At 45.2% G+C, this 72089-nt stretch overlaps 1 protein-coding gene and 1 non-coding gene across 4 annotated transcripts; both read right to left on the minus strand.

The window, feature by feature from the left end:
- Positions 1–9108: 9108 nt before the first annotated feature.
- Positions 9109–36149, minus strand: LEMD1 (LEM domain containing 1). 3 transcript variants are annotated; one of them, XM_069945764.1, is made up of 8 exons: positions 35892–36149; positions 26509–26629; positions 24192–24302; positions 22667–22761; positions 19615–19695; positions 16767–16859; positions 15449–15510; positions 9109–10317 (listed from the first exon to the last, which is right to left on the minus strand). In XM_069945764.1, the coding sequence occupies exons 1-8, from the start codon at positions 36090–36092 to the stop codon at positions 10050–10052; spliced, it is 1032 nt and encodes a 343-aa protein (XP_069801865.1). In that variant the 5' UTR covers positions 36093–36149; the 3' UTR covers positions 9109–10049. The 3 variants fall into 3 exon arrangements, with proteins under 3 accessions (XP_069801865.1, XP_069801866.1, XP_069801868.1); XM_069945765.1 differs by lacking the exon at positions 16767–16859 and having other exon boundaries at positions 35892–36146; XM_069945767.1 differs by lacking the exons at positions 16767–16859; positions 19615–19695 and having other exon boundaries at positions 35892–36139.
- Positions 36150–41885: 5736 nt separating this feature from the next.
- Positions 41886–41957, minus strand: TRNAW-CCA (transfer RNA tryptophan (anticodon CCA)). The gene has a single exon. It is a non-coding gene; the product is annotated as a tRNA-Trp (tRNA).
- Positions 41958–72089: the final 30132 nt, after the last annotated feature.

Raw genomic sequence — 72089 nt, forward strand, 5'->3', positions numbered from 1 at the left:
CCATGACACTTAAAGGGGTATTCCAGTTAGGTAAAATACATGCTGAATCATCCACCCTCTTGGGAGACTAACAATTCTTTCCATACTTGTTATTATCTTATCAGTCTCCTTTCCCTAGTTCTGAGTGGCTGCTTTCTGCTGAAGACACAGAAAACTGTGTGTGAGCTGTTCTCTCCATCTTTACTCTGATGCCCCTCCTTCACTTTCAAGGCGGCTCATGTAAACATTGTCCCTGTCCGGCTATTTCTGCACTCTGTGATCCCGGGAGGTTAATCTGAGGTCAAATTGCCAGTAACCTCCCTATAATTAACCCTCCCGGCATTACAGAGTGCAGAGACAGACCACCAGGTACACTGTTTACATGACCCATCTAAGAAGGGAGGAGGGAGAGACGGAGTAAACAGCTCACACACAGTTTTCTGCGACTTCCGGAGAAAGCAACAGCTCAGAACTGGGGGAAGGAGACTTAAAATATAATAAGTATGGAAGGAGTTGTAAGTCTCCAGGAGGGGGAAGGATCCAATATGTATTTTACGCTATCTCTTCTGAAAGAGATGTTTCAAAAGTATGTCTGATTAGTCCGTTATGGGATCTATCTATCTATCTATCTATCTATCTATCATCTATCTATCTATCTATCTATCTATCTATCTCCTATCTATCTATCTATCTATCTATCTATCTATCTATCTATCTATCTCCTATCTATCTATCTATCTATCTATCTCCTATCTATCTATCTATCTATCTATCTATCTATCTCCTATCTATCTATCTATCTATCTATCTATCTATCTATCATCTATCTATCTATCTATCTATCTATCTCCTATCTATCTCATCAGTCTCGAGACTGAAACGTTGCACTTGCTTTTTGATGTACCAATAAATACCACAACTTTTTTTCACTATACGGATGTGCCGCAAAATTCTTGGATTTATTTAGTGGAGATTTTTATCCAATCTCCGTTGCTTGGCACTCCAGCACTGGAACTGGGAGTGCGCTCTATTGTGGACATTATCTATCTATCTATCTATCTATCTATTATCTATCTATCTATCTATCTATCTTCTATCTATCTATCTATCTATCTATCTATCTATCTATCTATCTATCTATCTGTCTATCTATCTATCTATATCTCCTATCTATCTATCTATCTATCTATCTATCTATCTATCTATCTATCTATCTCCTATCTATCTATCTCCTATCTATCTATCTATCTATCTATCTATCTATCTATCTATCTATCTATCTCCTATCTATCTATTATCCATCTATCTATCTATCTATCTATCTATCTATCTATCTATCTATCTCCTATCTATCTATCTATCTATCTATCTATCTATCTATCTATCTATTATCTATCTCCTATCTATCTATCTATCTATCTATCTATCTATCTATCTATCTATCTATTATCTATCTATCTATCTCCTATCTATCTATCTATCTATCTATCTATCTATCTATCTATCTATCTATCTCCTATCTATCTATCTCCTATCTATCTATCTATCTATCTATCTATCTATCTATCTATCTATCTCCTATCTATCTATCTCCTATCTATCTATCTCCTATCTATCTATCTCCTATCTATCTATCTATCTATCATCTATCTCCTATCTATCTATCTATCTATCTATCTATCTATCTATCTATCTATCTATATAGAAGATAGATAGGAGATAGATAGATAGATAATAGGTAGATAGATAGGAGATAGATAGATAGATAGATAGATAGATAGGAGATAGATAGATAGATAGATAGATAGATAGATAGATAGATAGATAGGAGATAGATAGATAGATAGATAGATAGGAGATAGATAGAAGATAGATAGATAGATAGATAGATAGATAGATAGATAGATAGATAGGAGATAGATAGATAGATAGATAGATAGATCCCATAACTGACTAACCAGACATACTTTTGAAACATCTCTTTCAGAAGAGATAGCGTAAAATACATATTGGATCCTTCCCCCTCCTGGAGACTTACAACTCCTTCCATACTTATTATATTTTAAGTCTCCTTCCCCCAGTTCTGAGCTGTTGCTTTCTGCGGAAGTCGCAGAAAACTGTGTGTGAGCTGTTTACTCCGTCTCTCCCTCCTCCCTTCTGAGATGGGTCATGTAAACAGTGTACCTGGTGGTCTGTCTCTGCACTCTGTAATGCCGGGAGGGTTAATTATAGGGAGGTTACTGGCAATTTGACCTCAGATTAACCTCCCGGGATCACAGAGTGCAGAAATAGCCGGACAGGGACAATGTTTACATGAGCTGCCTTGAAAGGGAGGAGGGGCATCAGAGTAAAGATGGAGAGAACAGCTATATGGGGGCACCTCTGGGGGCATTATTAGTATATGGGGGCACCTCTGGGGGCATTATTAGTATATGGGGGCACCTCTGGGGGCATTATTAGTATATAGGGGCACCTCTGGGGGCATTATTAGTATATGGGGGCACCTCTGGGGGCATTATTAGCTCATGGGGGCACCTCTGGGGGCATTATTAGTATATGGGGGCACCTCTGGGGGCATTATTAGTATATGGGGGCACCTCTGGGGGCATTATTAGCTCATGGGGGCACCTCTGGGGGCATTATTAGTATATGGGGGCACCTCTGGGGGCATTATTAGTATATGGGGGCACCTCTGGGGGCATTATTAGTATATGGGGGCACCTCTGGGGGCATTATTAGTATATAGGGGCACCTCTGGGGACATTATTAGTATATGGGGGCACCTCTGGGGGCATTATTAGCTCATGGGGGCACCTCTGGGGGCATTATTAGTATATGGGGGCACCTCTGGGGGCATTATTAGTATATAGGGGCACCTCTGGGGGCATTATTAGCTCATGGGGGCACCTCTGGGGGCATTATTAGTATATGGGCACCTCTGGGGGCATTATTAGGTCATGGGGGCACCTCTGGGGGCATTATTAGTATATGGGGGCACCTCTGGGGGCATTATTAGTATATGGGGGCACCTCTGGGGGCATTATTAGCTCATGGGGGCATTATTAGTTCATGGGGGCACCTCTGGGGGCATTATTAGTTCATAGGGGGCATTAGTTCATGGGGGCACCTCTGGGGGCATTATTAGTATATGGGGCACCTCTGGGGGCATTATTAGCTCATGGGGGCACCTCTGGGGGCATTATTAGTATATGGGGGCACCTCTGGGGGCATTATTAGTTCATGGGCGCACCTCTAGGGGCATTATTAGTATATGGGGGCACCTCTGGGGGCATTATTAGTTCATGGGGGCACCTCTAGGGGCATTATTAGCTCATGGGGTCATTATTAGCTCATGGGGGCCACTTCTAGGGGCATTATTAGCTCATGGGGGCACAGCAGGGAATCCTACATACAGGGGGCACAGCAGGGAATCCTACATACAGGGGGCACAGCAGGGGATCCTACATACAGGGGGCATCCCACATTCCTACTCGCTTTACTGCACATTACACCAAACAGCGCAGTTCCTTTGGGAGCCTACAGGAGGGAGAAAGGAAAGGAAGTTGCTAGAAATGTGCGGAGCCTAAATTGTTTGTCTCGCAGGTTCTGAAAAGATGAAACGTATCTGAAACGAATCATCATGGAGGTCTGGGCCGGATGGAGAGGAAAAGGGAAAGTGACTCCTCAGATCAAAGAAGACGTCACCTGTGAGCCACTATATGAAAGTTTTCTTATTTTGTAGAACTACATTATCTGTACTCAGAGATATCACTGTGTTATCTGTGGTGTTACATAGGACTGCAGGTGACTACTACATTATCTGTACTCAGAGATATCACTATGTTATCTGTGGTGTTACATAAGACTGCAGGTGACTACTACATTATCTGTACTCAGAGATATCACTGTGTTATCTGTGGTGTTACATAGGGCTGCAGGTGACTACTACATTATCTGTACTCAGAGATATCACTGTGTTATCTGTGCTGTTACATAGGGCTGCAGGTGACTACTACATTATCTGTACTCAGAGATATCACTGTTATCTGTGCTGTTACATAGGACTGCAGGTGACTACTACATTATCTGTACTCAGAGATACCACTGTTATCTGTGGTGTTACATAGGACTGCAGGTGATATCAGGTGACTTCTCCAGGTTGCAGAAGTTCAAACTTCATCGTGCCCTGCTGACACTTTATTATGGGAGTTGTAGTTTTGCAGCATGTGGCTCTTCAGGTTGCAGCACTACAACCCCCATCGTTTCCAACTGGCAGTTCATGATGAGAGTTGTAGTTTATCAGCTGTAGAGTCAAAGATTGGAATACAATGATTAGACAATGACACAGTACAGTCCATTATCTATAGGGGGCAGTAGTGCAGTACATGAGGTGGAGGCAGTGACAGGGCATTAGAACATGGTGGCACATTAGAGTAATTGGATATAACGTTAGATATGACTTTGCCTGATCGGGTGAGATAGGGGGGCCCCAAGCTAATATTGTGCACCAGGGCCCATCAGCCTTTAGCTACGCCCCTGCAGAGCGCCAACTCAATGTGAGGCTTCCTGATGCCGTTTCCACATAAAATTTGCATGAACAAGTGACCAGAATTTTTTCCCCCTCCCACAATGCAAACCCTGCTCTGCATAGCACTGACCAGGGGGTCGGGAATGGCAAGGGAACAGCCTGCCAGCAGTTCATTCTTTGGTTCAAATCCCCTGATGGAAATGAAATATAGGTCTTTATTTTTTTTATCCTTTTTTTCTCGTTATTCTATCATTTCTTTAGGCTATGTTCACACACAGTATTTTTGCTGAGTATTTTGCAGCCAAAATCAGGAGTGGATTGAAAACACAGAAAGGCTATGTTCACACAGTTGAAATTTAGTGGATGGCCGCCACGTAATGGCAAAGAACAACCATTATTTCAAAACAATAGCAATTATTTGCCATTGAATAGTGGCCATCCACTTTATTTCAACAGGGATTTGGACCAAAGAATGAACTGCTGGCAGGCTATTTATGTTCCAAGATTCAACTATATGTGTTTCTTTCAGACATAACCTGCCTACAGAGGACTGATCTGCAATCAGATACACTGGCTGACAGCTGAGTGAGCAGGAGGCTGAGCAGCAGAGATTATTCATAAAGAAGAGAGAGCAGGAAGGAGTGGTGAAGCGGCCAGAGTATGGCACAAACAACACTTTGCCACCTTATAACAGTAGGTTTGTGTATAATCCACTGCACGGACAAATTACCAAAAGGCTCCATGCTCACTAGGGGGCTGCCAGCACCTTAGGTAGGGCCCCGGAGCTGACAGATTCCCTTTAAGAAAAGCATTTCGAGTGGTAAACTGAACTTTGAGTGTTGTATTTTAACCGTTTATCCAGGCCTGACTGCATAAATTGAAGGATATCTGATAGCGAGGGGTCTGCAGAAATGGTAGAAGGCTGGAAACACACACAGCAGTTCTTTGGGTATCTGACACTGCAGTTTATGTGCCAAAACCAGAAGTGGATTCAAATGAGATGGAACAAATAAAGGGAGAATGTGTGCTTCTCTCTTATGTTGGATCTTCTTCTGGTTTTGGCACAAAAACTGCCAAGTGTGATTCCAGCCAGTAGAGTGAAAAATGTTCCAGATTCTTGCCTGGTTTCTGTTTGTGACTGGTTTCTGGAATTGGCTAGAGTTTGAATGACACCATTAGGAAGACCTGTTTGTGACAAGATTCTTAAAGGGGTTATCCAGCACTACAAAAACATGGCCCCTTTCCTCTAGAGACAACACCACTCTTGTCTCCAGCTTGGGCAGGGTTTTGCAGCTCAGTTCCATCGAAGTGAATGGAGCTTAATTGCAAACAGCATCGGAACTGGAGACCAGAGTGGTGCTGTCTCTGGAAGAAAGTGGCCATGTTTTTGTAGCGCTGGAGAACTCCTTTAATTCATCATCCATGCCACCAGCTTGAACCTGTTGAGATCTGGATACCACATTCTCTTCTCACTCAGGTGGTCTTGAAGGAAGAAAAAAACTCAGCGTGTCTCCTTAATTGACAGATTTAATGTTCCGTTTTTACAGAGCGATTATCGTTCAAATTTTCGCGATAACGATGGCATTTCAGCGACAATTGGCTCATGTAAACACAGCGAACGATCAAGCGACGAGCGGAAATCATTCATCTTTCTGCATGTTCTCAAATCATCGCTGGTCGCTGATAATTCTGAACAGTCTTTTGCAGATTCATGCTAGTGTGTGAGATGGCCTTGAGAGGTCTTAAAACGATTTTTTTTTTTTCAAACTATATATTGCTTCATCTAAACGCTGATCGGCATAAAATCCAAATTGTTGCTGCAAAATCGTTAATCGATTGGCCGATTTATCGCTCCGTCTTAGGGTTCATTTACACAGGGAGATTATCTGCCAAAGATTTGAAGCCAAAGCCAGAAACTGACTCTAAACAAAGATCAGGTCATAAAGGAAAGCCTGAGATTTCTGCTCTTTTCAAATTCATTCCTGGCTTTGGCTTCAAATCTTTGACAGATAATCTGTCAGATAGGGTCCATTTACACAGAGATTTATCTGGCAGATTTTGGAAGCCAAAGCCAGGAAGAGACTATAAATAGGGAACAGGTTATAAAGATTGAGAATGCATCCATTACTGGCTTTGGCTTCAAAAATCTGTCTGATAAATCTGTGTGTGAAGGCACCCTAAATGGACATTAGGTATGCTCGCACACATTGGAGTTTTATTGCGTTAACGCAATGAAGAACGGCCGGACGACAGTTACTGCACTGAAGTGATCAATTACTGCAATGAAACAATATCTGTGCAGCCCCGCCCACATGACCATCGAATTGTCTAATAGGCTCGGTAAACGAGTGCCAATCTAGCAGATAGGCGCTCGCTTACAGCAAGAGACGAGCTGTCTAATACGGTCTTTACTGTCCACAGCATAACGGACATTTAGCCAAAGCACGGCCATGTTACAGGCTGTATAAGGTTACTCAACGCGTTATATAAATGGTATCTGTATACAATAGGTACATACATAAAAATTTCAGCTAGAATTCATCAGGCTCTATAATTATACAAAAATATTTTTAAATTATTATTGTAATCGCTGCAACGTCCAGAAGAAGCGGCCACCCGAAATGCCTACAATTACAATGGAAAAAGAGCCAGAACAGAAAGGATAAAGTACAACTTTACAACAAGATGTAGCCTACAAATTGGGTTATAAGGAAAGCGATTGTTGTAGAAATCCAGACGGGTCTCATCTGCGGCCTTGAATAGAACAGATTTCCTTTTTGTATGTCCCACTTTTAAACAGTGATGTAGGAGGTGAGCCAGATTTGTATGTGTTGAATCTGGTTCATGTTCTAAAACTGCTAAAAACCTAGTGATAAATGTCACCGAGAGTGGGAATGTTTATAGAAGCAAAAACATCCAGAGACGTGAAGGAGCCAGGAGGAAAGGAATATCAGTCTACAAATGTCACTCATTTACATGAAGCAAGCCGACTGAATTCTGTAAGTACATTAGAGGGGTAGGCACGGCTGCAAATACCAGTGATGGTGTCACATGTAGGGTAGGGGAACATGGTGCACAGACAGCGCCCTCCTGTGTCCAGCGTGCCCTGCGCACACTATAACATTTAGTATGGCAGCCGTATGGGTGCTGTGTGTGCTGGCACTGGAACACCAGTGTGGCACCCAACTTTTTTGTATGGGCCACATGTGCCTCCGCTGCTTCAATACAGACTGCAGGAGAAGAAAGAGGACCCGGCCAGCGCTGGAGTGACTAGGATGTTTATTATTGTTATCTAGTAGAGACTAGGAGCATCACTGGGGATTAACTAGAATACTAAGAACATCAGGAGGCACAATACTTTGCCTTACCCCAATGCTGCAAACCCACACTACACCAGTGCCACACACAGTATAACGTTAAAGGGGTACTCCAGCCTGGGAGCTTTTTTTTTTTTTATATGGCTGGGGAGGTGGCAAGTGAGGGTAACAAGGTCCACTCACCTCCCCTGGAACCGGGGAGGTGAATGGACGTCGTTGTCCTCAGCAACCCCCTCCCCGGCCATATAAAAAAAAAAAAGACCCCATGCCGGAGTACCCCTTTAAGGGCAGTGGCGTAGTGGCTCATTGTATATCTTCTGTTTTGGTCATGCAACTTGCCTAAGAAAAACATCTAATGTCCTGGCTGCTGCAACTGAAAGTGCCCAAGAAGTAGGCTTTTCTTACTAAGGGTAAGTGCACACTTTGGATACCGAGCGGAGAACTCCAAGCGGAAGGTCTGCCCGTCCCACCATAGGCTTGATTCTATGCTCAGGCAGATTCCGTCATCTGCCCAAAGAATAGACATGTCAAGACAATTAGTAACTTGGAGAAACTCTTGGAAACAAGGTGGCTTACACGGCTGTATCCATTTTCCCCCAGGACTCCCTAAGGCAGCATCCAACTTCTTCAGCCACCAGTATGATTGCAGGGTAGACTGACGCAAGCACTCAAACAAGCGTGACGCTACCCCATCCCACCCAAACAAAGGGGCATGAAAGGCACAGCATTTTGGGGTTTTTAGTCTTTCCTGCAGGTTTCTAAAAACATGGTAAAAATGCTAATTTTCAATCTTGCTCAAATAGAGTAACTTTGCCATAGTTTGGGGAAAATCATGGTAAAAGGAGAAAAATGCAACAAACAAACACAGCCCCAGGGGAGGTGTATAACTATATAGTGATGGCAAATGTGCATGATAAACAAAAATGTGCGGTGCTTCTCAAAAAAAAAAAATCTTTCAAATCAACTGGTGCCAGAAATTTGTAATTTACTTCTATTTAAAAAATGTTACGTCTTCCAGTACTTATCAGCTGCTATATTCCCAGCAGGAAGTGGTGTATTCTTTCCAGTCTGGAGGGCAGGAGAGGTTTTCTATGGGCATTTGCTGCTGACATGGACAGAGGTGGCAGCAGAGAGCACTGTGTCAGACTGGAAAGAATACACCACTTCCTGCGGGACATACAGCAGCTCATAAGTACTGGAAAACTGCAGCTGTATATTAAATTAGATAACCCCTTTAATAGTGATGACGCTGATTATTAGTTCCCACAAACAAACAAACGGCAGGCAAAATAAACATAGGCTTTATTTAAACAGTGACATAAATAACTTAACATCCATATGACAAGCCAAATGCTGGGGAGGAAACACACAAGTGGCTAAAAACAGTCAACAACAATCCGAGTAAGTTAGCAGCAAAAACTGATCCCCAAAAATACCTTGGTAAAATATACATATGTGTTTTTAAATGTCTGTAGCTGTGCTGTATACCACCACCATACAACTCTAAATAGGCCAAGAACCCCCCCCAATTCTAGCTTTTCATCAAAATTTACCTCTCATCTGGTGGGACGGGCAGCTCTCTACTGACACCAGCCGCTGAATGCAGTCTATGGCACTTCCGGGAGTTCTATACCACAACCAGTGTCAGAAGAGGTCCGCCCACCTGCCGGATTTTGGGAGGATCCTGCCGCGGTTGTGAAGTGAGAGTTATCCTTTATACCTCTTGCTGACTGCAGCTACAATGTTGCTTTTGTAGCTGAGAGAATGTGGAGGACAGTAGTAAAGAGGCGGCATCAGATCTCATCCTCTCATACAACTGAAAAGTTTTGGGTTTTTTTTTAAAGCTAGTAACATTCATCACATTAGTGTTTTTATGTCGTCTTTTGTTTGCTTTATTTTTTTTAAATATTATATTATATATTTCTGGTAAACTATATTGTTTTTGAGAGTAACTAACACTTATCACGAGTCAAAGACTTAAGTGCAATGCTTGTATCAGGATCGTCAGGGCTTCCTGGAACTAAAATCATTCTATTCAGTAATCTATATATAGGAAGAGCATTGAGGGTTCCTACAGATCAGACTATAAACCCACCGCTAAAGATAGGCCACAAACTCTCAGGAAAACATTAGACGGATTGAGCGGTAGTATTTATTGCACAGTTGGGGACCGCTTCAATATCTTCTTCATGGAAGAACGTAACCTACTAATTTGAGTTTTTACACTATGGCTGCTGCGATTCGGCAGGGTCTGCTGGGACACGATTGAATGGATTTTCTGGGCTGCTCTCCATTGTGATATAGACAAGGGCAATAAAGGCCACTATAATGAAGATGACAATCTGAAGGCGCACAGATACCAGGCGTTGGGGTTTCCCTTCGGTTACTGTCTCCTTAGTCTGTTCCTGCATCCTGGCTCTAGTTGCAACATCATCATATCGAAACTGAATAGGACGACCAGCAGCCCCCTTTATAGGCTTCCTCCGTGTAGCCCTGAGGATATATAGAGTTGTAAGAAAATGGTAAATCATGAGTTAACTACAAAAAAAAAAAAAAAAAAAAAAATCTGCTGCTGTCAAGCCGTGGAATAGGAGCGGAAGCAGCAGACCGCCGCTATCTCCTATGGGATCCCCGGAAGATCTAAAGATGGTCCTAGGAGCCCCTTCCACAGCTTCCCCGCACTTACCCACTTGCTGTCGGCACATGTAATAGCGTTGGATGCAAGCAGGGAATGAGAAGCAAGCGAGCACTGACCTGAATGGCCAGCACTCGCTTGCTCCCGCTGATCTCCCCATGTAATAGGGGCTATAGACACCACACCCTGTGTATAGGGAGCACAAGAGAGAACTGTTGGCAACAGTTATTGAAGGTGTATGCCCACCCTAAAGGGGTACTCCAGAGAATTCTTTTTTTATAGATAGCTTTAAAGCAACTCTGTACCCACAATCTGTCCCTCCCAAACCCCTTGTACCTTTGGATAGCGGCTTTTACTCCAAGATTTGCCCTGGGGTCCGTTCGGCAGGTGATGCAGTTATTGTCATAAAAACAACTTATAATCCTACAGCGCTGTGTCTAACGGCCGGGGCTTACATTTGTATATGCATTAGGCTGGCACACCCTCTCTGTCCCTTATCATTAGGAATGCTCCAGGCAGATTGCTTCCCATTCCCCACCTGTGTGCATAATGAACATGGGCTGGATCGTTAATACACCTGTGCAAAGCTCAAACAGCAGTAAATGTTCCTGGATCATTCCTAATGATGAGGAGGGTAGGGAGGAAGGACAGAGGTGGTGCCAGCCTAATGCATATACAAATGTAAGCCCCGACCGTTAGACACAGCGCTGCCGGATTAAAAGTTGTTTTTATGACAATAACTGCATCACCTGCCGAACGGACCCCAGGAGAGATCTTGGATTAAAAGCAGCTATCCAAAGGTACAAGGGGTTTGGGGGGGACAGATTGTGGGTACAGAGTCGCTTAAAGTTAAATTACTTTTTAATATAACCTAATTTTTTATTTACTTTCGGTACCTGGCAACAAAAAAGGGGGAGACACAGCCCCTCTGCTGCCACAACAGTTTGTGTCTGGCACTGCAGGGATCTAAGCCCAGCAGTTCCCAAACCCTGGCTCCACTCTAGTGCTGCTATGCAGAGCAGGATGCCCCCCCCCTGTGTATTGTATATTTTTATACACAGTACACAGGGGGAAAGGGTTGTCCAACATAATCCTGGTGTCTGGCAGCCTCTACAGAAAGCAGTGATTGCTTCTAGCACAGTGAATGCTGACAACAATGACCGCTCCCTTTGTAGAGGCTGCTGGACACTGGAATCGTGAGTTTTTGTGTGAGTGAAATTACACAAAATTTACAATCTGACAAACAAGGCTAAATAAAGCAGTAAATGGCCAAAGCAAATAAGGGTGCCTGTAAAATGTATCCTGTAGGGTACTAAGTAAATAGGCTGAGTCTCTTCTACTAGGGACAAAAACTGACTTGGAATCACAGAAGAGACTTCATCTTTGCTGCCACTTAAAGTAGAAAAACACACAAATTTTTTTTTTTCTCCTTGTGCTTAAAAGTCCATAGCATGTGCATTTTTTCACCTAAAAACCCACCTGAGCCCTTATTTTTTGCGCCACTAATTGTACTTTGCAATGACAGGCTGAATTTTTTTTTATTTGGAGATTTTTTGTTTTTACGACGCTCGCCCTGGGGTAAAACTGACTTGTTATATATGTTCCTCAAGTAGTTACGATTACAATGATATGTAACATCTATAACTTTTATATTATGAGATGGCTTGTAAAAAATTCAAATCATTGTTAGCAAATATATGTTCCTTAAAATCGCTCCATTCCCAGGCTTATAGCGCTTTTATCCTTTGGTCTATGGGGCTGTGTGAGGCGTCATTTTTTGAGCGAACCGGATTCGAGTCCATCCAAACCAGAACATTCGGTATTGGATTAGCTGGGGCTGCTGAACATGGATAAAGCTCTAAGGTTGTCTGGAAAACATGAATACAGCCAATGACTATATCCATGATTTCCACACAGCCTTAGGGCCCTATTCCACAGTAACTATAATCGGCCGGATCGGCCCCATTTGGCCCGATTCGGACGATTATTGTTCGGTGAAATAGAGAGAATAGAGAATGATCGTGTCATCGGCTGATCGTTCATTTAGGGCCAGACCTAAAATCATCGTTCCCCCACCGCGCATCGCTACGGTTGAATAGCGGTGCGCGGCGGGCGACCAACGATTTGACAGCAGCATCATACATTACCTGTCCAGGCTTCTCCGCACTGTCTTCATCCCAGGATCCCGCGCTCTCTATCTTCAGAATGGCCGGTCAGCTGACGGAGCGCTCAGCCAATCACAGGCCGGGACCGCCGCAGCCTGTGATTGGCTGAGTGTGGCCTGTCAGCTGACCGGCCACTTAGAAGATAGAGCGTGCGGGACCCTGGGATGAAGAGAGCGCAGAGAAGACCTGCAGGTAATGTATTACTGCTGCTGCAAGGACATCGGTAACAATGTCTTTGCAGCCCTCGCTCAACGATCTTCGGGCCGTGGAATAGGCCCAGTAAACGAGCAGCGATCTAGCAGATCGCCGCTCGTTTACATCGTTGATCGGGCCCTCCTCGGCCCGTGGAATAGGACCCTTAGGGCTTTATCCAAGTTCAGCAGCCCCCACTAATCAAAAGCCGAAAGTTCAGGTTCGGATGGACTCTAGCATGCTCGAAGTTGGCTCATCTCTAATCGGTACCTTGATTGCACATATGCAACTTTTTGATCGCTTTTTATTACAAATTTTTCTGGGTTTGATGCAACCAAAAATGCACAATTTTTCACTTTGGCATTTTTGGCGCTTACGCCATTTACCGTGTGAGATCAGGAATGGGATAAATTAATATTTTGGGCGATTACACACGTGGCGATACCAAACATGTTTGTTTATTTTTTTTATTTTATTTATAACATGGGAAAAGGGGGGTGATTCAATGAGCTCAATGAGCAGATCGCCGATAACACTGATCAATGCTATGCCTATGGCATAGCATTCATCAGTGTAGAAATCAAAGTAGTGTATGTAGAAGTCCACCAAAGGGACTTCAAAAGTGTAAAAAAAAAAAAAGTTCAAAACACTAACACACTACCCCAAAACCCCTCCCCCAATAAAAGTCTAAATCACCCCCCTTTCCCATTATATAAATAAAACATATAAAAATGAATAAATAGATAAACATATAATATACCGTAGCGTGCGTAATTGTCCGATCTATTAAAATATAACAAGCGTCATTGCGACCGGTAAACGGCGTACACGAAAAGAGGGGGAAAAGTGCGCAGATTACCAATTTTATGTTACATTATATATTAAAAAAAAATCAATAAAAAGTGATCAAAACATCCGATCTTCACAAATATGGTCTTAATAAAAACTAGAGATCATGGCGGAAAAAATGACACCCCATACAGCCCCATAGGTGAAAAAATAAAACCGTTATAAGCGTCACAATAGGCCCATTTTATTAATATTTAATTGCCAAAAAAAAGGATTTCATAAAAAAAAATACATATATAACATTAGAGAATCTGTGTAACCTGCATATGGTTGTGTTCGGACTGACCTATAGAATAATAGTGTCATGTCGCTGTTACCATATAGTGCATTACGTAGACACAGGAACCCCCCAAACATTACCATATTGCATTCTTATTTACGATTTCACCTATTTATATCTTCATAAATAATATATTTGGGGTTCCATCATACATGTTATGGTAAAATGAATGACGCCATTACACAGTACAACTATTCCTGTAAAAAACAAGCACTTACATGGCCTGTAGATAGAAAACTGAGAGTGCTAGAGCTCATGTAGATAGAAAACTGAGAGTGCTGGAGCTCTTAGAAGGGGAGGAGGGAAAAACGAAAGCACTAAGATCAAAATTTGCGCGGTCCACTGGGTCATTTTGGGCCTGGTCCTCAAAGGGTTAATAAAAACACCTTTTTTTTACACTTATACTAGAAGCTTTCCTGGGGGACTTCTAGTATAAGTACACTGATCTCTCATTGAGATCTATGCAGTATAGTTATACAGCATAGATCAATGAGATAGGCACTCGATTGCTGCTTTCGGCTTCTGCAGCCAAAAGTGCCATAACGGAGCAGACCTCGGCCGGATGAGGACACTGGGATCGCGTCATATGGGAGGGGCTGCATCTGATTACTTAATTAGCGGGCACGACGATCGGACCGTGCCTGTTAATAGCCACGGTCCTGGGATACAAGCAGCACCCGTGACCGTGGCAGTGTTTTTGTCCACCACTACCTATATGTGCAATGTCATTGCCTTCATTACATACTAGCTACTTGTCTTGTACACCTAACACTAGTGACGAGCAAACATCCCAATAATTGGTTCGAATCCAGAACACAAAAAAAATGTTTGTGTTCGCCGAACATTCACAAAAATTACAATCAAAGTAGAAGCGTATGTTTCGGTTTAGCGGTACGCACGTACGTACCAGTAGTAGCAACATACCAGGTATTATCCTGCAATCACAGTAGAAGTAGAAGTCTGAACACACTGCCTCTCTTAAAGTGACTGTACCACCAAGCCCAGGCAGAAGCACTGGAGGCGGCCGACCCACCCTTAGTGGGAGGAAACCAAAGCCCCGCTATGATAGGGTTCCATTGATTCTAATGGAGTCACGTCATGGAGGGGCTGGGGTTTCTTCCCACTAAGGGTGGGTCGGCCGCCTCCAGTGCTTCTGCCTGGGCCTGGTGGTACAGTCACTTTAACAGCTTGTAAATCTCTGCTTTGTATACTTTCAGCCCTAAGGGCTTTTGGGGGTCCCTTCCTACCTAACTTCAACTAAAAGCTATCTCTCCCTGGTATACAGTCTGTCCCTCTCTAGCTCCAACCAGCAAGTGACACGAATCTGAAACTTCCTAGTGTCTGTCCCTCCACCCTGCTTGTTTATTGGCTGTAAAAATGTTAACTGCGTTATCGTTTGAGTATTTGAACACAATAGCGTACTATTCGATTAAATACTATTTGTTCATCACTAGTCTCTATCAGGTAAAGAGCTGTAAAATACCAAACCATCTTCTGACTTACATCAATCCTAAGGAAGACGGAGAGAGCAGATCAGAAAAGTCATCACGCGAGGCGTCCTCCTCCTGTGCATACACAAAATAAAGAGCATGAATTATTTGACTGAACAGAACAAAGACCATCCAATTTTACATACAGACAAACCTATAAGAAAGTAACTCAGGACACTTTTTTAAAGGGGTAGTGCGGCGCTAAAAAATTATTCACAGAACACCACACATTACAAAGTTACACAAGCAGCAGGGATTCGTCCGTCTGTCCGAATATGACGTTTGGCACAAAATGGCGGACGGCCCTCGACACGGATCAGGTAATGTATAATGCACCACACACTTCCGGGTACACGGGCGGGGGTGGTGGGACACGGGGAAGGGGGCGATTCACAGACATAACATACATTACAAAGTTGTATAACTTTGTAATGTGTGTTATTCTGTGAATAATATTTTAGCGCCGCACTACCCCTTTAAAAAAATTTGGCATAAAAGATGTGCATGATAAGAGAAGAGCGCAATGGGAGCATGCTGGAGTCCAATCCTTTTGCATTTGAATACCGGTGGCTGAAGTAGTTGGATAAAGCCCGAGGGTGTCCTGGTGGATACAGCCTAGGGCTAATGGATGCGTCCATATTTTCCCAGGACTCCCTTCGGCTGCATCCAACTTCTCAAGCCACCGGTAATCATAATGCCGATGATCGGACTCCAGCATGCTCCAATTGCACACATCTCTAATAAGTGATAAAATAAGTCTCAATTGTGGTACCCAGGTGAATTTGAACCTGTTACATGCAACGTTGTACCTGAGCATGTGACATCTACCACCAAGAACCGCAAAATCACCCGTGAGACGACATATAAAATCTACACTATTACCGAGAATGGAGAGGCAGCTTGATGCTGTATTCTGCTGGTTGTCATATTAACCTGTGGACAGTGCAGCTGAAGCAATATAGTCGCCTGGACTGTAAAATGTAGTTTACTCTTAACTAGAGATGAATGAATTTACATTATTAAAGTGAATTGCTTCATTAGCTCGGCGGTCGGCTTATTAGCCTGCTGCCTTTAAACTCTGTGCAGTCTCCCAGTTTCTCGGGACTGGATCCAGCTTTTCCAGGTACCTGGAGGGGAGCGGCATGGAGTTCAAAGGCAGCCTCTTGCTGATAAGCCAACGACCGGCCTAATGATAATTTGCTTTGATAATACTATAAAAATTCGCTCATCTTTACTCTTGAACAACCAAACATATAGTGCAATGCGTCCAGTCTCAGTGAGGAGTGCAGTAGTAGGGTGCCCACAGCCACTGCAATAATAAGGATAGTTGCCTGGAGTCTGCTCTGCTTCGTAAACACACAGGCCTTGGGTGTGTTAGCAGGAGATCGGTAGGTCATAGTGTTCTTGTCAGAAGTCAATTTTTCCTGACAAATACAAAGCTTGTTAGGATATATTTTTTTTATATAAAAAACAAAAAACCCCACTATATCTATATAGTAATAATAATCTGACGTCTTGTCTAATGATAATCCGTTTTCCTGTCTCATTTTAGTGGATTTGGGACATGAAAATGTTATGTTGTCAACAATGTAGGAAAAATATAAATTAAAACTAATTTCTTACATACATTGCAGGAAGTGCCATTCATAGCACAAATCACCTGAATTTTAAGAAAAACTATCTTCCAAATGAAGTAGGAAACAGCCCAATATATAATAGTCCACACATTTTGACAAAATCCAGCCATCACCTTAACCCCTTCGGGACCAGGCTAATTTTCGTTTTTGCATTTTCGTTTTTTCCTCCTTGTGTTAAAAAGGCCATAGCACTTGCATTTTTCCACCTAGAGACCCACATGAGCCCTTATTTTTTGCGTCACTAATTGTACTTTGCAATGACAGGCTGAATTTTTGCATAAAGTACACTGCGAAACCAGAAAAAAATTCAAAGTGTGGTGAAATTGAAAAAAAAAACGCATTTCTTTTATTTGGGGGGACTGTGTTTTTACGCCATTCGCCCTGGGGTAAAACTGACTTGTTATATATGTTCCTCAAGTCGTTACGATTAAAACGATATATAACATGTATAACTTATATTGTATCTGATGGCCTGTAAAAAATTCAAACCATTGTTTACAAATATACGTCCCTTAAAATCGCTCTATTCCCAGGCTTATAGCGCTTTTATCCTTTGGTCTATGGGGCTGTGTGAGGTGTCATTTTTTGCGCCATGATGTGTTCTTTCTATCGGTACCTTGATTGCGCATATACGACTTTTTGATCGCTTTTTATTACATTTTTTCTGGATTTGATGCGACCAAAAATGCGCAATTTTGCACTTTGGGATTTTTTTGCGCTGACGCAGTTTACCGTGCGAGATCAGGAATGTGATTAATTAATAGTTCAGGCGATAACGCACGCGGCGATAGCAAACATGTTTATTTATTTGTTTATTTATTTACTTTTATTTATAACCTGGGAAAAGGGGGGTGATTCTGACTTTTATTAGGGGAGGGGGATTTTTACTTATAACAATACTTTTTTTTTTACTTTTACACTTATACTAGAAGCCCCCCTGGGGGACTTCTAGTATAAGTGCTTTGATCTCTCATAGAGATCTCTGCAGCATAGATATGCTGCAGAGATCCATGAGATAGGCACTCGTTTGCTTTCGGCTGCTGCAGCCGGAAGTAAACGAGTGCCGAGCCGGGGACGGCGCCATCTTGGAGCGGTCCCCGGCCGGCTTCAGAAACGGAGATCGCTCCACCGGGACAACGTCCCGGAGGAGCGATCTCCGCCACTAGACACCAGGGATAAGCTGAATCCGGTAATCGGATGCAGCTGTCATGTTTGACAGCTGCATCTGATTACTGTATTAGCGGGCACGGCGATCGGACCGTGCCCGCTAATACCTACGGTCCCGGGCTACAAGCGGCACCCGGGACCCCCGCGGTTCAGAGCGGGGTCGCCGCGCGGCCCCGCTCTGAACGCCCGCACCCGCGCGAGGACGTACCGTTACGTCCTCGTGCGGGAAGGGGTTAAAGGGGTATTTTAAAGTTTGCACAAAAAAATTGAAAGGCAGCTGAAGGGACATTACACAATACAGCAGTACGACACGAATCCTATATTCCAATCATGTATCCTTATCCCATTGTGTCACTTTCCTTCCTATGTGTTCCTTCTCAGCGCAGTGGAAGTAAACATTGCTTCAGCAACGGCCCTTATAGGTAACAGACTACCATTTCCATCATGCTTTGTTGATATTATGCATAGCTTTGTATATTTCCCTGGCTGTTATAGAACAAGTCTTCACACATTTGTGTGGTTCATATTGTATGCCCTCCCTGCTGAGCCTCTCACACGAGTTCCCAATTCCATAGACATTCATAGACAAATAGCTCGCCCTCCTATACCGCTTAGTGCTCAACCACAAAGCGAAACCTGAGCCACATGTCATAACCCTACGAAAACAGTGCATTTTCAGTGAATACGTGAGAAACTACAGAAAAGATTTAAAGGGGTACTCCAGAAGAATTTTTTTTTTTTTTTTTTTTAAAGAGTACCTGTCACTAAAATTAACCTGACGTGTCATATTTTAAAAGCTATTGATCCCACTGGGTCTCACTGAAAATACCCCCTATAAATTGGTAGGTATAGCCAGGGACAGAGCACATCAGCACCATGATCCATTCCCGAGTAGCTCACTCCAATGCCAATACACTGACAGACAAGAGCAGTATCAGAGTGTGCCAGCTGCCATCTCCTGATCAGATGCGGGGAGACCTGCTCTGATCAATAACTTTTGACAAGTTATTTTTAGTGACAGGTACTCTATAAAATAACTAAGTTACACAGATTTGTAAAATTGTCTGTTAAATCTCCAGTCTTGCAGTACTTATCAACTGCTGTATGTGCAATATTTTTTCCAGTCTGACACAGTGCTCTCTGCTGCCACCTCTGTCCATGTCAGGAACTGCCCAGAGCAGGAGAGGTTTTCTATGGGGATTTACTGCTGCTCTGGACAGTTCCTGACATGGACAGAGGTGGCAGCAGGGAGCACCTGGCTAACAAGTTTTCCATAATAAAGTAAATAAAGAGTCTATACCCCCCTAAGCCCAGACATCCTCCATTAATTTCTTGCCAGTAAAGACTGATTGTCTGTCTGTAGACATGTTAGTACCTGGCTTTTTGATGCCAAATTCTTGCTTTCCTGTCCATTTTGGTTACCTGCTGTCTGGCCCAAAGACGACCTTCTCTCCATCTGCTCAGATACAGTTTTAGGTCAGTCACATGGTTGCAGAAATGAGACTTACTAACTGGTTGCTATCAATATAATGCATCCCCATGTGAAAGGTCTGTCAGCCCCTGTGTGCCGCCATAGTGATCACACATCTGTTCAACTAGCGGTGACTGGAACCTGCCACAAATTTTATGTTGAATTTATATAGAAGCCAAAAATCCTCTTGTTGGACCATAGGCAGCTTGGCTTTAACCAAGCAGATCATGTCAAACTCATCTCATGTTGTAAGGAATATACAGAGCCGTTGTCATATTTCCTTAAAGGTATGCCATCTTAAATGAGGGCAGCATAAACTAGTGACAGAAATGCTGAACAGATCGGTGTATTACTTACATCATACTGTTCAGCCGTTCTCCTAATATGCAGGAGAATAGGATTCTTGCCACACCCCTCCCCCCGCCCTCCAGCTGCTGAGTGACAGGTGACTGCCTATACACAGCATGAATAGATAACTGCCAATCAGAAGCTGGTAGGCGGAGTTTTCTGCTTCTCTTGAATATCCAGGACTACTGGGCTCATGCACATAATGGAGAGGACGACTTATTGTCCATGTTATTCAGGACGATATCTCTGGATCAGCTGCACAGAACAATGTAAGTGATACATCATTCTGTTCAGCTTCTCTGTCACTAGTTTATGCTACCCTGAGATAGAACAGCCTAAACCTACTGACAGTCTCTTTAAGCAGCAGGAGCTTGTCTGGCTCTAGTCTTGCAAAAATCTATACTATCATGGACTTTCATGCTAGATAAAAGTGCTGGAATATAACATTTCAATTACATGTTGGTTCTTTTATGTACTTTTACTGTATGATATTCTATCAATTCTTTGTATGTCAGCAAACAGTACTTCAACGTAATGAGTCATAAGATGGTGAATTATTACTGAGAAGGTACTCTTTCAGTATCTATTGTAGATAAGTGCAGCATATAGATGGTCTCTCATCCACTTCTAAAGAACTATACTTCCCTGCTTTAACATTTTTGTAACGCTGAAATCATCTCCTAGCGTTGCAAGGTTCTTATTAAATTCAGCTGCAAGACATGCAGGGATCTGAAAGAGCAAGAGAGAAAGTTTCCATTCCGTCTAACTAGTCACAGCTATAAAAAAGAAGTGCCCAGAAGCCCAAGTAATAACACCGCTGTGCAATAAAAGAAAGTCTTCAGAAATGCCTACAACTATATAAAGTAATGTGGAGGAGGCGTCCGACACTCAGGCCTACACACAAGACACTGAAAGAAATGTCACCCGGTGACTAAGTTCTCAGTAAGGGACTGGAATTACATGTGTATACGGGCCTGAAGGACGTGTCGCTGGGCGACTTGGTAAAGACGACCGTCGAGAATCTTGAGCATTTTTGCCTGTTAAAACCTTTAAAGAAATTTATACAAAGGATTCCAGATTACTATACGCAAACCATGACAAAGCGTAAAATGAGGAAAAAAAATAAAAATGTATTATTTTCCAATTGACTTAAAAGGGGAACTATCAGCAGGTTGGACAAATCTAACCTGCTGATATCCTCTTATTGTACACGGGACGCCAAGGAGGAAGGTATGTGTTTTACCTTCATCCTCTGCGCCACTACCGTCCAGTTAGTAGTTGAATAGTCAGTCCAGAGCACCATTAGGAGCACTGCCCCGGCCCCAGAGCGCGAGCCAGCCCAGTGGTGCTGTGGACCAAGGATTACACTGCTACGATGACGAGGTGGTAAGAAAAACATACCCCCCTTCTCGTCGCCCCATGCGCAATATAAAACTGCTGATCGTTCCCCTTTCAAAAAGAATAAATCCACATACTGAAACCAATCCCTTTTTTATGACATACACAAAAAAACATGTTTTTCCGTATATTAAAATTAATCAGTGAAAAAAAAATGCAGTGTCAACTAAAACAACTATACACAACATTGCTCCCCCGACACCATCTCTGTGCCAGTCTTCCGCTGCAATTCCTTGGGTGTTTTTTGCATAAACGTTGCTGCGCTCACCGATTTGCTGAGCAGAAAGCTCCCTGTGCAGAGGGGTGCAAGTATATTTTATATGCAACTGTCGACTTCGCAAAAGTAATTTAAAGGGGTATTCCAGTCATTTTAAACTATTCATATGCTGCTGCCCTGGCGGAGAACACAACAAATTGGTAGTGTTGAATGGACTTGCAGAGCTGTTTGGATTCGGCAATATTTTCTGAACCTAAAAGCTCGGCCCTAAGATACCCTGGAAAACATGCACACAGTTAGACTTATCTGGGATTTCCTGGCAGTCTTAGGGCTGCATCCAACTTCTCCAGCCAATAGGAGTCAAATTCTGAGCGTTCCGGTTCGGCAAATCTACAAATCTACAAAATCTACAGACTAGCCTTGGCAGTGACAGCCCGCTCAGCCAATCACTGCCTGAGACGGGACAGCTCCGCAACCAGTGACTCTCGGAATGTCTGTCTCAAAAAGTGGAGGCAGGATTGTTCAACGGAAGAACCAAAGATGCCGCAGGACGACCCCGGGGGAAGGCAGAGAGGTAAAAATAGCATGGCTGTTATGTTCCCAGTCAGGGAAGCAACATATTAAAAGTTTAAAATGGCCGGAATACTCCTTTAACAAACCTAAACACCATCCACTATGTAAGCTAGTATTACTACTACTAGGAAATTCTTATTTCGAGGCTCTAATCTATAGACTAGGATAAAACAGTTATCCTGAAATGTAAAAGTAACAGAAAAATACAGTATGAAAACAACTGGTATAGATTTCCTTAGTTCCTATTTTAGGCCGGGTTCAGTACAGTAGTGCAAAGATTTAAACAGTTTTGGAGCTCCCAGCATCATCAGTCCGTTTAGTGGAGCACCTTTCTGTATCTGTATTTACCTTGGCGCACCTTTCTGTATTTGCCTTTACGCTGTTCCACAAATCAGTAAGCCAGGCCGCTCTATAACTTACATTATTTTGGCTGTAGCTGTCAAAACCATGTGTTCCATGCACCCTGTCTCCATTCAGCTCACATCCTGTAAGTACCAGATTCTTCACTTGAAAACCTTTAAGACAGAGGAAAAAAAATAAATATTTCCTAAAAACAACTTTTAGGAGGTTGTCTCAGTATATTTACTACTACTACACAGTTTGTAAATAAGGGTGCCTGCTGTAGATTTTCCATACACAGATTCATAGTCCATCTGACCTGTGAGAATGTATTTTAAAAGAGGGGGAATTAGCAAATGAACAGAGTGATAGCGGAGTGGAGGATGCATCATTGGTGTTTCCCTATTCAACCTTAAAGGGGTACTCTGGTGAAAATCTTTTCCTTTCAAATCAACTGGTTTCAGAAAGTTATATAGATCTGTTATTTACTTCTAGTTAAAAATTTCAGCTGCTGTATGTCCTGCACGAAGTGGTGTATTCTTTCCAGTCTGACACAGTGCTCTCTGCTGCCACCTCTGTCCATGTCAGGAACTGTCCAGAGCAGGAGAGGTTTTCTATGGAGATTTGCTGCTGCTCTGGACAGTTCCTGACATGGACAGAGGTGGCAGCAGAGAGCACTGTGTCAGCCTGGAAAGAATACACCACTTCCTGCAGGACATACAGCAGCTGATGTACAGCGTATACCCCGAATAAATCAACACTGGTTGGTGAGTTGCCGCTTCCTGTTTCGTTTCTTCATTATATATTTCACTTTCTGACACCAGTCGATTTGAAAGAAGAAGATTTTCGCCAGAGTACCCCTTATCAAATGGATAATTTCATTTGTAGAAAATGGTGGTATTTCTGCAATATGCAATCACTTTCTGATCAAGGGATCTGACTACTGGGACCTACACAATCCTGAGACTGAAGGCAATGCTGGTTCCAAGCCACAGATTGGAAACTAATTGCATATCTTAGCGATAAGTCTTTCTGTAATTAAAATAACCTTTTAATATGTAAAGGGTCCCCACACACCTTATTGGCCGTACCCACCAATGTGTGTGGGGCTCTTCCGACCAACCACCAACAAATGATGTCGGTGGAGATAGGGGTCAGACATGATAAAAAAAAAAAAAAAAAAAAAAACACTGGCTGATCCCTTTGTTCTGGGAGAGATAGGCAGCAATCACAACTCTCTGGCTTCAGCTTACCCCTCTCCTACCCATAGAGAACACAGGAACTCTCGGCAGTGCTGTACGCTCCTGTGTATGGGCACTGGACGAAAGAGATAACCAATGGGCAGAAGACCTTTTGACCATCACTTACAGATGGTGTATGGCCACCTTTACTTCTTATGTTGCCATTTGTATTGTGGTTACTAACTTTTTAATTATTCAGGTTAAAGCTATCAACTAAGGCCCCATGCATCAGCTGCACATTTAGTCCCAATGGTGGGCTATATCCCTTCCTAAACTCTTAGGCAAGGATCTGAATTTTTACTCAATATACAGCTCAGGCACAGGGCCATAACCGAGCCAATAACCTGAGCACTGTGTGCACCAACCTTCATCTTCACTGTCGGAATACTGCTCCTCGTGCCCACCTCCATTGGCTTTCACCTGTTTTTCTTCAAGTAATTGGTGTAACTTCTTTTCATAAATGGTCCTGGTGGTGGCTAAACAAAAATACAGAAAAGAACATACAAGTAAGCAGACAATCCATGAGGACTTGGGGTCCTTTTACATGTATGTAACGATTTGACATCCTTTACAGAGCACGTCAAATCGAGCGGCTGGGCTGAGCAATCCTTGTATTGTTCGTGCAGCCATGGGAAGATCTATATATCTGTGCTGTCAGTTCTAGATCACAAGTGGTTTCCCACTCCTCAGCTGATCGCTGTCACTTTTAAGGGTACTGTATGTTCACACTGTGGAATGTGTGTGGAAACTTCAAGCGGATCCTGCCGCGTGGCCTCTGAATAAAGTTCTGCCCGTCCCATAGACTCAGTGATATTTGCCAGTAAACTCTGCCGTCCCCCCCAAAGAATTGACACGTCCACAATGTGGAATTAGTCAGCGAATATCATTGTCTATGGGACGGGCAGAACTTCAAAGTGCACACTGAGGAATAGGCAAGGGATCAAAGAGGAAAGTTTTCTGCTTGAAATTCCTCGCCTAGTCAGCTCTGGCAAAATAGGAGCAGAAATCAAGCCCCATGGACTTCTATAGGATTCCTCTAGCGGAATCTGCAGATAGAACTAACAAGTCAATTCTTCGGGCAGAAAGCAGATGCGCGGCAGAAAATTCCACCGTGTGAACAACAGAGCGGAAATCCCAATGAACACAATAAGACATTGCTCTGTTCATATTTTACGGGAGGAATTTCAAATTAAGGGTCTGTTCACACGTACAGACTCGCTGCATATAGTACATAGCACATAGTAGCTGCGTTTTTTGTGGTGTTGAACTTGCCTGTGAAAATCATGTGAAAATCAAAACTCGCATGTAAACATCGCACCAAACACGCAGCGAGAATACACAACATTGGCTTGATAGCAATCAGTATCGCTGTGGATTTATGTGCGAGAAACTCACAGCTATAAATACGCAGCGAGTCTGTATGTGTGAACAGATCCTAAAGCCCCTATTCCACGGGTCGTTTAAAGGAGCAATATCGTTCGTATTCGGCAGATATCGGCCGCTACGAACGATATTCGTCCCGTGGAATAGAGTGCAACGATCAGCCGACATCGTTCATGTCGGCTGATCGTTGCAGTCGCTTGTTTTTCAACATGTTGAAAAACAAGCGACTGATATAGCAGCGATCTGCTGCCGTCGCTCCGTTGAAAAGGAGCATCGGCAGCAGACGCTGCTATATCCTATGGGCTGCCCGGACGATCAGCGATCCCCCGGGCAGCCCCCCCGCAGCTCCCCACCGCCCCCTCCCGCACTCACCCGCTCGCTGCAGCCGCGTTGAATAGCAGCGGCAGCGAGCGGGGAACGAGGAGCAATAGCGCTCGTTTGCACCTCCAAACGACTCGTGGAATAGGGGCATAAGAGTGGATTCCGCTTCAAATTCCTCAGTGAACACATACCCTTAAGCCACATTCACACGTTACGTGTTCCACATGGACATGGAATGCCTGTAAGGGAGTCCCCCCGCTCGAGCAGCATCTGTGATAAGATGCTGGGAGCGGGGGGAACTGTATGAACATGCGCCACGATGTAATGACAGAGCTGCACGGCTGCTTCATTACAGCGTGGCACAAAATACAGTTCCCCCCGCTCCCAGCATCTAATTACAGATGCTGCCCATGCAGGGGGGACTTGGTTACAGGCATTCCATGTCTATATACCGTGTGAATGCGGCCTTACACAGGCCTATTAGGAGCAGTGGGAGCGCTTCTAGTCAGCCCGTGTAAAAGGTAGGTCTTTAGTGGTGTATCTGACACAATCCATTGTTGGCTGTTTTGAGAGAATCGGTCAAGCATCACCTGCCTGGGTATCAGGCACAATTTTCAAAATATCAAAAGCAAAGAAAAGCACTCTCTCTACAAGATGGGAACATCAAGAGGATAGACGTCTGTTCTCTGTAAGGGCCTACACAATCTCACTTCTCATGAGATTGTACGATACCACTTCAAGGCACACAGTGTACAGTTTATATAGCATTACGCTTTTATGTGTTATATGATCACAAGGTATACGTTCTTCTCCAAGCAATGCTGTAATACACTGAGTATACTGGAGCTGCACTCTATGTCTCTGACTGACAGGGGTGGATTTGTTTCTGGTGCTGAGTAACCATGGCTTATTGGCCGCCTTCCTGTACAATGCTGTAACACTCCTTCATGGCACTTCTGTAACATATGATATGCATACGTAAGATGGGTCCCGGGTTGACCCCATGTTTCCTCAGCTGTTCCTTTAGCTCACTGTCGCTCAAGCTTTTCAAGTCCATATTGTCACGTCTCTCTTCCTCGTGGTCCTCAGCAGGCTGAAGCTAAGGAAGGAAATAAGGACAGTGTTAGCTGGATAATAGGTGGGAGCCAATAGCACAATAGAGAACTGGGGTAATGCTCTAATACACACAGCGATATACACCTGCTACATATACATTTCTCTTCTCACTCTCCCATGTGTAGAGGACACTGCCCTCAGCAACCAATCACAGCTCAGCTTTCAGCTCAGGGAAAATGAAAGCTGAGCTGTGATTGGTTGATGTGAGCAGTTTGCACCAGTCTAAATTTTACACTTTGTGTTTAAATTAATGTTATACATATGACCACTAGGTGTCTCCCTTCACTGCGTATTTGTACAGCAGCTGCTGCATGTACACGTTCAGTAGCAGAGAACCCTATGGGTGCTTGCATTGTATGGTCAGCTCTCCTGCCACACAGTACCGAAACCTCTGTAACCGCAAAGTGACATTATACTGACTGAATTATTACATAATGAAGAGCATTGTCTCCTGGTAAGCTGCAGAGCTGATAAGAGAATTAGGAAAACTTAACCCCCTTTCCCCAATATGACGTCCAGGGACGTCATGAAAAGCAGTGCCATTCTGCAACATGACGTCCCTGGACGTCATGCCTTTTCTGCCTTCCCCCGCTGTCCGTATCTGAGATCGGGCAGCAGGCGGAGGCTGTCTCACACAGCCCCCTCCTGCTGCCACTGCCCAGAGGGGAGCCGTGCTCCCCCCGGGCAGTTAACCCAATAGACGCCGCGGTCGTTGCGACCGTGGCGTCTATGGGGAGATCTGATGCCTCTGTCTCTTCCTCAGCTGATCGGGCGGCAGGAGGCGGCTACGGACATTGCCTCCTCCTGCCGCCACTGCTTTCATTCTCCCCCCGCCTCTCTCCGACCCCATGCTGCTTCTCCCCGTGTGCTCCGGCCCCCCTCCCCCGATCCGCTTCTCCTCGTGTGCTCCGGCCCGCTTCTCCTCGTGTGCTCCGGCCCCCCCTCCCCCGATCCCAGTCTATTTACCTGCTACATTAATTATACCACCCAATGAACGGCATTAAAAAAATAAAGAAAAAACTAACCAAAATGACAATTTTTTGTTAATCCCGCCCCCTAAAAAATAAAGAAAAAAGCTATCAAAACGTCACATGTACCCAAAAGGTGTACCACTACAAACGTCAGCTTATGCTGCAAAAAAAAAAAAAAAATCCCTCACATAACTCCATTGGCGAAAAAATACAAATATTTCTGCTCTTACAATATGCTAGACACAAACAGTATTTATAGTATAAATGCCATAAACTAACAAAAGCCATATAAAATGGATATCCCTGTAACTGTACTGACCTGACGAATAACGATAACATGTCATATATGACGTATAGTAAACTACGTACAAAATAATGGTGAAAAACAGCTGCTAAATTGTGTTTTTTTATTCGTACCACCTTATAAAAAAATTTACTAAAAATTGATCAGGGTGTCACATGGCCCTCAGAATGGCACCGATGGAAACAATAGAGTCAGGTGGCGCACTGCGGCCACATATGGGGGATTTCTAGAAACACAATAATAAGCAGAATAAATACTAAGTTCCATTTCTCAGTTAGTATTTGCTGTGTAAGAGGGAAAAAATGGATTAAAATGGAATATCTGCCAAAAAAAATGAAATTTTTAAATTTACCCTCCAACTTGCTTAAATTTCTGTGAAGTACCTAAAGGGTTAATACACTTCTGAAATGCTACTTTGAATACTTTGAGGGGTGCAGTTTTTACAGTGGAGGGATTTATGGGGGTAACTAACATTCAGGCCCAACAAATCCACTTCAGAACTGAACTGGTCCCTAAAAAAAAAAATCTGAATTTGAAATTTTCCTGAAAATGTGAAAAATTGCTGCAAAATTTCGAAGCCCTCTAACATCCTAACAAGTAAAAGGACATTTACCAAATGACGTCACCATAAAGTAGACATGTTGTAGATGTTGTAGTAATAATTAGTTCATGTGACATGACTTTCTTAGGAGAAGAGAATTTTGAATATAAAGGATTGTAAATTTTTCTAATTTTTGCGCAAATGTTGTGTTTAAAAAAAACTACTGAGTGTATCAACCAAAGTATACCACAAACATAAGAGGAATATGTCACGAAAAAACAATCTCAAAATAACCGTGATGGTTAAAAGCACCGCAGAGTTATAACTACATTAAGAGAGACAGGTCAGATTTGAAAAATAGGCCCTGGTCATTAAGGCCAAAACAGGCTGCGGAGGCAAGGGGTTAATATAATTATCCTATGTTAATTGCTCTTAGTTGATCTACAACCTGCATGATGGACAGGTGTCTCTCCTTGGCTGACCGCACAAAAAGGACGGGGACTTCCTGTGTTCGGTCTCTTTTTAAACAGAGAAAAGACCAAGGAGCACAGGGCACAGTTTAAAAAGAAAGGGAGACACCTAGTGGCCATAATTTAATTTTAATTTTAGCAATATAAAATGAGTATATCGCAATACCACTTGGGATCACAACCAGTTTTCTTTACAAATACAAACACAACAGGTAGGCTATAATGCTCTGTATATTACGGACAACTCTAATGTGACAGAGAAGCAGACAAGAAAATGGTTATGGGACATTGAATTCCTTATACATGAATTATACATTGGACTCTTCTCATTTGGTGATATGTGTTCAGCTACATAACCGCCTTGTTATTCTATAAGACTGCCTTCTGATTGGGTCGATAACTGATGCTTAAACTGTGTATAATGTGTTGTATGTATATTAAGTTGTCAATAAAATATTGTTAAAAAAAATTAGGTGCAATGATTTACAGGTGAAAAACTCAGGTTGCACAATTGAATTTTACTCGAAACATTGTGCCTTGTATGTGGCATAGAGAAATACATTCCCCATTTTATGGGATCTTTCTTTTACAGAACATAGAGATGGAACTTGAAAGCAATGCCTTATTGTAGCTTAGGGGGTTCTTACATTTAGTAAAACAAACCTGACGTGCCTGACAAATTTATCAGAAAATCAGAAACCGGTTACATTTTTCACTCAAATTTTTTGTATGTTTCAAATAAGCATCCCTTCAAGGGCTGAAATATACAAAAATTTGAACAAAAAATGTAATAGGTTAACCAGGCACCCTCCACTCAGCTGATCAGGGGCACCTGGTTGAAGGGAACCAATCACTTGAAATCAATCCCAGCAGCGGCAGTCCTCAGCAAAGCAGGCCCCGCTGGCGGGAAACATCCTGTATAGGGATGGTCCGAACCTGCCGAGGTTTGGGTTCGTACGAACCCGGACTCCCGGCAATGATTCCCGCTGTCTTAAAGCTTTGTGCAGAGGGTGGATACAGCGGAAGACCGCCTGGAAAACTGGCATACAGCCTATGGCTGTGGCTGTATCCCGGTTTTCCAGGTGGTCCTCCCGCTATATCCATCCTCTGCACGGAGCTTTAAGACAGCGGGAATCATTGCCGAGAGTCCGGGTTCGTACGAACCCGAACCTCGTCAGGTTCGGACCATCCCTAATCCTGTATAATCACACCTCGCTTGGAGCACATAGGAGCCAGTAAAGTCACAGAGGGGCCGTCCATGAGCGCCGACGCTCCCAGGGAGGTGCAATTACATGGGATATTTACCACCCGCGACTACTTAGCCACTGTGGCTGATGCCTACATAGGTCAGACTTACATACAACGATGGGGATTCACAAAGTACATTTTGGGGCCACATAAGTTACGCTGATAAAGAAGAAAGCTGGGGGCACGTTTTCCTAGTGATTGATTCCCTTTAAATGCTCAAGTCTCCCATTGATTTCAATGGCATTTTTACTTGAAAAACAAGCATTTAAGTGCTTGCTGAACACATTAAGTGGAAACAAAAAATACAATGTGAACCCAACCTAAACAAGAAAAAATTTTTTTTAAGCATTTCAATTGGTATCTATCAAAGTACATCACGGGAGGACAGAAAAACATTCACAGATCCTGGTTTTCATGTATGTGACATGAACATGCACAACTATGATATAGAGAGGATAGAGTACACTAGGTTATCCTAATACACCCGCACATTTATCCAGACTGGAAATGGATAAATTACAAACTCTTATTTTACCCGTTTCCCCTCTTTCCGATACTGTGTGAAGTTTCCCTGGTGTGTTAAGCACTAGGCTCACTGGCTAAATGGTAAACAGGTAATTTGTACGGAGCGCTCGGCGGATCTCGACACCCGTCTTCTTGTAGTTTTGAAAATCTGTCAACATTTCCCCACAAAGGGTTTTGTTGCCTAGCGACAGCCCTCTGCACTGTGACCTCCTGCCCCCGCCTGTCAGCCCTAGGAATCGCTCGCAAGTCTAACGCCAAATTTAATGAGTCAGTCAAAAGGCGGTCTACCCTCGCGGGAATTGTGACATTTGTATTAATATTTGTCTGAAAATAGATGTTATATTTTACACTGAGAAAAGGAACGCCGTGGATTTTGTGTTGAGCGAGCAGGCACCAATAAAGTTACAAAAACTCCTTTTGTGTTACAGTTTTTCCTTAAAGGGATATTCCCATCGAAACTAACAATTATACTTGTAGGGCTCCACAAGTTAAATGTTTTTGCAAATACATCCATTTATGTTTACTCTCAAATTTTATTAACTTTAACCCCTAGACGACCCAGGGCGTATAGTTACGCCATGGAAGTCTGTCCCCAGACGACCTAGGGCGTAACTGTACGCCCTGGGTGTTTCTCCCGCTATGAAGTGTGCTCCGGAGCGGAGCGCGCTTCATAGCAGGTGGGGGCCGGCTGCAATCAGCAGCCGGGACCTCACCGGCAATGACACGCTGCAGCGATCGCGCTGCCGCGTGTCATTAACTCCTTAAACGCCGCGATCACGGCGCGACCGCGGCGTTTAAGTGTAAGTGACAGGGGGAGTCCCCTGTCACTTACCGATCGGGACCCCCGCAGTGTGACTGCGGGGGTCCCGATCGGTAAAACGGACTGCCGGAGGTCTCTCACCTGCCTCCGTGCGGTCCGATCGGCGATCTGCTGCACTGAGCCTGCACAGGCAGGCTCAATGAGCAGATCGCCGATAACACTGATCAATGCTGTGCCTATGGCATAGCAATCATCAGTGTAGAAATCAAACTAAACTATGTAAAAGTCCCCCAAAGGGACTTCAAATGTGTAAAAAAAAAAAAAGTTAAAAACACTAACACACTACCCCAAAACCCCTCCCCCAATAAAAGTTTAAATCACCCCCCTTTCCCATTATATAAATAAAACATAAAAATAAATAAATAGATAAACATATAATATACCGTAGCGTGCGTAATTGTCCGATTAAAATATAACAAGCGTCATTGCGAACGGTAAACGGCGTACACGAAAAGAGGGAAAAAAGTGCGCGGATTACCGATTTTATGTTACATTATATATATAAAAAAATTAATAAAAAGTGATCAAAACGTCCGATCTTCACAAATATGGTATTAATAAAAACTAGAGATCATGGCGGAAAAAATGACACCCCATACAGCCCCGTAGGTGAAAAAATAAAACCGTTAAAAGCGTCACAATAGGCCCATTTTATTTATAATTAATTACCAAAAAAAAGGATTTCATTTAAAAAAAATATATAACATTAGAGAATTTGCGTAAACCTGCATATGGTTGTGTTCGGGCTGACCTATAGAGTAATGGTATCATGTCGCTTTTACCATATAGTGCATTACGTAGACACAGGAACCCCCCAAACGTTACCATATTGCATTCTTTTTTGCGATTTCACCAATTTATATCTTCATAAATAATATATTTGGGATTCCATCATACATGTTATGGTAAAATGAAAGACGCCATTACATAGTACAACTATTCCTGTAACAAATAAGCCATTACATGGCTTGTAGATAGAAAACTGAGAGTGCTAGAGCTCTTAGAAGGGGAGGAGGGAAAAACGGAAACACTAAGATCAAAATTTGCGCGGTCCACTGGGTCATTTTGGGCCTGGTCCTCAAAGGGTTAAGATTAATACAAAGCAAAAAAAAAAATAAATACAAAGCATATGAACAAATAAGTGGATAGGTAAATATCCCGACAAAATGCCACCACAATGTTGATGATACGTAATATAGTCCAGATACATGGCGATATAGAACAAGAGCATCGGAGAACAACAACATGCTAGTGACAGGCCATCACATGGTCCTCACCAGGTTGTCAACATGAAAGCTAGAGTCACTTACCCACTTTGTAGCTAAAGTTTTATTAAACAAAACCAAAAAAAAAAAAATGAAGGAATAGGGGGGAGAAGAAAAGAATAATCAGAAAAAGATTAGAAGGCTGAGATAGCTTATCTACGGGGTGTACCTGTGTCCACAGTCAACCTCAGCGTAATGTGTCAGGGAAGTCAGGAGCTTCGCTATGGAGAGTCCATGCTGTCCAAACTTTCTTGAAAGCCTCTGACCATGTGCCTCCGCTACCAGTTCCTCACCACGCCGAATCTCTGACAAAGCAGTGAACCATTCCACCAAAGAGGGCGTATTCACAGACCTCCAATGGTGAGGTATAACAAATTGTGCAGCAGCTAAAAAGTTTCGCAACACACACTTGATTTGCCAGGGTACCCGGTAAGAGAAAGAAGAGTAATGCGAGGTGTATTGGCAATGTGTTTCCCCGAGATTGTATCATACTATCAGGACTCCATCCTGAAAGGGCCTAATGCAGGAGCAACCCCACCAAATGTGTAGTAATGTAGCTTCCTCCTGGTTGCATCTTTAGCACCTATCTGTAGACTCTGGGTACATCGTATGAATAAGGACACCGGTACCACCTCAAGATGATCTTGTAGTTTTCTTTCTTTCTTTCGAATAAGAGGCCATAGACAATCCATAAGTGCATATTTCCATGACATCTTCCTCAGAGAAGGAAGACCCCAAGTCTCTCTCCCATAGGGTGAGGTAAGGGGCTCTTTCAGATTTGCTCAAGGAGAGCAGTAAAGAATAGTCTCGATAGTGTCCATGGCCCCCCTCCCCGGCTCAAAGATCCATTTATCAAAATCAGTCAAGGGAAGGCGTAGGGACACACACATGGAGGAAGAATGGAGAAAGAACTGTCATTGCAAATACCCAAACCAGGAAAGAACTGTTTCAGGATGTGAGTTTTGCAAAGATTGTAAGGCCGGTGGGCATGGTGTAGACGCGGTCACCACTCCTGGGCACAAAGATTTTAAACTGTTGGACCCATTTATCCCAAATGCAAAAAGGTATGTTTCACTAAGAATGGCCACTACATATGGACTCTATCAGGCTGAAGCAACCATGGCGAGGTGGTAAGGTCACCCAGGGCCAATGTTGACTCTACTGTCACCAACTGGTTAGATAAGCTTTTGTGAGTCCAGTCTATCCTAAACACCACAGCTGCTTCGTGGTACCCCAACCTTTTCTTAGGCTTGGTAAAAAAACATGCCTTTTTTCCAGGGGGAGAAAAAATAAGACAAGACCTGACTTATTTTCAGAGAAACATGGTAACACAGTAAATGAGGTTGGAAAAAGACAAGAGTCCATCAAGTTCAACCTAGGGAAACCCTACTGTGCTGATCCAGGAGAAGGCAAAAAAACCCCTACAAGGCAGATGACAATTGCCCCATCACAGGGATAAAACTCCTTCCTGACTCCAATGACAATAATCCTTGGATCAGCGTCCTATCACATGTAATCTAGCGTCCATAACTTATAATATATTTTTCAAGAAAAGCATCCAGGCCTCTCTTGAACTTATATAATGAATCAGCCATGACAGCATTGTGTGGCAGAGAGTTCCATAGTCTCACTGCTCGTACAGTAAAGAACCCGCGTCGATGCTGATGGTGAAATCTTTCCTCTAGACGTAGAGGATGCCCCCTTGTCATGGTTACAGACCTAGGAGTAAAAAGACCACCACAAAGATCTCTGTACTGTCCATACATATATTTGTACATTGTGATCAGATCGCCCCTAAGACTTCTTTTTTCTAGCGTAAATAACCCCAAGCGTGATAACCTGTCCTGGTACAGTAACCCACCCATTCCCTTAATGACCTTTGTTGCTCTCCACTGCACCCGCTGTAGTTCAGCTGTGTTTTTTCTATATACAGTTGCCTGGTACTGTACACAGTATATACCATGTGTGGTCTGACCAGTGAGGCATAACTACGTTCTCAGCTTTAGCATCTCGGCCTCTTTTGATGCATCCCATTATTTTATTAGCCTTGGCAGCTGCTGCCTGGCACTGATCACTATAGATGAGGTTGCTGTCCACCAATACCCCTAGGTCCTTTTCGAAAGCAGTTTTTATTATCTAGCACATAACTGTAAATGTTCTGCACACGCGGAGGGTCTCTTCTGTATGTGGAGTCCCCTGCCCCTCTCTGCACAAGTACCTCATGAGGTCATTTTGTAGGCGGCCATTTTCATAAACAGCTCCTATGTTAGGCCCCATTCACATCTGCATTGGGTAACTTCAATAAGGATGGAAATCTGTAACTATGCTGTGTTATAGGAGTAGAACAGCGAGGAGAGCAGGGTCTGGTACTTAAGGGATATACGAGGTGCCGGGCACTAACGGGGTCGCAGGTTACCAGGATGGAGTCTGGCAATGAACCAAATAAAAGCACTAAATGCAATGCTATTTTTCTTTCATTTTCGACAATCTGTGGCAGAGTCTCCTAGCAGAACCTGCACAATAGATGTGCACATAGTCCAATACAATGTTTTGGCTACTTCAAGGGGAATGTCTGGCTGTGGCTTTATCCAACAAAGTCCCTGAACAAAGTATCATTGTTCCACATTTAAAGATAGTTTCACAGTTAAAAGGAACACAGAGCCGAGCTCCCTCGAAGAAGCCATGTCCTATGCTGAAATGCTGCTAGCTGTGGCACTGGATGAAGAGTCACTTAGGCAGTACCCACTGGTTTCCCCTGCGCAGCCTGACTGACATGTGGTCAGGCTCCATATACAGAGTTATTCTCCCCTAGGATGGCACGTGCGGACACTTTCTGAACTACATAAGTCTGGACACTGTACAATACACGTTCCATACTGCTCTCTTAAAAAGTATATATGGTGACAGTACCCTAATATATCTGGCACTGTATTTAACCACAAGACAGATCTTTGTACATATGTAACCATATAGTATAACATGCAAGGGCCCAGTATATTGGTCAGTGCAAAAAAGCGATAGATAGATAGAGACATACACACACACATATATAGTGGTGGACCATCATGCCGTTATATCCCACCACCACAGACAACACTTACATCATTCTCAGACAGCACGTCCTCATCATCGCTGGAGAAGTCGGCAGCTTCTTTATCCTTGGGAAGGATATGCTTGAGGTAGAGCTGCAGGTAGACGGCTTTCCTCTGATCGCCCGGAGGCAGGGGGACATTATGTGAAATTAACAGGTTTTTCAATTGGTCTTTGGAGTAGTGAGATGGAGTGCCTGTGAGGGTTGGCATGGCTGCCAGTGGCCAGAATGAACGTACAGAGAAGTGTCAGACAGCTGCTACACGTGTAATCTACACCGGCCATGTGCAACCCTACTTTATTTAAGGAAACATTAGTGCTTAGTGAGGGACGGGGTGGGGGCCTCCACTGTATCTGCATATAAGAGCCCAGCTCCAGTTTTGAACATTATTTTAAGAATAGGGGTCCCCAAACCTTAGTGTCTTGGAAGAGACGTTCAAGTTTGTGTAGTGATCAGAAGAAACGCCAACTTCAAACACTTGATATTTCAACATTTGACATTAGTTCACACTACCCACATTGTATAGGCTTAGAGGGGTTATCCCAAACATTCGAACACTACTTCCTTCCAAAGACAGGACCACTGTCTTCAGGTCAGGTGCAGTTTGTAATTATCTCCATTCACTTCAATGGAACAGAGTTGCAAAACCTGCATCCAAACTGGGGACAAGAGTGGTGCTGTCTCTGGAAGAAAGTGGCCGTGTTTTTTTCCAAGGCTGGGTTCACACTGCGTTATTGCAATCCGTTATTAGAAAAAAACTGATGCGTGTGTGCATCCGTTTTTCCATTGAATTCCATTATAAAAAAAAACGGATCAGTTTTTTAAAGGGACACAAAAAGGAGGTTGACTACGTTTGTGTACGTTAAAAAAACGGATCAGTTTTGATCTTTTTTTTATAATGGTATTCAATGGAAAAAAAGGATCAAAATGGATGCACACATCCGTTTTTTTAACATAAAAAATTTGGATTGGAAAAACGTAGTGTGAACCCAGCCTAACACTGGATAACCCCTTGCTTGCAATATGAATATGTCTGTAAGACGACGTGACAGCTTTGGCAAGGAATGGTTGAGGATTTAACATCTGACAATAATGCCCTGAGGCCCGTATGTAAGGAGCATGGGGGCGATCGCTTGCATCTCACAGGAATCTCACATTTCTGTATCTTTTGTAGAATATGGGATTGAAGGTTTAAAGAGAAAATCTGGCGAAATTTTCTTCTTTGAAATCAACTGGTCTCAAAGATCTGAAACAAAGATTTGTAATTTACTTCTATTTAAAAGAGATATCGTCTTCAAATACTTATCAGCTGCTGTATGTCCGTCAGGAAGTAGTGTATTCTTTTCCAGTATGACAGTGCTCTCTGCTGCCACCTCTGTCCATGTCAGGAACTGTCCAGAGCAGCAGCAAATCCTCATACAAAGCCTCTCCTGCTCTGGACAGTTCCTGACATGGACAGAGGTGGCAGCAGAGAGCACTGTGTCAGACTGGAAAAAATACACCACTTCCTGCAGGACATACAGCTGATAAGTACTGGGAGAATGGAGATTTTTAAATAGAAGTAGATTATAAATCTATATAACTTTCTGATTTGAAAGAGAAAAAAAAATCACTGTTCCCCTTTAAGACAAATTCTAATGGAAGATAAGAAAATTCTATTTGTACTCCTCTAAAACTGTCTAAACTAAGAACATGAAATAGTTTTACCTCATTCCCTCCTACTTCCCACCCTGCCATCATTCAGATCAGGAGCTTAAGAAGCCTCTCCGCCACATAGCACTGAAGAATAAAAGTGTTTTTCTACATCCTGGAAGCACAGCTCGATTTATATAAGGTACAGCGTGTCTCCTTGACCCAACAACTATCCAACAGCACCAGCAGGTTTGAATGTAAAGGGTAGAGAGGAGGGAAAGACGACAGCTGTTTCATGGGCAAAAAAAAACAAAAACTGTGCTGTGGCCACCCCTTTCGCTCCTCTACCCATGTGCACCAAGTGAGCTGAACTAAAGCAAAAGAGTACTTAAAGTTTGGCGAGTGCCGCTGGCTTTATTTCTCTACTAGCTTGTGGCCTCTCATGTCTGTATCGCTATCGGTTGAGCACCACCGATGGCCACAATGTTTGGCTTGCATCACATCATATACTGCACATTGCCATTTCCCTATCTGGGCTGTTTCCTCTGAGGTGGTGGATAGCAGTGGCGGCTCTGTCCCCTCCAGGTATAGTACGGAGTTGTGTTTCAAAACTGTACCCCCGGACCGCATCTTACTCCACGTCACTCTCCTCTCTGGGTGGGAATTTATCAACGCTTTGTTTGTAGGTTTAGGTGTAAAATTGCTTCAACTGCAATCTCCTATTTGCTCAAAAATTTAAGAGACTATCGTTGTCTATTACCGATTTCAATTAATAGGTCGGAAATGGATTGACGTCCTCAATCTGTCGACAGGATTATGGTTGTATAGTGCCCCTTTTTGAACAGGCTGTATACTTGTCCTGGCCGCAACAAGATGCCCAATGACATGGACCAAACCAGCTTGCTCCATGACAGCGACGTACATCCTACAGCCACTCTCTAATCTCACAGCATCGCTGCCAGGTTGTTGGCTCTGCACTTGGGCTGGCACTGCCACGTCCCTGCATGCCTTACACTTTGGCAACTATTCTCATTCATTGCGTAACAGCCATAATTACAGTCTGCAGCGGTGTATGGCTTGTCCCCTGGGGTCACCACACAGGCGAGCATAGACCTGTACTCTGACAACACTTGCTCCGAATAGTGGAACCATTTAGCCTGTGTTTTTTACATACTTTGTGCCTTCTCTGCTTTTATCATTTCTTGATAGACATTCTATGTACATACTGTATATAGGCTGAAGATTGTGTGGACACGTATTAAACACAATATAAAGGAGTACCCATTCAAACCAACAGGTGTCAGAAAATTATATAGATTTGTAACTTATTTCTATTTAAAAAATCTAAAGCCATCCAGTACTTATCAGCTGCTGTATGTCCTGCAGGAAGTGGTGTATTCTTTCCAGTCTGACACAGTGCTCTCTGCTGCCACCTCTGTCAGACTGGAGAAAATACACCACTTCCTGCAGGACATACAGCAGCTGATATGTAATTTACTTTTTAAAAATCCATTACTTATCTGTATAACTTTCTGAATCCAGTTGATCTAAAAGAAAAGCAATTTCGGCTTCGAGTTCCCCTTTAATCATTTTCATTTCTGCAGCATGCCGTGAGATCTTCCCTTCAGTGAGACATGAGTCCGTCCCTGGCACCACCTGCGCTGTGCAGCATACAAAGCTAACTCATTCTGGATAATATGCAGCTCTTGACTGCATTCAGGGCTTCAGAGCTGTTCCCAAAAGACGCTGGCTAGAAAAAAAAATCATACATCTTTCACATAGAGCCATGAGGTATAAAGGAAAGCACATGGAGACTCTGGTGACTTGGTAGACAAGCTGTCAGATAGACTCATCATACATGGCTGGCTGTGCATGTCGCTGTAGAGAGCACAGCGCCAGAAAGCACAGGCTCTCCAGAGTAAATTGTACAAGATACAGAAGCATCATCCCCTTAACTTAAAGGTCACTTTATTCACAGTGCACATTATGTAGTCACCGACTGAGAAGAGGGAATAAACCCTGTCAGTGACATCACCATACTGCTTAAAGAAACCTTTCCCGCTATTGCGTAATCCTGCTGTGTGCGTCTCCTGCACAGATCTCCAGGTCCATATAGTTTCCTGCCAGTAGAGGGCGCCTCGCTTCCCCTTAGGCTGCATTCACACGTCCCGTAAAAATTTAGGAACCATTCAAGTGAGCGCAGCCAGTCACATGATCAACCACCGCGAAAAAATAGGACGTGTTCTAATGCGGATTGCGGCACGGACTACAAACCGCATGTGAGCTGACAGGCATGGGGGGGGGGGGGAGTAGGTGAGTAGTTGTCTTCTACGCTCCTCCTCTGCTCATTGTGACGCGGATCATGTAATAATTGAGGCCCTAGGCTGCATTCATACGTTCTGTGAAGTTGTCCGTGCCCATGGGCAAATTTATAGCCCATTGTATTGTACTGGGCTATTCAGATGTTCAGGTTTTTCCCGATCTCCAATACGCTCAGTTCAAGCGGACTGTTCTAGCTAGCGGACTACACTCTCGGACCCGGAGGAACACTGAAAGCAGCCAGTGACAACCACATGTGGAGGAGCTCTGCAATTGTCACAGTGTATATGTGCCGCACCATGCCTGCTCTATAGGCTGCAATGAACCTAACTGCTTGCAGACCAGGCGCTCCGCTGTAAGATCCGCTGCTATTCCGCTATGTGTGAACCCTGCCTTAAACTGGAAGTCTATTAGTACAGTCAGTGACAGCCGGAGAGTCCGATGCTGTTGATGGTATCCAACCCCCCTCCCCTTGAGTCCACTACATATACAATCACCACCAAAAAAATGCATTTTGGTGGTCAGTAAGGGGTTAAAGTGACCCCCTCCCCCTTTACACTCACTTCTTCTCATCAGTGGACAAAGATGATACAGACAAGCTTTATACAGACATAGTAAGTGTGCAGCATCTAAGCTTGTGGAAGGTGCCGCGGGCCGCACAGAGTAAGGGCCCAATCCTACCGAACTGAGGTGTCACTTCCTTGGGCAGAGAGCAGAGATGTGCGAGAAATCCCAATGACTGAATGGGACAGGCGGAATGGCAAGTGGCGTCAGCAGCATGGGTTCCGCTTGAAATTCCGCCACTTTTGCACTAAGGGGGAGATTGACAATATCACTTTAAAGGACAAGTGCCATGAAAAACTTTTTCCTAGTAATTGAAGCACATTACAAAGTTATATAACTGTGTAATATGCTTCAATCACCTATCTGCCTCCCTTCCCTGCCATTTCCCCCCTTCCCCCCCCACCAGGAAGTGTCCTAACTCACACAGACCTAATTACTGTCCTCACAGTCACCAGGCAGCTCCTTCTTGTCAGGATGAGTCATCAGCAGGAGGGCTGCTCTAGCTCCTGTTACACCAGCCCCCCCTCCCCAGTCCAAGTGATGGCTTGCAGTTTTTCAACCAATGGGAGCTGAGCAAGCTGAGTCACCTGACAAGGCAGGGGAGGGGGGAGGCTAGTGTAACAGGAGAAGGAGCTGAGAGAAGAGCTTGGTGACGGCGAGGACAGTAATCAGGTCTGTGTGAGTCAGGACACTTCCTGGTGGGGGTGGAGGGGGGAAAAGACAGGGAAGGGAGGCAGATAGGTGTTTGAAGCATATTACAGAGTTATAGAACTTTGTAATGTGCTTCAATTACTGGGAAAAAGCTTTTCATGGCACTTGTCCTTTAATACAACTTTCTACCAGTCATATGATTCTCCAAGTGCAGGTTATGTAAGTGGTGTTAAAAATGTTACCGTTTTCAGGCTTTTACCAAAAAAACTATTAAGGGAAAGGGTTAGTAAAAAAAAAAAAAAACTTCCTGTACTCACTCGCTCCTGTTCCACAGGTAGCCTGTCCTGACTGTATACTGTGCACAGGACGCTGCAGCCAATCACTGGCCTCGGTGGTCATGTGACTGCTCTGTCCTGTATGTGATGTCACCACGGAACTCCTGCTGGGTGATCGGGGGAGCCCCGCCGCCTGACGCCACACACGCGGGGGAGCCCCGCCGCCTGACGCCACACACGCGGGGGAGCCCCGGCGCCTGACAGGACTTTCTTTTTTCTACTTCCCCAAGCAGTTAACATTAACTTTGCTAAAAGCTTGAAAACCCCCTTTAAGGGACACAGAGTGCAGCTCCTTGTGACTGTGGGGAGAAAGTAAGTGACCCCCAATAATAGGGCCACACCTTAGCATCACACCCCATGGGCAGCGGGTCACACTGTGCTATGTGAATGGGCACCGACTCCTTCCATAACACCTGCAGAGCCCAGAGGAATGACAGACACACGGATGCGCTCCGTTACTGACAAGCTACATCACGGATTATTAATAAAAATAAAAAACGCAATGACCCCGACGTGATTCGAACACGCAGCCTTCTGATCTGGAGTCAGACGCGCTACCGTTGCGCCACGAGGTCTGCAGAAGGCTGTCTGCTCCCCTCTGCTGGAAGGCCGCGGATCAGCAGCTCCCCCTCCCCACCTGCCCGGCCGTGGTCACGTGGTACGTGACTTGCAACCTGACAGACGCTGAGGAGACCGGGCGCCAGTTGTTACCACAGGAAAGAGGGCGGGAGGATGCCCGGCCCCGCACACTCCCACAGCTCGGTAACGCAACAGCGTGTACAAAAACCCTTCCCGGTTGTAGGAGCCACGTCTATAGACCTCTGCCCGTCCCGCTGTTCCCGCCCGCAGCCCTCCGCTCACCTGCAGACGAGGCGCAGCAAGTTTCTCTCATGTCTCACCACGCCCCTCACGTGCTGCGAGGCTTTAAAACTTCCCGCTGGACAAACCATCCGCCTCCTGCCGCAGGGGGGGCCGGCGCGTTCCAGGATGAGGGAGGACCAGTGGGTGTGAACGGCCGCTATTACATCGCCGTTCTCTCCGCTGTCCGCCCACGATAGCGCTGGATGTATCACGGGGGAGGCGTTTAATAACCTGCAGGTTTATGGTTTATACTCAACTCCCCTATTTAGGCATAAAGTGGATTTGTCCAAGTAATTTCATTTGTGTGTTTGTGAGCACACTTTACCTGTGCGGTTTATTTGCGGTTTGCCCTAAGAGAACCTGCAGTGGGAATGGATGGATTCACGTTTTTATTGCCCTCTTTAGGCCCCCTGCACACATCAGGAAAACCGGATTGATTTCTGCACCCATAGGGTTATATCAGGCAGGGACACCTTTCGGGATTTTTCCTGAAGGGTGTCCATGCTGGAAAATAAGTCAGAAAATTATAAGACCTGACCTATATTTGTCCTTAATTCTGGCACAGATGCCTCATTGAACTGTATGGGGGCACCGAGAATTCTGGATGTACAGGTGGGTACTAGCCTGAACCAGTAGCAAGTGCTGACGCTGGCCCTTTAACTGAACCTGCACCTAATCGGGAGCGCATACAGTCAAATGTGTTTGATAGGGCCTGGAGGGCAATATGTGGAGGCAGCATGACTATAAAGGCAGTAGAATGTGAGGTACTACGTGAGATCACTGTGGGGTCACTATTGGTTAGGGGGTTGTGTATGGCACGGAGCTTTCAGGCGCTTATTTTACATTTTATGTGGTGGTACTATATCCAGAGGGCACATTGTGTGGTAGTAATATATCCAGAGGGCACATTGTGTGGGGGTACTATATACAGAGGGCACATTGTGTGGTAGTAATATATCCAGAGGGCACATTGTGTGGGGGTACTATATCCAGAGGGCACATTGTGTGGTGGTACTATATCCAGAGGGCACATTGTGTGGTGGTACTATATCCAGAGGGCACATTGTGTGGTGGTACTATATCCAGAGGGCACATTGTGTGGTAATACTATATCCAGAGGGCATATTGTGTGGTGGTACTATATCCAGAGGACACATTGTGTGGGGGTACTATATACAGAGGGCACATTGTGTGGTAGTAATATATCCAGAGGGCACATTGTGTGGTAGTACTATATACAGAGGGCACATTGTGTGGTAGTACTATATCCAGAGGGCACATTGTGTGCTGGTACTATATCCAGAGGGCACATTGTGTGGTAGTAATATATCCAGAGGGCACATTGTGTGGGGGTACTATATCCAGAGGGCACATTGTGTGGTGGTACTATATCCAGAGGGCACATTGTGTGGTGGTACTATATCCAGAGGGCACATTGTGTGGTAATACTATATCCAGAGGGCACATTGTGTGGTGGTACTATATCCAGAGGGCACATTGTGTGGTAATACTATATCCAGAGGGCACATTGTGTGGTAATACTATATCCAGAGGGCACATTGTGTGGTAGTAATATATCCAGAGGGGACATTGTGTGGTAGTACTATATCCAGAGGGCACATTGTGTGGTAATACTATATCCAGAGGGCACATTGTGTGGTGGTACTATACCCAGAGGGCACATTGTGTGGTGGTACTATATCCAGAGGGCACATTGTGTGGTGGTACTATATCCAGAGGGCACATTGTGTGCTGGTACTATATCCAGAGGGCACATTGTGTGGCGGTACTATATCCAGAGGGCACATAGTGTGGTAATACTATATCCAGAGGGCATATTGTGTGGCGGTACTATATCCAGAGGGCACATTGTGTGGCAGTAATATATCCAGAGGGCACATTGTGTGGGGGTACTATATCCAGAGGGCACATTGTGTGGGGGTACTATATCCAGAGGGCACATTGTGTGGGGGTACTATATCCAGAGGGCACATTGTGTGGGGGTACTATATCCAGAGGGCACATTGTGTGGTGGTACTATATCCAGAGGGCACATTGTGTGGGGGTACTATATCCAGAGGGCATATTGTGTGGCGGTACTATATCCAGAGGGCACATTGTGTGGTAGTAATATATCCAGAGGGCACATTGTGTGGGGGTACTATATCCAGAGGGCATATTGTGTGGCGGTACTATATCCAGAGGACACATTGTGTGGTAGTACTATATCCAGAGGGCACATTGTGTGGGGGTACTATATCCAGAGGGCACATTGTGTGGTGGTACTATATCCAGAGGGCACATTGTGTGGTAGTACTATATCCAGAGGGCACATTGTGTGGTGGTACTATATCCAGAGGGCACATTGTGTGGTGGTACTATATCCAGAGGGCATATTGTGTGGTAGTAATATATTCAGAGGTGAGCCGGACCTCCTGCACAGTGATATCCTCCCTCTCCAGGCAAGATGTAGTCCTCCTCTCCCAATTCCAGCAGGATTAACAGGTGCAGCTACTTCCAACAGATGAAGTATAAAAAACTAATAAAATAATAAAAACATATATAAAAGGCTCAGCATTAATCGTTTCTAGACCGGACCGGTCTCTTTATCAGATAAAGTAATAACAATTATCAGATAAAGTAATAACAATCATCAGAGAATTGTGGGATTATTTAAAATAAGTAAACTTTTACTTTTGGTACTTAAAGCTAAGGCTCCAATTCGCTTACTGAATTTTAAATCACGGTGGTGCGGTCTATTTTTCAAAACGCTGCCCGGTTCCCCCAGTCAGCGCCAGTTTCTTCCTATGCACTGGAGGTGGGCCCAGCGCCCCCAGTGTAAAGTTATCCTCTTCCCTCGGTGATGCGGCCAGACTTGTAATGGCGAGGCGTCACTGCGGGGGTATCGTTATATCAGGGGCACTGGGCCCGTCTCCAGTGCATAGGGCGGGCTGATGTGCACATTAACAAACCAGCGCCAATCTTGTGAACCAGCCAGCTTTTTGAACAATAGACCTCGCCACTGGCATCTTTACGCTATTCCGGTCATGGTAATTTAAATTTGCTGTTTGATCTTGGGGTGGCTCATCTCTGACTTTGCTATGGGACCCATAAAATTTACTTATGCTCTCACCAAGCTTTTTCCATAACTTCCATAGATTTTTTAAAGAGTGGAAGTATTTACATAGAATCTCCTCCTCGCCATGGACATGCTGATGAGAAGGGGCATAGACATGGTGGTGAGGAGGAAGAGTACCTATTTACTACTGATCTGTTGGCGTCTCACCGATGCTTCCAACAAGAGTCTGCACTTGCACTGTTGATATGATAACACCACACTTATAGGACTCCACTGTGTGTAATAAGGTATATACTTTATCCACAAGGAGTAGTGTGTGATATAATGTGGTTTTACACCACTACCCTAGTACATTAACACAGATATAGGCTAAGTTTACACTACAGGATTTTGCGGCCGTCATTGCCGATAGCCATCAAAAAGACATCTGATATCTGCCGTTGATGACCCCCATAACAGGTCCTCAACTGGCGGACCGCAGAGGCCAGCTGTCCAGACCCCTGCTGCAGCTCAGTATACCTGTATATTGAGCTGCTCTCTGCACAGTAACTATGAGCGCTCGTAACGAGCGCTCACAGTTACCATGCAGCAGCACTGAAAGAGAGGGAGCCATTGGTACCTTCCCTATCAGTCACTTGTGACCGCAGCGGTCACAAAAGGCCGCTCATTGCCTCTGGTTTTGGTGCTCGAGTGACGTCACTGGAGCACCGGCACCAGGACAAGGGCAGAGCGGCCTCTTGTGACCGCTGCAGTGAGGCCACAAGAAGAGAAGAGGAGATGCCCGGACCCAGGTGAGTATAAGTGTTTATTTTTTTTTTATGTTATATGCTTTATGGGAGGAGGAGCACGCAGGGGGTCTATATACTACTGGGGGGGGGGCGCACTGGAGGGGGCTATATACTACTGTGGGAGCGCACAGGGGAGCTATATACTACTGGGGGAGCACGGGGGACTGCATACTACTGGGGGAGCACACGGGGGCTTTATACTACTGGGAGAGCGCAAGGGGGGCGATATACTACTGGGGGAGCGCACAGGGGGCTATATACTATCGGGGGAGCGCACAGGGGGCTATATACTACTTGGGGAGCGCACAGGGGGGCTATATACTACTGGGGGAGCGCACAGGGATGCTATATGCTACTGGGGGAGCGAACAGGGGGGCTATATGCTACTGGGGAGCACACAGGGGGGCTATATACTACTAGGGGAGCTCACAGGGGTATATATATTACTGGGACAAGATGGCAGCGACATGTTCACAGCAGCAGCAGGAGATGTCCGGACGAGGCCCAGGGTAGTTGAAGCACTCACCGCTTGGGTTACATCTCTGCATGCAGGATCTAGGCTGCCTGAGCACTGGAGTAGGAGGGCACCACAGCCTCTCACACTCCTCCAGCAGCAGGGAGAGCAGATAAGAAGAAAGCTGCTCGCTTCCACAGGAGGATCTCTGCAGTCTGACGTGGACGGTCACCAGAGCAGAGCCAGAAGATGTCTGATCACTGGCAGAGTTAAAGCAGTGTCTAAAGGGCCACTGATTTTACACCAGTGCCCACCGCATAGGTGGGCCAGACTTGCTGCGGCAGCCAACCCCTGGCTACCCCTGGCTTGGCTTGCTAGTGGAGACAGACTGGTGACATGTAGGCAGAGCCGGCGCATGCTTCCTAGTAGGCGGAGACGCAAGAGCAGGGAAAAGAGCAGCAGTGCGGAGAGGTAAGGCGCTCTGCAAGGCGGAAAGAGAGACGGCGCCAGGCTTGAACATGTGGACCGTCCAGCGTCAGAGACAGCGGGGGAGTCCAGGGAGCGGCAGCCTGGTGCACCGCTGCAGCCGGGACATCACGGGGGCTCGTATTACCAAATCTTGCTCATTTACCGAGTTACAATTTTTTGAAAATGATGAGCTTCTTCTACAAATTCTCCCAGACCAAGTTACTTGTAATCCAGGGCTTCACTGTATAATTTAATATAAACCATCCTAAAGTCCTAAACATATTAATATGTAAATGAGCAGAATAGGAGTCATTTTACATAGTTATTTATTATGTGTTTTGTTGCACAATTTGTGATATTTAAGGAATCGATGCCAGTATTAATACTAGCAGATAAATGCTGGCCTGCACTGTAAGCCAGGGGGAGCTGTGAGACCCTCTGTTATGTGTGAGCGACAAGCATCATTGCCGGCAGTCTGGTACAATGCTTTACTTACATTCTGTGTAAACCGGCTTCAGCTACATGGAGACTCTTTGCGGCATGACACTATAGGGGGGACATTTATCAAGGGTTTTGCGCCCAATTTTTGGTGAATAATTGCATTTTTCACCCATTTTTGGTCTAAGTTCTATTTATGAACCAGTATTCGACAGGTGAATATTTTTTTTTTTTAATCTGCCTGTTTTAAGTATTCAACAATAAAATACCCATAATCTGGGATTACCGCCCAATTTATCATTTGCGACTTTTTAAAAAGTCGCATAAACAGGCGCAGACCTACGTCTGGTCAGAACCAGGTGAATAAAACTGCGCAATTTTTTCATACAGTATTTGCGTCTTTTTAATTAGATACATTTACTATGGCAGTGCTACATTTTAATGAATCAGTCACAAGATATTAGAACAAAATACACACCAATCCCCATTATAATAGTTGCACACATTAGACTCCTTAGTAAATGTCCCCCTAAGCGCAGTTCGGTGGTAGCTACTTCCCACAAATCACAAACAAAAATCACGTACATGTGTGATCATGAGGTCCAATAGTAAATAGATGGAGGACACCGCCTGCCTCCAGAGTTACAGCAGTCTGGGGTCTATATTACCTTGCGGGGTCTGGTCTGGAGTCGGTGTCTGTTTAGTCATTCTGTTCTAGGGTTTATATTAAAGGGGTTATCCAGCGCTACAAAAACATGGCCACTTTTCCCCCTACTGTTGTCTCCAGTTCAGGTGCAGTTTGCAATTAAGCTCCATTTACTTCAATGGAACTGAGTTTCAAAACCCCACCCAAACTGGAGACAACAGTAGGGGGAAAGTGGCCATGTTTTTGTAGCGCTGGATAACCCCTTTAATTAAAAGGACAGGACAGGAGGTTGTATTTGTTTAAAGGGCTACAAAAACATGGCCACTTTCTTCCGGAGACAGCCCCACTCTTGTTTCCAGTTCAGGTGCGGTTGGCAATTAAGCTCCATTCACTTCAATGGAACCGAGTTATGGTCCCTTTACATGGAATGATAATTTGCCCAATCGATTGTTTATCGATTTTGAAGCAACAATTAGATTTTTATAACAATCACTGTTTAGACGAAGAGATAAATTGTTTGAAAATGTATATGGAGAATCTGGAAGCAACACTGGTGGTATATGGAGTATCTGGAAGCAATACTGGTGGTATATGGAGAATGTGGAAGCAACACTGGTGGTATATGGAGTATCTGGAAGCAATACTGGTGGTATATGGAGAGGTATATGGAGAATGTGGAAGCAACACTGGTGGAATATGAAGAATCTGGAAGCAATACTGGTGGTATATGGAGTATCTGGAAGTAACACTGGTGGTATATGGAGTATCTGGAAGCAATACTGGTGGTATATGGAGAGGTATATGGAGAATGTGGAAGCAACACTGGTGGAATATGAAGAATCTGGAAGCAATACTGGTGGTATATGGAGTATCTGGAAGTAACACTGGTGGTATATGGAGTATCTGGAAGCAATACTGGTGGTATATGGAGAGGTATATGGAGAATGTGGAAGCAACACTGGTGGTATATGGAGAATGTGGAAGCAACAGTGGTGGTATATGGAGTATCTGGAAGTAACACTGGTGGTATATGGAGAATCTGAAAGCAACACTGGTGGTATATGGAGTATCTGGAAGTAACACTGGTGGTATATGGAGAATCTGGAAGCAATACTGGTGGTATATGGAGTATCTGGAAGTAACACTGGCGATTTATGGAGAATCTGGAAGTAACACTGGTGATATATGGAGAATCTAAAAGCAACAGTGGTGGTATATGGAGTATCTGGAAGTAACACTGGTGGTATATGGAGAATCTGGAAGCAACAGTGGTGGTATATGGAGTATCTGGAAGTAACACTGGTGGTATATGGAGAATCTGGAAGCAATACTGGTGGTATATGGAGAATCTGGAAGTAACACTGGTGGTATATGGAGTATCTGGAAGTAACACTGGTGGTATATGGAGTATCTGGAAGTAACACTGGTGGTATATGGAGAATCTGGAAGTAACACTGGTGGTATATGGAGTATCTGGAAGTAACACTGGTGGTATATGGAGTATCTGGAAGTAACACTGGTGGTATATGGAGAATGTGGAAGCAATACTGGTGGTATATGGAGAATGTGGAAGCCACACCGGTGGTATATGGAGAATGTGGAAGCAACACTGGTGGTATATTGAGAATATGGAAGCAACACTGGTGGTATATGGAGAATGTGGAAGCAATACTGGAGGTATATGGAGAATGTGGAAGCAACACTGGTGGTATATGGAGAATGTGGAAGCAACACTGGTGGTATATGGAGAATCTGGAAGCAATACTGGTGGAATATAAAGAATCTGGAAGCAATACTGGAGGTATATGGAGAATCTGGAAGTAACACTGGTGGTATATGGAGTATCTGGAAGTAACACGGGTGGTATATGGGAGTGTGGAATCAATGCTGGTGGTAGATGAGACTGCAGAAACAACAGTGGGGGTCTATGTAGAATCTAGAAGCAACACTGGTGGTATATGAAGAATGTGGAAGCAACACTGGTGGTATATAGAGAATGTGGAAGCAACACTTGTGGTATATGGAGAATGTGGAAGCAACACTGGTGGTATATGGAAAATCTGAAAGCAAGAAATGGAAATGTGAAATTGCTCATCAACGGGCATAACAAGAATTCATAATTCATTAAAAAAAAAACAACATAAAAAAAACGGGATAGGTAGAGTACTAACTGGGTAAGGGCTGTATGGACATTACTAACGATGTCCATGCAGCCCTTAGTAAATGATTATTGGGCCTTGCAATAGCAGATCGGCACTTGCTTACAATATTGATCGAGCCTTCATCGACCCATGTAGTAAGGCACTTTTCAGCTGTGCTAATGTAGGAAAATGCTTTTATTCTCCAGTGCAAAGTGTCACAAAGGCTTTCCCAACACCTGATCCTCTGAGGGCTGTAATGCCTCCTTGCCCCCTGAAATCCCTGACCCTGCTTGGAGATCATATTTTATCTTTTTCTACATTCTGGAAGAACAGACAGATATATGAAAGGTACCATGTGTCTTCTGATTCAGCATATGTGTATGTCCAGTTTTATACAGTCAGTTAGACTGGATCTGTGTACAGATAAATCAATTTGTAAGGTATCTGTAAGGGATGTAGGGTACAAACACACACACACCGTATACGCAGCAGATACGCAGCAAAAACGCAGCAGATCTGCAGCAGATTTGATGGTGCAGATTTGATGCTGTGTTCAGTTATATAGATCTAATCTGCTGCGTATCTGCTGTGTATCGCAGCAGTAAATACGCAGCATATACGATGTGTGTGTTTGTACCCTTAATGGCAAATATTTGCTGTTATTTTAAAACAACGGCTGTTATATTGAAATAATGGCCGTTATTTACTGTTATATGGCGGCCATCCACTCAATTTCACCACTGTGTGAACAGATTCTTTTTTGTGTTTTTAATCCACTCCTGGTTTTGGTTCCAATATGAGGACCACAATACTGACTGAAATATACGTAGTGTGAACCCAGCCTAAATAGGAATCTTAGCAGCAATTTGCGTTCTAAACTGCTGACACTGTTAGATAGCTGTTAATTTAAGGAGACACATGGTACCTTCCATTTATCCAGCTTTGCTTCCAGAACATGCTTTTCCGAGGTCCTAAAACTCCCCCTCTCACACCTGACCCTGCTTGTGCCTCCGCTTCCAGGTGTCATTCAAGCTGGGAGGGGGAGAGAGGAGACATTACAACATGCAAAAGATCCGCAGTTTGGAAAAGCCACCTTGATTTTTTGTCAATTAGAGAATAAAAGCATTTTCTACATTCTGGAAGCACAGATGGATATAAGAAAAGTACCATGTTTAGAACGTCAATTACAGCTGACAGATTCCCTTTAAGGGTATAAACACACACACCATATACGCAGCGTATTTACTGCTGCGATACGCAGCAAATATACAACAAATACGCAGCAGATTAGATCTAAATAACTGAACACAGCATCAAATCTGCACCATCAAATCTGCTTTAGATCTGCTGCGTATTTGCTGCGTATCTGCTGCGTATACGGTATGTGTGTTTGTACCCTAACACTTTCTAGAAGAACCATAGATATCGGGTGCAAATCAGGGCCGGCATCAGCACAGGGCTTACCTGGTGTTCTAATGTTTAGCCTCCTTACTGTAGTGTAGGGTGAGCAGCTGAACATCAGAAGACAGAGAAAGAACAGGGCCTGTGAGTGTCCTGCAGAGAGAGAGAGAGAGAGGGATGAAGGGCCTGATCACATGACCTGCAGGTCCTCGATACTATATTGTGGAGATCGGCCAGGCAGAGAGGAAGAGGGAGAAGACTGAGCTGTAAGTGCTGTGTGCATGTGTGTGTTTCAGTCAGTAATATATGTATGTGTGTGTGTGTGTGCCAGTCAGTTATGTGTGTGTGTGTCAGTCAGTAGTGTGTGTGTGTGTGTGTCAGTTAGTAGTGTGTGTGTACCAGTAATGTGTGTGTGTCAGTCAGTAATGTGTCTGTCAGTCGTGTGTGTGCCAGTAATGTGTGTTTGTGTATGTTAGTGGTGTCTCAAGTGATTGTGCATAATGGATGAATGAGGGGCCTGCTGAGGCTCTGTCACCCAAGGACCTGCAAAAACCTGGAGCCGGTCCTTGTGTAAATGTCCCAGCCAGGCCCTTCTTGCCACACAAGAGAACTTCAGTGGCATATGGTAGGTGTAATATGGGGGATGGGATATAGTTGGTGTAATATGGTATATGGTAGGTATAATATGGGGGATGGGATATGGTAGGTGTAATATGGGGGATGGGATATAGTTGGTGTAATATGGTATATGGTAGGTATAATATGGGGGATGGGATATGGTAGGTGTAATATGGGGGATGGGATATGGTAGGTGTAATATGGTATATGGGGGATGGGATATGGTAGGTGTAATATATAGGATGGGATATGGTAGGTGTAATATGGTATATGGGGGATGGGATATGGTAGGTGTAATATATAGGATGGGATATGGTAGGTGTAATATGGTATATGGTAGGTATAATATGGGGGATGGCATATGGTAGGTGTAATATGGGGGATGGGATATGGTAGGTGTAATATATAGGATGGGATATGGTAGGTGTAATATGGTATATGGTAGGTATAATATGGGGGATGGCATATGGTAGGTGTAATATGGGGGATGGGATATGGTTGGTGTAATATGGGGTGGGGGCTATTGCAGATTTTACACTGGGACAGAAGAGTTTCCGTTGCTGAGAATCAGTGGCGAGCTCCTCTGTAGATCAGTGACTATGTGGTTACACAGATATCGGCAAGTACAATATGCAACACAGAACGGTCAGGCTGGCGATAACTCGGCAGATACACCTAACGTTAGAGGAATCCCTTGAAGTATTTTCCAGACTGCTGGAGATTGTTATGCACATATACAGCAAATAAAAGGACACTAATTTCTGCTCCCATAGACAATGGCTGTATATTAGCGGAGAGTTTGTGATGTCATAAGTAAGGCTGTGATGTCACATCGGATTAACCTCTGGAATCATTCCCTATGGTGGAAGCTGGTCTGTTGTCTGCGGCTCAGCAAGGGAGTTTATATGGCAGAAAAACAGACTAAAATATCCTAAATATAGCAGTTTCCATGGTTACGGAAGCAGGGAGATTCCTCGGAGTGGATGAAACTCATCTATTCCAAGGTGTATGTGTTGGTATCTCTATCTGGTATGGTGAGGCATACATCCCCCTCTGACACTATGTAATGCAATATCTCTGGTGGCCTGGCCCCAATAAACAGGAGCGTGTGTAATACTGAGGTTTAATCTGATGAATGGGACGTTATTTCTGTCAGAAAACCTCTCGTTTTATCAGGGCCGACTTGCAGATAAATATATACCTCATATGTATAGAAGCACAGCTTGTAAAGATACCGTCCATTGGCAAAACATTGCATCAAATAAATAATATAATTCCTTAGTTTCCACTTAGACGTGATGGAGTAATGGTGCGTTTACACAGACAGATTTATCTGACGTATTCAAGAAGCCAAAGCTAGGAATGGGTTTGAAAAGAGGAGAAATCTCAGTCGTTCCTTTATGACCTGTTCCCTGTTTATAGTCTGTTCCTGGCTTTGGCTTCAATGATCTGTTAGATAAATCTATCTGTGTAAACGCACCCTAAGATTTGTACAGTGGGCAGGCAGTGCAAAAAAATCTTTAATCTGTCTAGTTTTAGTTTGTACCATCTTTTAGTTGGCTTAGGCCCCTATTACACACACAGATTAATCTGACAGATTCTTAAAGCCAAAGCCAGGAGTCAGGACCAACTCCAGATTTCTGCTTGCCCTTGGGCCCCTCGTCCATCCAGAATGCACCATTATCCACACACTATGCACAATCACTTAAGACACCACTTACACACACACACACACATTACTGACACAGACACTGACTGACACACACACACAGGGGCATAGCTAATGTCTCTTGGGCCCTGGTGCAAGTGGTTATTTTGGGCCCCCCCTTCCTAGACCAAGCTATGCTATTGGTATATATATATCTCAAGACTGATATTACCAATAATACCAGTATATAGGAAATATAATCAACATACATATTACCGCCATACTGTTTCTAACCAAATCCTGTATACTGAGACCAATAATACCAATAATAACAGTATACAAGGGGCAAATATTACCGCCACACTATGACCACCATATTGTTACTGACCAAATCCAGTACACTAAATCCAATAAAACAAAGTACCAGATTACAAGTAACAAATACCACCACATACTGACTAACACCACTGCTGCTACTGACTTATACCACCATATACTAACTAACACCACCGCTGCTACTGACTAATACCACCGCTGCTACTGACTAACATCACCACATACTGACTAATACCACCACATACTGACTAATATAACCGCTGCTACTGAATAACATCCACTGTACAAAGACCAATATCACCTCATCCAGTCATATAGAGGTAGCCTCAGCTCTACACATGTTCTTTACTCCATATACATTACAGTGCAGTTATATCCGGTGACTCACAGGGGACGTCTTCTCTGATCGGAGTTCTTCCCTTTTTATCTTCTTCTCCATCTGCCCTGGGCCATTATGAGAACTTCTCCGAGCCATGAATCCACAGAATCTGCCAGACAGACATATTAGGGTCCTCACTCTGACACCATCCTTATCTCTCTACAAACTTTGTGCCCTCATTAGGTGGGTAGGCTGGCGCTATGTGATCACCCTTATAGTTTATGTCCCCTCTGTGTAGTCCACTATAGTACATGCCCTATTGCATACACCCTCCATGAAGTCCCCTTTATAGATGCCCCCCATGTTATCTCCCTTATAGATGCCCCCCCCCTTATGTTATCTCCCTTATAGATGCTCCCCCTATGTTATCCCCCTTATAGATGGCCCCCCTATGTTATCCGCCTTATAGATTGGCCCCCTATGTTATCCCTCTTATAGATGCTCCCCCTATGTTATCCCCTATAGAAGCCTTTATAGATGCTCCCTGGTTATCCCTTTATAGATGCTCCCTAGTTATCCAACCTTATAGATGCCCCCTGGTTATCCCCCTTATAGATGCTCCCTGGTTATCCCACTTATAGATGCACCCTGTTTATCCCCCTTATAGATGCCCCCTGGTTATCCCCCTTATAGATGCCCCCTGGTTAACCACTTATAGATACCCCCTGGTTATCCCCCTTATAGATGCCCCCTAGTTATCCTCCTTATAGATGCCCCCAGGTTATCCCCCTTATTGATGCCCCCTGGTTATCCCCCTTATAGATGCCCCCTGGTTATCCCCATTATAGATGCCCCCCGTTATCCCCCTGGTTATCCCCCTTATAGATTCCCCCCTGGTTATCACCTTATAGATGCCCCTTAGTTATCCCCCTTATAGATGCCCCCTGGTTATCCCCTTATAGATGCCCCCTGGTTATCCCCATTATAGATGCCCCCCGTTATCCCCCTGGTTATCCCCCTTATAGATTCCCCCCTGGTTTTCCCCTTATAGATGCCCCTTAGTTATCCCCACTTATAGATGCCCCCTGGTTATCCCCCTTATAGATGCCCCCTGGTTATCCCCTTATAGATGGCCCCTGGTTATCCCCATTATAGATGCCCCCCGTTATCCCCCTGGTTATCCCCCTTATAGATTCCCCCCTGGTTATCCCCTTATAGATGCCCCTTAGTATCCCCCTTATAGATGCCCCCTGGTTATCCCCCTTATAGATGCCCCCTGGTTATTCCCCTTATAGATGGTCCCCCTGTATCCCCCTTATACATGCCCCCTAGTCTGTGCAACGCATATAAAAAAACAACTCACCTGACAGCTCGCTCCCCCGTCGTGGCTCTTCTCTCCTGCAGGCTGGATCTGACCCCCGGCTGACCCGCGGCTCCCTCGCTCTTTTCCATCCCAGCCCGGCAGAACACGCACAAGTGAACTCTGTGTGCGCCAGGGCTGTTACTTCTGACACAGGAGGCGCGTTAGTGATGCGCCCTGTTCCGGAAGTACTTCCTCGGCGCACACAGAGTTCACTTGTGCGTGTGCTGCCGGGCTGGGATGGAAAAGAGCGAGGGAGCCACGGGTCAGCCGGGGGCCAGTTCCAGCCTCCCTCTTGTGACCGCAAGCAAAACACTGCTTGTGGTCACAAGTGTGAATGGGAGGGGGCAGTGTGGTAGCAAGGGGGGCCCCGCGTTCCCCCCCCCCTTGGTAGCGGCCCTTGGCTACGCCACTGCACACACACACACAAACAAACATTACTGACACAGACACTGACTGACACACACACGAACATTACTGACACAGACACTGACTGACACACACACATTACTGACACAGACACTGACTGACACACACACAATACTTACACAGACAGCACTTACAGATCAATTTTCTCCCTCTACCTCTCTGTTGGGCTGATCTCCACACTGTAATATTGAGGACCTGCAGACCCCCCACACCACCCCTCTCTATGCAGGATGCTCACTGTTCCCTAGTTGTCCTGGCTGTGGGTTTCCTCCTTAGTTGTCCCAGCTGTGGGTTTCCTTCTTAGGTGCCTATTCCACGGAGCGGTAATCGGCCGAATCGGCCCGATTCGGCGGATTATCGTTTGGTGGAATAGAGAAAACGATCAGCTGATGATTGTGTCATCGGCTCCTCGTTTATTTAGGCCCAAACCTAAAATCATCGGTCACCCAGCCCTGTTTGGTGATGTATGCTGCTTGTAAAATCATTGTTCGCCTGCTGTGCACCGCTATTCCACGAAGCGATGCGCAGCGGGCAAACGACGATTTGAGAAGCAGCATACATTACCTAGCCGGGACCGCCACGGCCAGTGATTGGCTGAGCGGTCTGACAGCTCAGTCAGGCCGCTCCGGAGTTGATGCTGCGCCGCAGGACCTGGGGAGGAAGACGGAGCGGAGGAGAAGCCCTGCTAGGTAATGTATGCTGCAAGGACATCGGTAACAATGTCCCTGCAGCCCTCACTAACGATTGTCGGGCCCTGGAATAGGCTCAGTAAACGAGGACCAATCTAGCAGATCGGCGCTCGTTTACAACGTTGATCGGGCCCTGCTCGGCCCGTGGAATAGGACCCTTAGTTGTCCTGGCTCTGTGTTTCCTCCTTAGTTGTCCCGGCTGTGGGTTTGCTCCTTAGTTGTCCTGGCTGTGGGTTTCCTCCTTAGTTGTCCCGGCTGTGTGTTTCCTCCTTAGTTGTCCCGCCTGTGGGTTTGCTCCTTAGTTGTCCTGGCTGTGGGTTTCCTCCTTAGTTGACCCAGCAGTGGGTTTCCTCCTTAGTTGTCCCGGCTGTGGGTTTCCTCCTTAGTTGTCTCGGCTGTGTGTTTCCTCCTTAGTTGTCCCGGCTGTGTGTTTCCTCCTTAGTTTTCCTGGCTGTGTGTTTCCTCCTTAGTTGTCCCGGCTGTGTGTTTCCTCCTTAGTTTTCCCGGCTGTGTGTTTCCTCCTTAATTGTCCCGGCTGTGTGTTTCCTCCTTAGTTGTCCTGGTTGTGTGTTTCCTCCTTAGTTGACCCAGCAGTGGGTTTCCTCCTTAGTTGTCCTGGCTGTGTGTTTCCTCCTTAGTTGTCCCGGCTGTGTGTTTCCTCCTTAGTTGTCCCGGCTTTGTGTTTCCTCCTTAGTTGTCCCGGCTGTGTGTTTCCTCCTTAGTTGTCCCGGCTTTGTGTTTCCTCCTTAGTTTTCCCGGCTGTGTGTTTCCTCCTTAGTTGTCTCGGCTGTGTGTTTCCTCCTTAGTTGTCCCGGCTGTGTGTTTCCTCCTTAGTTTTCCCGGCTGTGTGTTTCCTCCTTAGTTTTCCCGGCTGTGTGTTTCCTCCTTAGTTGTCCCGGCTGTGGGTTTCCTCCTTAGTTGTCCTGGCTGTGTGTTTCCTCCTTAGTTGTCCCGGCTGTGTGTTTCCTCCTTAGTTGTCCTGGCTGTGTGTTTCCTCCTTAGTTGTCCCGGCTGTGTGTTTCCTCCTTAGTTGTCCCGGCTGTGTGTTTCCTCCTTAGTTGTCCCGGCTGTGTGTCTCCTCCTTAGTTGTCTCGGCTGTGTGTTTCCTCCTTAGTTGTCCCGGCTGTGTGTTTCCTCCTTAGTTGTCCCGGCTGTGTGTCTCCTCCTTAGTTGTCCCGGCTGTGTGTTTCCTCCTTAGTTGTCCCGGCTGTGTGTTTCCTCCTTAGTTGTCCCGGCTGTGTGTTTCCTCCTTAGTTGTCCCGGCTGTGTGTTTCCTCCTTAGTTGTCCCGGCTGTGGGTTTCCTCCTTAGTTGTCCCGGCTGTGTGTTTCCTCCTTAGTTGTCCCGGCTGTGTGTTTCCTCCTTAGTTGTCCCGGCTGTGGGTTTCCTCCTTAGTTGTCCCGGCTGTGTGTTTCCTCCTTAGTTGTCCCGGCTGTGGGTCTCCTCCTTAGTTAAAGTTAATCACAAACAAGGTTCTCGGCACTACTCACAACCGCTAGCGGATCACCTGAATACGGGTCGAATAGATGTGGATGAATTTTTTGCCCAGTGCAATATCAAAGATGAGCTACAAATGTTGGGCACAAAAGCCCTGGAATATCGTACCCAGAATCTGGCAGAAAAAGAGGTAAAACTATTTTGGACAAAAAACTCTTTGTCATCATATGTGAAAAGTGAGAGAGCCCCAAGGGGCTTACGTATATATAAGGATATATCTCAATACCATGATGATAAAGAGTTCAAGAGTGAATGGCAACAATTACATTTAAATCATGCATTAAACCTTACTAAGCTGATATTAAAAAGGACTGAAAAAGAATATATAAGTGTGACTGAGGATCTATTTAAATGCAAAGCCGAATTGAAAACACGTCTAACAGAACAACAATACAACAATGTAATGAAACGTATTGATAAAAAAGTGATTTCAACACAGGTGGAAATCAAGGAGAGGAAAAGAAATAAATTTGTAAGAGACAAACGTGATTATGACATTGGAAAAATATTTGATTGGAATCAGCGACCTACCAGACGTAACAGGAGATTCCGTAAACATGCTAAATCCCAGGAGTATTGGACCACCGACTCCGGCTCCGACTCCAGTACGGCTTTCCGGATGTGAACCGAGAGGGTGCCGACCTAGGTAGCAATGTTGCTGCCGGAGGTGTGACCCCTTTAGGAAGGCAACACGGGGGGGGGGGGGGGGGGGGGGGGAGATGGAGGCAGAGGAGGAAACAAAGGAGGTGTGAAGAGGAAACAGGTCTCCTGGAGAAGGTAGGAGACTCTGTCCTCCTAAACACCACAGAGGTAAAAGGTTCAGAAGTTATTAATTTGAGTAAGGTAGAATTGTCTAATGAATGCATATCTCTCTTGTCTAAAGGACTAAATTATTGTATTAGTACTGAATTTAACTATTGTAGGGATCTTCCCGGGGGATGGTGTGTTAGGACACAGTTCAGGCAGCAAACTTGGACTTTAAAAACAGCTTTGGTGTTTATTTGTAGCATAAACGGTCCAGCAACGTAAATACAGCAACACCGTGCAGTGAGAATAAACAAAACAAAAAGTCCTGCCCGTCTGGGCTCTTACTAATACAACAGGTTACCTCTCTGTCACTTCACTTGGCAGGTAATATTGCAGGGTGTGCATAAGCCCCAGCTCCCAGCGAACACACCATACAGGCTGTTCACTCCTGTCTGAGAGACTCCCCTGCACACTGAGCTCACCTTTTGCCTTCTCAGGCTGATTGGGATCAGAGCTCACCTGATCCCAAAACCCATACTGGATCGAGGGGGAGGGAATGGCAGATCCCACTACCAACCTATCCACCATTCCAGTAAATCCAGGCCCGGTAAAAATAAATAATAACTCAGCAGCATAGCACTGCTGAGCAACAGATCCCTCCTGGACTTACCACCTCACACTACGCATCAGCCTAGGTGAGATGTACACCCCCTCAAACACATCTCCAGTGACATGTCCACATATCCCACCCCTCTTCTTCAGACCGGAGGGCTGAGCGTTTTGTCCCCACAGGCAGTGTACCCTTGATAGGGCGTCAGCATTCGCCTGTAATTTCCCTGGCCGGTGTTCTACAGTGAAATTGAAGTTTTGTAGGGACAGAAACCATCTAGTCACCCTTGCGTTTTTTTCTTTGTTAAGCTTCATCCATGTTAGGGGGGCATGGTCTGTCACTAACTTGAATCTCCTGCCTAGCAAGTAGTACTTCAGGGATTCGAGGGCCCACTTCACTGCCAGACATTCTCGCTCAACTATGGCATAGTTTTTCTCGGCCGGGGATAGCTTCCTACTTAAGTACATCACCGGGTGCTCCTCGCCATTCACGACCTGTGAGAGGACGGCACCTAACCCTGTGTTAGAGGCGTCTGTCTGTACTAGAAACTCTCGCCCAAAGTCAGGGGTAACTAGCACCGGTTGTCGGCACAAGGCAGACTTAAGGCTTTGAAAAGCCTCCTCGGCCTCTGGAGTCCATGTCACCATTGCGGACTTCACACCCTTTGTCAGGTCAGTTAGTGAGGCTGCAACTGAAGCAAAATTCGGCACAAACCTACGGTAATAGCCCGTAATACCCAGGAAAGCTCTGACCTGTTTCTTTGTGAGGGGTTGAGGCCAATTCTGTATTGCCTCAATTTTATTTAGTTGTGGTTTCACTAACCCCCTCCCAATAATGTAGCCCAAGTATTTGGCCTCCTCTAAGGCTAGTGCACACTTCTCTGCATTGATGGTTAACCCCGCATCACTTATGGCATCTAACACCGCCTGGACCTTACAGAGGTGACTTTCCCAATCCGGGCTAAAAATGACCACATCATCGAAGTAGGCAGCGGAGTAATCACGATGTGGTCGCAGAATCAAGTCCATCAACCTCTGAAAAGTGGCAGGGGCTCCATGTAACCCGAATGGCATCACTACGTATTGGAAGAGCCCATCAGGGGTGGAGAATGCAGTCTTCTCTCTAGCCTTAGGAGTGAGTGGGATCTGCCAGTAGCCCTTAGTGAGATCGAGGGTAGTTATGTACCTGGCATTACCCATCCTTTCTATCAACTCATCTACCCTGGGCATGGGGTAGGCATCGAACTTGGAGATCTCATTTAACTTTCTAAAATCATTACAGAACCTCCAAGTTCCATTGGGCTTTGGGATTAACACAATCGGGCTGGACCACTCGCTCTGGGACACCTCAATGACTCCTAGGTCAAGCATACGTTTTACCTCGGATGATACCGCCTCCCTCCGTGCTTCTGGTATCCTATAGGGCTTAAGGTTTACTCTGCTTCTAGGCTCAGTTTCAATATGATGACTAATGAGATGCGTACGCCCTGGGAGGTCAGAAAACTTGTCTTTATTTCTCTGCAGGAACTCCTTAGCTTCCTGCTTCTGGGACACTGATAGAGTATCACCAATCCTGACCGGAGGGATTGGTGGTGACAGATGACCAACAGGATTTGTCGCCACCAAGGATTCCCTGTCTTTCCAGGGCTTGATCAAGTTTATGTGATAAACTTGAAAAGGCTTCCTTCTACCTGGTTGGTGTACCTTGTAGTTGACCTCACTGATCTTCTCTACAATTTCATAGGGACCCTGCCACTTTGCTAAGAATTTGCTTTCTACCGTGGGAACAAGTATGAGTACCCGGTCACCTGGGCTAAATGTCCTGATTCTTGCAGAACGATTGTAAATTCTGCTTTGGCCCTCTTGCGCCCTCTGGAGGTGTTCCCTTACTAGGGGCATTACAGTGGCTATACGGTCCTGCATTTGTGCTACATGCTCTATAACACTCTTGTATGGGGTGGACTCACTTTCCCATGTCTCTTTCGCTATATCCAACAAACCCCTAGGGTGACGACCATAGACTAATTCGAAGGGAGAGAACCCTGTGGACGCTTGGGGTACTTCCCTAATAGAAAACATCAGGTAAGGTAGTAAGTGATCCCAATCCCGACCATCTTTTTCCACTACTTTCTTTAACATATGTTTCAGGGTTTTATTAAACCTCTCCACTAACCCGTCTGTCTGTGGGTGATATACAGAGGTTCGTAGGTGTGAGATTTTAAACAGTTTGCATAGCTCTTTCATTACCTTTGACACAAATGGGGTACCTTGGTCGGTCAAGATTTCCTTGGGGATCCCCACCCTGGAAAACATATAAAACAATTCCCGTGCAATTGTTTTACAGGCAGTGTTTCTTAGGGGTACAGCCTCAGGATAGCGGGTCGCGTAGTCCAACACAACTAGAATGTACTGGTGTCCCCTAGCCGACTTTACAATGGGGCCCACCAAGTCCATTGCGATCCGGTCAAAAGGTACCTCTATGATGGGGAGTGGGACCAAAGGACTGCGAAAATGCGACACTGGAGCGCTAAGCTGACATGTGGGGCACGACTCACAGTATTTTTTTATGTCAGCATAAATCGCAGGCCAATAAAACCTCTGGAGGACTCTCTCCTGTGTTTTATCTGTCCCCAAGTGGCCCCCAAGGACATGATTATGGGCCATGTCGAGTACCTGACGCCGGTACGACTTAGGCACCAGAAGCTGTTCCACCACCTCATCATTAATCCTAGTGACTCTATAGTAGAGATCATTAGTCATAGAAAAATGTGGAAATTTTTTCTCAGCTTCTGGCTCCTGAGGTACCCCATTCATAACAGTGACCTGCTCTCTAGCATTTTTGAGAGTGGGGTCCTGTAATTGTGCAGTACCAAAATTATCCCTAGACACCTCTAAGTCTGGAACATTTTGCGCAGTGGGAGGAGCCTCTTCCTCACCAGCCAGGACCTGCAAAGGAAAAGCATCATTTTCATCCTGTACATTTTTATCATTTACCGTGGGTAATGCAATAGACTTAGGGGTCTCCTCACTCCTTTCAGGGGATTGTTGTTTTCCCCATAGAGCCCAGAACAAAGGAAAATCACGCCCCAATATCACATTATGCATAAGGTTTTTAACCACACCCACTTCATATTGTACAGTGCCTAGTTCAGTCCCGACATTAGCCAGTACTATAGGGTAAACCTTTGTATCGCCATGTATGCACACCACACTCATATGTCTTTTTGGCACAAAGTCCCCGGCCACCAAGCTGGCATGCACCAAGGTGACAAGGCTTCCTGAGTCCAACAACGCCTTAACAGGGAAGTCATTTACAGTAATGTTGCAGACTTGTGGTTCAGTCTCTAGTCCAGTGACTGCAACAAAAGACGGCTCTGCAAATAGCGACTGACGCCGGCTAGCGTCACACTCCATGGGCTCAGTGGTAAGAGGGCAATGGGCAGACATATGTCCCGTCTCATGGCATCTCCAGCACTGGATAGGGCCTGGTCTCCTTGGCAGGGAGTCCTTTTTAGGGCCACTTAGCCACCGGGGACCACCACCAGTCTTTTGCCCCTGAGACACCTCCTGAGCGCTCTTCCCTCTATCAGCACCCCTCCACACTCCCCCAATAGATGGAAGTCTCTTACCAGCTGAAGGCACAGGTCTGGCACTCCGGGGAGGTGACGGTGCTGCAGGAACATCACAGAGGTAGTCCTCGGTCGCCTGGAACCTCTCCACAAGGCTGACGAGTTCGTCGGCACTCCTAGGGTCGCCTTGTCCCACCCAGCGTTGTAGATCAGCAGGAAGGGCACGGAGGTAGCGATCCATCACGACCCTCTCTAGGATCTGGGCAGGAGTAGAGGTGTCTGGCTCCAACCACTTTCTTGCCAAATGGATCAGGTCGTACATCTGGGACCTCGCTGACTTGTCCAGACTGTAGCTCCAGTTGCGGACCCTCCGGGCACGGACAGCAGCAGTAACTCCTAGTCGGGCGAGTACCTCTGCTTTTAGCCGAGGATAGTCCTTGACCTCTGGCTCACTGAGGTCATAATAGGCCTTTTGAGGTTCGCCTGTTAAATAAGGCGCAATCACTTCTGCCCACTCAGTGGAGGGTAGCTTTTCTCGCTCAGCCACACGCTCAAAGACAGTTAAATAGGCCTCAACATCGTCATCAGCAGTCATCTTTTGCAGCGCACGCTGCACGGCTCTTCTCACAGACAAAGTCTCTGGCGCGGCTGCTGCCACCACCAGCTGGGGATTAGCACCTGCAGACGCCTCTTGCTTTGCTATCAGGTGCTCAATAAGTCTCTGTTGTTGGGCCATCGCTTGTTCGTGGCGCATATTAGCATCTGTCAGAGCGTGTTCGTGGCGCAGGTTAGCGTCTGTTAGAGCCTGTTGTTGCAGCCTATTAGCCTGCTGGTGTGCAGCCAATGCCTGTTCATGGCGCAGGTTAGCGGCCTCCTGATCCTGTTTAGCGGCTGCCTGAGCCTGCTGCTGTTGCAGACTCACTTGCATTAACTGCTTCATCATCTCCTCCATGTTGCTTGGCTGTTTTTGGAGTGAAGCCGCAGCCTTCACCCAGGACATAAGCAGCTGTAGCCAAGTTGATGCACACCGTTGCCCCTAGCAACCGTTTTGCCCGCTCCGCAGCACCAATTGTAGGGATCTTCCCGGGGGATGGTGTGTTAGGACACAGTTCAGGCAGCAAACTTGGACTTTAAAAACAGCTTTGGTGTTTATTTGTAGCATAAACGGTCCAGCAACGGAAATACAGCAACACCGTGCAGTGAGAATAAACAAAACAAAAAGTCCTGCCCGTCTGGGCTCTTACTAATACAACAGGTTACCTCTCTGTCACTTCACTTGGCAGGTAATATTGCAGGGTGTGCATAAGCCCCAGCTCCCAGCGAACACACCATACAGGCTGTTCACTCCTGTCTGAGAGACTCCCCTGCACACTGAGCTCACCTTTTGCCTTCTCAGGCTGATTGGGATCAGAGCTCACCTGATCCCAAAACCCATACTGGATCGAGGGGGAGGGAATGGCAGATCCCACTACCAACCTATCCACCATTCCAGTAAATCCAGGCCCGGTAAAAATAAATAATAACTCAGCAGCATAGCACTGCTGAGCAACAGATCCCTCCTGGACTTACCACCTCACACTACGCATCAGCCTAGGTGAGATGTACACCCCCTCAAACACATCTCCAGTGACATGTCCACACTATACTGAGTTTACAATGGGCCTCCATAAATGTATACGTAAGCTAAATCTTCGCAAATATTATGCCAAAAATAAAACTAATGAGCAAGGTAGTTTAAGGGATAATTTTGATGACACTGATATGGAAATTGTAACTATGCTTATGGAATTACAAGGCATACCATTACCTGTGGTTAGTCCCAATAGGGAATTCTTCAGAGGAGGGGTGCCCTCGACCTTTAAACCCCCCTTGTCGGCTGGCTCCAATCTGGACTTATTTGAGCATTATGTTGCCAGAGATATCAAATCTTTGATCTATCCTCAGGCAACTCCTAACCTTACAATAGCAGAAAAAAGAGAACTTAAATGGCTCAAGTCCAGGGGAGATGTCATTGTGAAGCCAGCGGACAAGGGGGGAAATATTGTGTTGCTAACTAAGGAATATTATAAAGAGGAAGCATATCGCCAATTAAATGATTCCAATGTGTATGAAAAATTAAAAAAGGACCCGACGCCAGATTACATTACTAAGGTTAGAACGCTGTTACGAAGAGGAGTAGAATCCGGTGTGTTCTCTAGGAGATTTGCTGAAAAATTATTTTTGGAGTCACCTATGAGACCTTACTGGTATTGGATACCAAAGCTACATAAAGATATGGAGCGCCCTCCGGGACGCCCTATCGTAGCAGGTATGGGCTCTATTACAGAACCCCTATCAAAATATCTTGACTGGATGCTTCGTCCTCTGCTCCAACAGGTTCCGTCCTATCTGCAGGACACAAAGGAGTTATTAAATGTTTTGGCTGACTTTGAGTGGAGAGAGGAATTCTCCTTGGCGAGCATTGACGTCGAGAGCCTGTACACCCGCATCCCTCAGGATGCGGGTGTCCAGGCGATTCGTCGTCGATTGCTTCGCTTGGGAACAATGGATACACCACACATTCAATATACCTATGATATGTTATTATTTGTTTTACAGCACAATGCCTTCCAGTTCGCTGATCAGTGGTACTGTCAGCGAGCTGGAACGGCGATGGGGACGCCGGTAGCCCCAACTTTTGCAAATTTATTTTTGGCAGAGTTGGAGGACGATATTATTTTTTCATTGTCCAATAATTTTTTGGCTAAAATTGCCTTATATCTCAGGTATATTGATGATGTACTGATTGTGTGGGCGGGGACGAAGGAGGAATTCACTGACTTCATACAGTATATGAATAGTAACACCTATAATATGACCTTTACATCAGAATATGGGGGAAACCAAATAAACTTCCTGGATGTACATTTAGAAGTTAAGAACAATGAACTTTTGACAAGTGGGTATCGTAAACCAAGTGCCACGAATACGTTATTAAAATATGAGAGTTACCATCAAGTACACGTAAAAAGATCAGTCCCATACGGGCAATTTATAAGATTACGTAGGATAAATAATACAGACACATTGTTTGAGGCACAGGCACACACACTAAGTCAGCGATTACTCACTCGTGGATATCCACAAGACGTTATAACAAAAGCTTGGGACAAAGCTCGTAACATCCCACGTTTGTCTCTATTGAGAAATAAAAGTAAAAAGAAGGATGCCTCTCCTAGATTTGTGTTCACCTTTTGTCATTCACCCATGGACGATATAGTGAGAAGGACTGTACTTAAACATTGGCGTTTGTTAGAGAGTGACACTGACTTGCAAGATCTGACTGAACAGCGCCCCCTTATATCATTCCGGCGATGTAAGAACTTATGGGATGAAATTGTAAAGGGCAGATTTGTGGATACAGGGCAAACAGAACGTAAGAATCTATGGTTGGGTAGAGCCACTCATGATCCAGGTAACTATAGGTGTCAGCATTGTAAATATTGCGAATTTCTGAATGATGTGAGAACTGTTCAGTTAGGCCCCATTAAATGGGAAGTAAGGGACTTCATCACGTGTAAATCAAAATACGTAGTTTATGCGATTATTTGCACGTGCGGGTTTTATTATTTGGGTAAAACCATACGCCTGATGTACGTGCGATTTTCGGAACATATAAGGTCCTTGAAAACAGGTAAAGGCTGTCCGAAGTTGATTGCCCATGTTCACACGGTGCATAATGGTAATGCCTCCGATTTATGTTTTATGGGTCTTAAACAGGTAAAATACTCACCAGCTGGAGGCAGGGCCGCTTTAACCTGGGTGCATATGGTGCACGTGCACCGGCCCCCTGGTTCAGATCACGTGACAGGGGCCCCCCGGCTGAGTCGCCGCAAATTTTTACCCATCAACCACCTAATTAGCTGCCCGCGGCCTCTAGTGATCTCTTTGAACTTTACCACCTCCCCATTGGAGGCCCTGGGACGCGTGACTGCGTGTGACGGCACCCGGCACCTGATTGGATGCGCAGCGCCTGCTCGCATGTACAGCCTGCCCCCAGGTACCGCTGCGGCGCACGCATCCAATGAACAGGTGCCGGATGATGTCACTGCGTGCGTTGCGGCCAGCCGCAGCGGCGCCCAGCTCCCGCCCAGCCTCTCTCCTGCCTCCAGATGATCTTGACATCTTCTTCAGCTTGGCCTCCTGGACCCGCATGACCTGGACTGCTGCATACAGACTGCTGAGTGAGCGGTGTCCGTGACGTTGACAGCTGATGATCTCCCCCAGAGGGCTCCCCAGTGACATGTGTGACAGGTACCGGCCCCACTCCCTGGGCTCCCTCCTCACTGCTCCCGCGCTGCTGTAGGCATTGGTATAGTGGGCACTGTGCAGAGTGCAGTCGCAGTCTTCCCCTGGTCATGGGTCTGTCCTCATTTACTGCACTGTTGCCACAACCTGTAGTGCCTGGTGGTGGTGGGGTGGTAAGGTGAGGCAGTGTAGGTGTGGGTGGGGGGGTCAGGGGGTAGTGTGTGTGTGTGTGTATGTGTAAGGAGGGATTGTCAGGTGGGGGTGGGGGGTCAGGTGGTGTAGTGTGTGTGCGCATGTGGGAGGGGGCTCAGTTGGGGTAGGGTGTGTGTGGGGTTCAGGTGGGGTAGTGTGTAAGGGGGGTCAGGTTGGGTAGTGTGTGTGTAGGGGGGGTGTCAGGTGGGGTAGTGTGTGTGGGGGTCGTGTCAGGTGGGGTCAGTAGTGGATTATAATAGGGGCGTTTTGGGCGGCAGCCCGGGGCCCTGAGCTCCTGGGGGGCCCATGACCACCAAAAAAGACTTATACTTTCAGTGGTGTACTGTCTCCAGGCTACACTTCTGCCATGATTTGCAAAAAAATCACTGTTTTTTTATGGCAATTTTGCACAAATCAGGACATCATGACATTATCTATCCTGTACAATGAACGCCAGGCTAGTGCTGCCATAGTTACACTGGGGTGGGGGGGCCCAGGCTTGGTGAACAGCCCGGGGCCTATGGTAAAGTTAATCCGCCCCTGGGTGGGGTAGTGTGTGTGTGGGGGTCAGGTGGGGTAGTGTGTGTGTGTGGGGGGGGTCAGGTCTGGTAGTGTGTGTGTGGGGGGGGGGGCAGGTGGGGTAGTTTGTGCATGGGGGGTTTCAGCTTAATTCCAGACAGAGGGGGGAACTTTATTACTATGGTGGGTACAGCAGGCACATTGTTACTATATAGAGGGCACAGCGGGGGCTGCTATTGCTATATGGGCTTACAGAAGGGGGCATTATTACTATATGGAGGGCACAGCAGGGGACATTATATTTATATGAAGGTACAGCAAGAGGCATTATTACTATATGGGGGCACAGCTGGGGCATTATTACTATATGGGAGTACGACGGGATCCGACATACAGGGGGCAACCCACTTACCTACTCAATTAAATGCCCATGACCAAACAGTGGAGTTTCTACTGTATAGGAGCCTATAGGAGTGGAAAAAGAAAAGAAGTTGCTAGGAATGTGCAGACCCTAATATGTTTGTCTGGCAGGTTATGAAGAAATAAATTGTAGCTGGAAGAAATCATCATGGTGGTCCGGGCCGGATGGAAAGGAAAAGGGAAAAAGAACATCTCAGATCAAAGAAGACGTCACCTGTGAGTCACTGAATGAGGTTTTTGCATTTTTTATAACGTTTTCTGGTTGGAGTTCCCCAGAGGCCACTGACACACTAACTTACAGACTACTAGGAGGAGGACTGGGGGGACATAGGAGCTTACAGACTAGGAGGACTGGGGGGACACAGGAGCTTACAGACTAGGAGGACTGGGGGGACACAGGAGCTTACACACTAGGAGGAGGACTGGGGGACACAGGAGCTTACACACTAGGAGGAGGACTGGGGGACACAGGAGTTAGTCTGTAAGCTCCAGTGTCCCCCAGTCCACCTCCTAGTCTGTAAGCTCCTGTGTCCCCCCAGTCCTCCTAGTCTGTAAGCTCCTGTGCCCCCCCAGTCCTCCTCCTAGTCTGTAAGATCCTGTGTCCCCCCAGTCCTCCTAGTCTGTAAGCTCCTGTGTCCCCCCCAGTCCTCCTAGTCTGTAAGCTCCTGTGTCCCCAAAGTCCTCCTAGTCTGTAAGCTCCTGTGTCCCCCCAGTCCTCCTGCTCCTACAGAATAGGAGGAGGACTGGGGGGACACAAGAGCTTACACACCCATACTCCCGGGGGGTATCCCTATTAGTTCACCAATCCCTACAGTGGGAACCTGTCATAGTTAGAAACTGTTCCAGTGGTGATATTAGGTCTGTACGTGCCCCTACTAGCTTTTCTCTCCATTATTCATAAAGATTTAGGGGTTATGCTGTAATGCCTAAGACTCTGTGCATGGATGTGCCTTCATCATTAAAATGTGCCTAGCTTGGAATGTCCTACATGCCCTGACATTCTCATACCGACTTTCTTCCCTATCTTGATGACTTGTTGTTTCTGTTATACTTATAACTTGCGTCTTGAAGTATACGATTCTGTGTAATGTTTTATTTTGTACATGTCTATTTGTAAGATATAAAAGACATTCTCAATAAAATGAGTTAAAAAAAAAGAAAGATTTAGGAGTATTGTACCTGACATAGGAATGCCCCCTGACCATACTCCCTTTTTATAACTTGTGATAAAACCTGACGCACTGAGTATAATGCACCGAGTATATCACCGGTGATAATACCTGATAAATATAATTCAGTTAACCTTTATAAGAAAGGGGGCCCACTCTTGAGGTCTGTGCACTGGGCCCACCAGTGTATTAAAACGGCCCTGGCTGGAGGCGATCGTCAGTTGCGATTACTCCAAGAGGAGACTGAACTTATACTGAAAACGGAAGCTATCGGACCGCTAGGTCTGAACGATAGGTCCGGTATTCATGGAAGCTGCTGGTAGAGAATGTCGCAACAAATCCACTGCGACACTCGTTACCATTAGAGTCTATAGTCCTGCATTCTCGCAACAGATTTTAAAGTGGTTATCCAGCGCTACAAATGGTACCATTCATATATCTGTCTGTGCTTCCAGAATGTAGAATTTTATAGTAAGAAAAGTCAAAGAGGCTTTCCCGAGCTCCTGATCTGCTGCAAGCTGTAACACCCCCTTACTGCCCCTCCTATACCTGACCCTGCTTGGGACTGAGACGGAAATCGTTCATTGTTTGTTTGGTGCTGACACCGAAATCCTCGCTAATCGTTCAGTGTAATTCCACATTGGTTCAATAATCGTTCAGTGTAATTCCACATGGTTTCTTCTTTTGCTGGGATCAGATGGAGTAACTGATCGTAACTAACGACCATCGCTCTGTGTAATATCGTGAACAATTGAACGATTTCAAGTTAATGATAGATTATCTAATTTGGGACCGTTTATCGGTAATTGTTAAAATGGCTTAGTCTAATAGGCCCTCGATCACTGAGTAGGACGGCCCATTAGGCTTTTAAGCCCAGGATGAATAGGGATTAAGGCCGGTTAATGTCATATTATACTAAATCTTCTCTAAGAAGCCATATATCAGTCTGCTCAGCTCCTCCTGCTCTGTAACATGATACTTGCAGGTCACGCTGTAGTTTTTATGTGACAGGTTTCCTTTAAAGGGTTTGCTTCGCTCCTTTAATATGAGACTGGCTGCAGCAATCAATGTATTGATCCTTTCTAGTCTGGTGATCTTTTCCACTGCAGCAGCCTCCCATGAGAAGATTAAGATTGCATCGTGGCCACCAAATTCTGAGCGAGCACTAAAATGCGTACTCGACTCAAGTACCAAGCCCCATAGAAATCAATGGAAGACTCGAGCATTTAATCAGGTGTCCCCTGCTCGGGAAGGACGCCTTGGTCACCTTAATGAGTTGTGCAGGTAGGTATTACATTTTTCCCTAAAAAGGTTGTATAGTTGTCATGATGGGACAATCCCCTTTAAAGGGTAACTAACAACCAGTGTCCCCTCTAAGCTTCAGCCACAGAGCAGAATGGCAAGTTGGCCAGTGTTCAAGGGAAGTTTGCAAACAAAAAAACTCAACAAAGGAATGTGGCAGCACAGCAAATTAAATATAGTGAAACGGTTAGTGTACATTCACGTATATGTTGCAGATTTGATGCAATATTTAGAAATTTACTAATATTGTTTTACACAGCATCAGATTAGCATCTTTAGGTGATTACAGTGCAGTTACATCCAGTGACTCACATAAGTCATCTTCTCTGATCAGAGTTGTTCATTCACTTTTCCTTTCCAACCAGGCCTTTTCCTTTCTCACCATGATCCTCTGCTCCATCTTTGGGAAATATTGACTTTATTTCATATGTAAATGAGGTAGTTTGGTTTACTGGGGGTGGGACTACCACCATTCTCACCGATCTGCCCTGCTAGTTCAACCCTCCTAAAGAAAATTCCTCCCAGAGTGTTGCCCCAGTATTCATTAGGAGGGACAGGCTGGCTGTGTGGCTAGGTGCACTAGTAGTAGTCCCACCCCCAGTGCACCAAATTACCTCATTTGCATATTAAATAAAGGGAAGATTTCCAGAAAACGGTGCTGAGGATTGAGGTAAGAAAAGTGCCTTTATCCTCAGCGTTCCATGGACTTTGGCAGCATAACG

The sequence above is a fragment of the Dendropsophus ebraccatus genome, chromosome 11, assembly GCF_027789765.1.
Source record: "Dendropsophus ebraccatus isolate aDenEbr1 chromosome 11, aDenEbr1.pat, whole genome shotgun sequence".
In the NCBI taxonomy this organism is placed as follows: domain Eukaryota; kingdom Metazoa; phylum Chordata; class Amphibia; order Anura; family Hylidae; genus Dendropsophus; species Dendropsophus ebraccatus.

Coding starts and splice junctions, on each gene's coding strand:
- LEMD1 (XM_069945764.1), bottom strand. CDS start 36,092: ATGCCAACCCTCACAGGCACTCCATCTCACTACTCCAAAGACCAATTG. Junction 16,860..19,614: donor ATTTGGCATCAAAAAGCCAG/GTACTAACATGT, acceptor TGTATTTGTCAG/GAAAAATTGACTTCTGACAA. Junction 10,318..15,448: donor CCGTCTTCCTTAGGATTGAT/GTAAGTCAGAAG, acceptor ATATATCCTCAG/GGCTACACGGAGGAAGCCTA.